The sequence below is a fragment of the Peromyscus maniculatus genome, chromosome 1 (assembly GCF_049852395.1).
Source record: "Peromyscus maniculatus bairdii isolate BWxNUB_F1_BW_parent chromosome 1, HU_Pman_BW_mat_3.1, whole genome shotgun sequence".
In the NCBI taxonomy this organism is placed as follows: domain Eukaryota; kingdom Metazoa; phylum Chordata; class Mammalia; order Rodentia; family Cricetidae; genus Peromyscus; species Peromyscus maniculatus.
Window position 1 is genome coordinate 140,047,377 of NC_134852.1, and position 70,608 is coordinate 140,117,984.

General features: G+C 44.7%; 1 protein-coding gene and 1 long non-coding RNA gene across 4 annotated transcripts in view; one reads left to right on the forward strand and one right to left on the reverse strand.

The window, feature by feature from the left end:
• Nucleotides 1-1,212: 1,212 nt before the first annotated feature.
• On the forward strand, nucleotides 1,213-55,175 carry Wdr11 (WD repeat domain 11). 3 transcript variants are annotated; one of them, XM_076553587.1, is made up of 29 exons: nucleotides 1,213-1,399; nucleotides 2,387-2,498; nucleotides 4,255-4,408; nucleotides 7,186-7,359; nucleotides 10,215-10,401; nucleotides 12,841-13,006; nucleotides 13,587-13,701; nucleotides 14,466-14,661; nucleotides 14,953-15,056; nucleotides 18,144-18,320; nucleotides 19,238-19,322; nucleotides 26,217-26,323; nucleotides 29,058-29,133; nucleotides 32,727-32,835; nucleotides 34,128-34,252; nucleotides 34,692-34,839; nucleotides 38,901-39,007; nucleotides 39,380-39,494; nucleotides 39,849-40,020; nucleotides 43,294-43,402; nucleotides 44,289-44,351; nucleotides 45,191-45,256; nucleotides 45,921-46,098; nucleotides 46,567-46,662; nucleotides 47,163-47,328; nucleotides 47,871-47,968; nucleotides 48,750-48,895; nucleotides 49,629-49,746; nucleotides 51,849-55,175. In XM_076553587.1, exons 1-29 carry the CDS (start codon nucleotides 1,314-1,316, stop codon nucleotides 51,963-51,965), a joined length of 3,672 nt encoding a protein of 1,223 aa, XP_076409702.1. In that variant the 5' UTR covers nucleotides 1,213-1,313; the 3' UTR covers nucleotides 51,966-55,175. The 3 variants fall into 3 exon arrangements, with proteins under 3 accessions (XP_076409702.1, XP_006977051.1, XP_015851379.1); XM_006976989.4 differs by lacking the exon at nucleotides 51,849-55,175 and adding an exon at nucleotides 50,859-51,751 and having other exon boundaries at nucleotides 1,214-1,399; nucleotides 49,629-49,708; XM_015995893.3 differs by lacking the exon at nucleotides 51,849-55,175 and adding an exon at nucleotides 50,859-51,751 and having other exon boundaries at nucleotides 1,214-1,399; nucleotides 14,956-15,056; nucleotides 49,629-49,708.
• Nucleotides 55,176-67,598: 12,423 nt separating this feature from the next.
• Nucleotides 67,599-70,608, reverse strand: part of LOC143269056 (uncharacterized) — a 4,027-nt gene continuing 1,017 nt past the window's right edge. Inside the window, exons 1-3 of the long non-coding RNA XR_013045383.1 lie at nucleotides 70,470-70,608; nucleotides 69,942-70,330; nucleotides 67,599-68,620 (exon numbers count right to left, since the gene is read on the reverse strand). The exon at nucleotides 70,470-70,608 is cut by the window's right edge and continues 1,017 nt beyond it. This is a non-coding gene — a long non-coding RNA (uncharacterized LOC143269056). The remainder of the gene's footprint in view (nucleotides 68,621-69,941; nucleotides 70,331-70,469) is intronic.

Consider the following 70,608-nt stretch of genomic DNA (forward strand, 5'->3'; position numbering starts at 1 on the left):
AAGCATTCTTAGTCTACTGGAGTGTGCTTGTTCCTCTGCAACATAGTCATATAAAAATGTATCAGTCTCATTGATGATGCCGATAGGTGTGAAGACAACAATGGTGTGGGTATGAATACTGAAATGGCATGGCATCCGCACAGAAAGCAGTTTTTCAGCATTTACTAGATAGACTTTTGCTTAGATTTCCATGGCCTGAATTTTGTGTCATGGTTTGTTCTAGTTATAAATGAAACTGAAAGATAAGCTCACTTAATGGACTGGCTTTATGCTCAGATATACACTGTTGTTCTGTTCCTATGAAAGGGAATGTATTTGGGGAGCCAATTAATAATTCACATTCCAGAAGTTCAAGAAATTCGTGATTTTTTTGATAAGAGATTGAGACAAATTTAGATCTGCAGTTTGAGGATTCTCTGGGGACCCTGAAAGTATTAGCAGGAAAGAACAAAAGAACACCAGCAAGGAAAAGCAGAGGCAGAAGCAGGGACCAATTGCAAGGGGACAATTAAGAGCCAAAGGTTTCACTGGCTTTACCGACTAAGATTGGTAACTGAGAAAGTAGTTTCCCAAGAATGATAAGGTAGGCACAATGACATTACCAATGTGTCCTCAGTAGCATCTGAAGCCTGTAACAGATTTTCCTGCCTTGCCCTAACCCACCTATCTGATTTGTCCACCCATGTATTTGAAAAAAAAAAATACCTTGATTAATGACTTTTTGTTGTTGTTGTTACTGTAACACACTTCATGAAATTGTTACCACCTTGGAAGAGGGTATTTGTGTTCCTCAGCACATGGTCATGCATATTTGTCTCCAGAAAAAACTTACTCCCTTTGAAGCGAGAGCTGTACAGATCTATCCAGTTGTTCTCCATATACTTTATGAGAGCAAAGACACTGTGTCCTCATGAGCACATCCCTAATGTCTGCAACAAACAGCGCCTGACAATGGTAGTTGCTCTAAATCAACAAATCAAAGGCGGAAAGGCAAACTGGGACTTTTATTGTTTTGTTTCCACGATTTTCAGTAATCTGTCTCCCAAAAAGAAACAGGTGCGACTGGTAGCAGAACTCTGCTTCCATGCTTAGCTTCAACAGGCACAATTCAATGGGACTGGAGTATCGGAACTCTGGAGAGGGAGGAACCTAGAAGACCGAAATCCTAGAGAGACGTCGGACTCTTGGAAGGAGGAACCTAGGAGCCCACGGAACCCGCCAGCGGCGCAGACGTGGCAACCCGGAGTTTGGAACGGAAGAGCGGCGCGTGTCGCTTCCTGCCTGCCGGTGGGGAGGGCCGCAGTGCCGCCGCGATGTTACCCTACACCGTGAACTTCAAGGTGTCGGCGCGCACCCTCACCGGGGCGCTCAACGCGCACAACAAGGCGGCGGTAGACTGGTGAGGGCAGTGCTTCCGGCCGCCGGCCTCGGCCGCAGTTCGCGAGGGGACGGGGAGGAACACGGGGCTTCCGGTGTCCCCAGCCTAGACCGCTGCTGGCCTCCCACAGCTCCCCGAGTTTCTTATGGCTGAAACGTTTTCTGTTGTCATCTAAGTCGCAAGTGCCGCGAGTGGGCAGTTCCTCCGTGCAAACACAGTTTCATTCCTGTGTTCTTTTCTCCGCTTCTTAGTCCTGGGTTGATCCCGTTTCCTCTTTTCCAATCTGGACTCGGGAGGGCTTCTCTCCCTGTCGCCTTATCTCTTCCTGGTCCTGACTTTTTCTTACCCGCTCATACTCCTCTTTTTCAATTACATCCATTCAGCAATGCCCCAGACTCTGTCCTGTGCACCTACCTGTTCCACCTTTATCTTTATGGGTTCCTGTGAAGCACGGCCCTCTCCACACCGAAGTTCTGAGAAGCAAAATTTCATAGTTGTGGTGCTGGGAATGTTACTACCGAGGCTGAAACTTCTTGTTTTTTATCTGGTTGGAAGGACTAAGGCTAGTCACTTATCCTAGGCACATTGTGGATTCTATGTTGTTATAAAAATAAACATTATTGGAAGCTGAATTAACTTTTTATCTGGTTGGAAGGACTAAGACTAGTGACTTACTCTAGGCGCATTGTGGATTCTGTTTTGTTATAAAAATAAACATTATTGGAAGCTGAATAAAACAAAGCATGTGCATACAAAAACAGCACAGATTGGCTTACACATCAAAACTATGTGTACATATCTTTTAGAACCGTTAATTTATGTGAAAATCATTCAATAAATTATTTGTAAGCTTCGCTAGGGCCTTTTATAAATGGAATGCTATCACAAACCTTTTTACTTTAATACTATTAATAATGGTACATATGAACTAGATTCATTTCTGATAGACAAGAGGAAAGTTGAGTTGTTTTGTTTTATATTTACATTTTAACTCTGCTGTTTTGCCAGGGGCTGGCAAGGTTTAATTGCTTATGGATGTCATTCACTTGTGGTAGTCATCGATTCCAATACTGCCCAAACTCTGCAAGTTCTAGAAAAACATAAAGCTGATATTGTTAAGGTAAGTTAAATCACACATCAATCCCATAACAGTCTGTCTCAGGTTTAATACATCATTAGGTTCTCATTAAGTTGTAGGTATAAATGTCAAACAGCCTTTAAGTACAGTTATTTAGGGTTTGTCCAGCATTTACGTAGGCATGACTTAATCCAGAATGCATTAAGTGCCAGTGCTAGGGCATTTTGAAGAGGTGAGTGAAAATACCAGTTCTGTCAATTGCCATATCACTCACTCATCCATTAGTTTTGAACACTGACTTCTGTGTGCTGAGAATATAAACATCAATCATCCTTGTGTGTGTGAGTGAGTCTCACTGTGGTTTTGATTAGTGTTTTCCTGGTGGATAATCATGAGTACCTTTTCATAGATTTGTTGGCTATTTGTGTGTCTTTGTGAAAATATATACTCAGATTCTTTGCCCATTTTGGAGTGTGTTGTCTTTTTATTATTAAATTGTGAGCTTTAGGGATATATTTTAAGTATGAGTCCTTTACAGGCACATGATCTGCTGATATTTTCTCTCATTATTTGATCTGCTTTTCACTTCTTTTGATGGTGCCTTTTCAGGAAGAAATGGTTTTAATTTCTATATAATTTATTCTTTCTTTTACTTGTGCTATAGTCAAGAAACCATGACTCTCTCCAACATCAAGACAATTTACAATTTTATTTTTAGCCCTTTATACAATTTTAAGTTAATTTTTGTATATGTTATGAAGTTGAGGAAAAAATACCAATTGATTTTTGTATATTCACTTATGTCCTATGATCTTGCTTAACTCACCTTAGAACTAGTAATTTGGGGCTATATTTATATATGTAGATATAATCATGTCATCTGCTAAGGATAACAGTTTAATTTGATAGCCTGTACTTGCTTAATTTTTTTCTTTCCATGTTGCATTGGCCAGGACCTCTAACTTCAGTGAATCAGGATGCTAAGTAGTACTTTAGTCTCTTCCTGAGCTTAGGGGAAGGCACGCAGTCTTTCATCACTAAGTATTAGGTACTGGAGAGAGGTTTTCGGTTTGAGTTTTTGAGGAATAGAAGTATTGCCGCCCCTTTCTCTTTGCTTTTCCCTTTTGTCTTTTCTGGGTTTTATTTATGTGTAGATTCAAGGTTCGGTTTGATAGTCTATTGCTTTTGCCTGAAGAAATTATTGTAAATTCTTTAAGTGAATATTTTGGTTCATTCCCTCAGCTTTTGCTGGTCTGATGAATCCAAAGGTCATCAATTTGAAAGTCTAGCTAGCCAGCTTGCCCCAGAGAGAGATCCCCGGCCTCTTGGTCCCTAGCTCTGGGATTACAGGCAGGACTCCAAAAGTTTTTGTATCTCTTAAGTTGTTTTTTTTTTTTTCTAATTAGGATAACAGAGTATAGAAAAAACATTTTTCTTAGCTATTCATGATTTTAGACGTTTTGCCAAAATTATACTTTAGGAAAACTAAGTCCCAAGATGGCTTGGAATTTTACCAAGGCATTTGAGAAATTTTGTTTTGTTTTCATACCTGATGTTAACAAAATATTTAGGCTATGCATCATTTTTCACACTTCAAAGGCATTGTGATTTTTTTTAACAAAATTAAATACACCATTTAAAAAGAAATACAAAAATGTCTTAATTTCAAAGTTAATATTAGTTTCCTACTTAGTCACACCAAGCTGTTTTTATCGTCCGACTGGTTAGTGTTCTATGAGAGTGATGTCTGATGTCATCTGGTACAAGTGTGCTTGATCCAGCTTCTCCTTAAAACTAGGTGAAGTGGGCCAGGGAGAACTACCACCACAACATCGGCTCACCGTACTGCCTGCGCCTTGCTTCCGCTGATACCAATGGCAAGATCATCGTGTGGGATGTGGCGGCAGGCATCGCTCAGTGTGAGATCCAAGAGCATGCCAAGCCCATTCAAGGTGAGGAGACCAGCTCCGCAGAGTTTGTTAATGCACTCACGCTCAGAAAGCTCTTGTCTTTAGCTCTCTCCGTTTGTTTGAGTTTGTTATTTCCAGGCTAACTCCTGGGGGTGTTTAGCCTGTTTACTGACAGGAATTTAACATTCTTTCCCCCATCAGTACACTTCTGGGCACTCGTTCCTTAAATTTTAACTGATTCATACTGTAGTAAAACACGCTAGTTTCAGTGTCGGCCTCAGCTGTGTTGATGAGACCCTTGAGATACCGAAGTACAAACTGTCACGTACACTTGTCTGAATGACTGCAGTGAAAAGCTGTCAGTACTGACAATAAAGCAACAGAGACTTTGATTCTCATGCTCATAACAGAGTTGCTGGGTTTTTTCTTTTAATGTTATTCTTCTAAAGCTATTACAGTGTTCTTTAGACAAGTCTTTGAGAATGTTTCCTCTTGGCTGAAACACACACACACACACACACACACACACACACACACGCGCGCGCGCGCGCGCGCGCGCGCGCGCGCGCGCACAATGAGGGGATGTAAGTAGGTGGATCTGGGTGCGTGTGTATGTGCAGTGTACGTCTGCAGTGGAGGACAGAGGACAGCCCCAGGTGTCAGTCGTCAGGTGCCCTCTCCCTTTCGTTTGAGACAGAGTCTCGGGTTGGCCCCGAACTTTATCACACAAGCCAGGCTAGCTGGCCAGAGAGCTTCCAGGAGTCATCTTGTCTCTGCCATCATCTAGCCATCGCCATGCTGCTATTCAGGGTATGTGCAGTTGTGCCCAGCTTTTTACGTGGACTCTGGTGATCTGAACTCAGGTTCGTGGGCATGCAGGGCAAGCACTTCAACTCCTGAGCCATCTCCCCAACTCTGCATAGTTTTTTTCCTGTCTTTTTTTTTTATTCTTCCTTCATATAATACATCCTGTTTGCAGCCTCCCCTCCTCCCACCCTCCCCTCCCCCGGATATCAACCAAACATGGCACAACACGTTACAGTCAAGACTAGACACAAACCCTCAGATCAAGACTAGATGAGACAACCCGGTAGGAGAAAAAGGATCCCATGAGCAGGCAAAAGTGTCAGAGATACCCCCACTTCCAGTTTTAGGTCCCACAAAAGCCCCATGCTAAACAGCCGCAGCTTGTATGCACAGGGCCTAGGTCAGACCCCTACAGGCTCCCCGATTGCCACTTTAGTCTCAACAGGCCCCTATGGTTCCTGCTTAGTTGATTCTGTGGGCTGTGCTCTGGTGTCCCGACTCCGCAGGCTCCTACAATCCTTCTTCCCCCATCTTCTTCGGGGTTCCCTGAGCTCTGCCTAGTGTTTGTTTGGCTGTGGGTTTCTGTATCTGTTCCCATCAGCTGCTGGAGGAAGCCTCTCCGATGACTCTGATGAGGATTGGGCTAGGCACCAATCTGTGAGTATAGCAGAATACCATTGAATCATTTCATTGACTTTTTAGTTGTTGTTTTTGTTTTGTTTTGTTAGTTGTGTTTGGTTCTACCCTAGGTCTCTGAGCCCTCCAGCTTCCAGATTTTGGCCATCCAAGCAATGTCAGGCATGGGCTCCCCTTGTGACTTGGGCCTCAAGTTAGATCAATCTTTGGTTGGTCACTCCCGCATACTCTGAGCCACTGTTGCCCCGGCACATCTTGCAGGCAGGACAGGTTGTGGGGCATAGGTTTTTGTGACTGGGTTCATGTCCCAGTCCCACCAGTGGGAACCTAGCCTGATTACAGAAGACAGCCAAGTCAGGCTCTGTGTCTTCCATTACTAGGAGTCCTCTGTCAGGTCACCCTTACAGGTCCCAGGAAGTTTCCACTGCACTAGGTTTCCATATCAACCCTTAAATGCCCCCCTATTCCAGTTGTCTCTCCCTGTACTCTCTCCCTCACCTGATCCCTCCTCCTGTTCCCATCCCCAACCATCCCCAGTCCACCTACAAATCTGTTTCCCTCTCCTGGGGAGACCCACCAATCCCCCCAGACCTCTTCTTTTTATCTAACTTCTCTTGGCCTGTGGATTGTAGTGTGATTTTCTTTTACTTAACAGCAAATATCTACTTATGAATGAGTACATGTCATTTTGTCTTTCTGGGTCTGGGTTGCCTTTCTCAGAATGATTTTTTCTAGTTTTATCCATTTGCCTGCAAATTTCATGATGTTATTTTTTTCTAACAGCTCAGTAATATTCAAGTGTATAAATATGCCACATTTTCTTTACCCATTCCTCAGTTGAGGAACATCTAGGTTGTTTCTGATCTCTGACTATTATGACTAAAGATGCTGTGAACATAGTGGAGCAAGTATTCTTGTGATAGGATAGGGCATCTTTTGGGTATGTAGTAATTTTTAAGTAATGATTTTTAAAATATTTATTGTGTACTCACTATGTACTAAGTACTAAGCACCATTCTTGTTCTAAGGTATTTATTGTTTTGGAGACTCATAGAAAGCTTCACTGTTATCAAGTAATTCCACAAAAGCATTTGTGAAGTGTGGCATCTTGACCATCCTACGAATATCTCAGATCCTGAGTGTATAGTTTCAAGTAATGATTATTGCACATTTTCTTAAAAGTAATATCTCGGGTTAATTGAGACGTGATCCAAACAATTCATTTTTATATAAAATTAGCCTGACAATACATATATGTTACATTTGGGAGATGGTTACATTTGGGGCATTGGATTCTAAGGGTTATACACTGGGAAAGTATCAAGGACAAGATGGCCAGACATGTGCTTCTGCTCTCATCTTTCTGGTCTTCACAGATGTGCAGTGGCTGTGGAATCAAGACGCCTCCCGAGACTTACTGCTTGCCATCCACCCACCGAATTACATTGTGCTCTGGAATGCAGACACTGGTACCAAACTGTGGAAGAAGAGCTATGCAGACAACATCCTTTCTTTCTCTTTTGACCCTTTTGACCCCTCACATTTAACTTGTAAGTAATAATTACTTGTAGAAAATTAGTTGTAGGAAGTACTAAAAATAAAGTTAGTGTTATATACACAAAATTCACTCATGATATATCCTCACTAACTTTAAAGTGAGGGTGGAGAACACTATGGAGAAACACTATGGAGAAACACATCTTCAGACAGCAGTTCCTAATGTACATGCTGAATTGTAACCCCACACTATTTGCAGGTACGTTTATTGTTAGAAATATATGCAGGCAAGCCATACATGAAGGGAAACTCCCGCACAGTAGGGGCTTCTTCCTGGACCCCAGATTAGGCACAGACCACACCCAAACACCTGTTTTCACAGACAGATCCTTTACTAAGCGGGGAGGAAAAGTTAAAGTGGCTGCTTCCTGACTCAGGCAGAAAACAGCAGCAAATGACTTTTCAGGTGTCCTTTTTAAGAGGAGGAGAAGGGGAGGTCTGTGAGAATGGGCTGGGGTGTGGTGGTAAAGGAGACAGGGGATGAGAGGGAAAGGGGGGGAGGGTATTTGTCCCACAGGGACAGAGGACTGCCTTTGGATAGAGGGAGACAGACATGACCTGTAGGCAAATGGTGGTTTATAAAGGTAAAGGGGGAAACCTGTGTTAGGATGAGGTGTTTAATTTTAACTGGGCATGTTAATTTGGTGAGCCAAAGGGGGACTTCTGATTGCTGGACTTTGGTAGTCAGCCTTGGGAGGAAGAAGTAGCCGAATAAGGAAATAGACCTCGGTGGCTAGCTTTAGGAATGTAATCTAATGTTTTTTATAAAGGCAGGGGGGATGGGGGAGAAGGGCAAGGCCTGCCAGAGCCACATGCTCCAGTGGGCTAGTGTCCCCTCGATACACATGTTGAATTCATGCTTCAGTATTGGATTATCTTGGGACAGAGAGTTACTGTGATACTAGATCAGACTTTAGACTTTGTTTAAAGAACTTGAATCAGGAATTTCATTTAATCTGTAGCCAGAGTTTTTGCTTTTAAAAACATGATTCCAATTAATGCTATTTTGTGTAAAAGACAAACTCAAAAAAGAGAATTTTTCTTGTAGAAGTGGGAGTTTTTTTGCCAACATTTTGTGGATCAAATTATCTAAAAATAAGACTTGTTTTAGATATTTGTGTAGTTTTATTATTTAAAAAGTACTCTTTATTCAGTCTTTACCTAGTATTACTGTTCTGGGAACCAAGATGGAGTTTCCTGACTTTATGGAGTTCGTGTTCTAGTAAGAGAAAGGCTGTAAACTATTAAAGGAGTGAGCCATAAGTTCTAGTATACTAAGAGAGGTTGCCTGGGGCTGGAGGAGTGACCCGGCAGTTGAGAGGGTGTTCCATTCTGCAGAGGGCTCTAGCTTGGTTCCTGGCACCCATGTTGGATGGCTTACAACCTCTGTAAATCCCGTTTCATAGAATTCAATAACTGCATGCATGTGGCATGTGTGCGCAAAATAATAATAAGTCTTTAAAAGGCGATGAATGGTATAAAGAAGATAAAATCAGGTGAAGGAGATGGGGAAGGAATAGAGACTAAGGGCTGTCAAGTTACATGAGGTCAGTGGCCAGAACAGGGTTTATTTTAGTAAGGATCAGAGGCTCGAAGGAAGCAAAGGAATTGACTGGTCTATAGTATTTCCCCTGGATTTCAGTGATTGGAAATTCTGATTTTGGAAATTCTGATTTTTATCTATCGGAATGTACCGAGAGAGGCAGTGTGTGTGAGTGTGTCTATGTTAAAAGAGAAAGAGAAGTTAAGAGGGAAACTTGGCTATAAAAATAACGTCAGGACACTGTGTTCAGGCCTGTCTGTGTATGTACATGTACACACACACTCACTCCCTGTCTTGCTGACATTCAGTGCTGTAGGAACACAGTCGGGCTGGCTCATAATAGTCTGTGGGGGACAATGGTGTGAAAGAAGGAAGCCAGTGAGACCTTGGAGGATGGATTCTGGAACCTGAAAGGTGACAAGGATTAGGCTGAGTTTCTTGTGTTAACACTGTCTCTGATTTGGCTTGTAGAGGCACTGTGTGCGTGCGTGCGTGCGTGCGTGCGTATGTGTGTGTGGCCTCAAGCCCATGGTCCCTGTGCCTTGGTCTCTTGACTGCTGGATTCAGGTGCTCGTCACTTGCATCAGGCATTCCTCTGCTTTTCAAGTGTCCGCTGCCGTTTTGTATTTAAATTGCACTTAATATGCCATATACTTGTCATAGCATTGCCTGGATTCCTGTGCCTACAGCAGCTTCCCTGATGTCAGGACCTAGCAAGGTGTGTGTTTCTGCCTACCCAGTATTAGCCAGGGTGTGAGGTAGAGGATTTTTCTAAGGCTTTGCGTGTGTGCATGCATGTGTGTGTGTGTGTGTGTGTGTGTGTGTGTGTGTGTGTGTATTACATATAGACATACAGATACAAAGAACACTTAGAATAGTCATAAAAATTTAGTGTCATCAAATCAAATATTTGAGCCTGGCCAAAGGTAACACAAGGTTTCTTACATGTGGTAGTCTTCCTGTGGCTTGTATATTCTAAGAAATGCTTGGATTTTGAAATTATAGGATATAATGGCAATGATAGTCTACGCATAGATTTTTTTTCTGAAAGAACCAATATTTGTCCTCTATGCCAATAATCTTGTAATATCTGTTTAATATAAAATGTAATTGAGAAGCTCAGATTGGAGGCTTCTGGAGTATTGTAGTGGCTGCCTGTTTCTGTGGGATAGCATTCCATGTGTTCAGAATATAGCGTTGCCGGCTCATACAATAAGTATTCTTACCTTGCTTTCATGGGTTACAGTAAAGCTGTGTGCTAACCTGGATTAACCCTTAATCAGAGTTCTGCTTCTCCCCATGTAGTACTCACCAGCGAGGGCATTGTTTTTATCTCGGACTTCTCTCCATCCAAGCCTCCCTCAGGCCCGGGGAAGAAAGTGTACATCTCCAGCCCGCACTCCAGCCCAGCTCATAACAAGCTGGCCACAGCCACGGGAGCCAAGAAGGCTCTTCATAAAGTGAAGATTTTAATCACTCAGGAGAAACCGAGGTGAGTCGAGGGAAAGACTGACTAAAGCCCGCAGCTCTCCCTCGTCACTTCTGAGAGCGCTGACTTTCTCTTTCACCTCACCCTTCCTCCTCTCCTAATCTTGAATTTAGTAGTGGAGAAGACATTCTCTTTGTCCTCTCCCCTGGAGAGTCTTGGCATTCAGTGCCCTCTCTTCAGACTTCCTCACTGATCTTACAGATTAAAATGTATCACTTCCTAATTTTACTTGTGAAACTCGGAGATAATTTTAAAGTTGTGGTCACTGAGCACGTGAAGAGACGGGGAAGCTGGGTTTTCACATTGATACACTTCCTCACTTACGTGCTGGGCTCTCTCCCTGGTCAAGAAGAGGTGGACGTTTGTATGCAAGTGAAGGCGTTGCCAGCATGGCTGAGAGCTGGGCTGAGGAAGCCCTGACTGAGCGCATCTTTAACCTTGTTCAAATTTCACGCTCCCAGACTGTGCATCAGGGCTTTAGAGTGCTCAGAGGCTTGTTACAGAGGTGGACAGACACAGTGTATCCGTCCAGCACTTAGGGTAGTGTCAGACATGTTGCATACATTCAGAAAGTGTGAGCTGGGACTGTGTAAGAAATTGCACCTGAGTAAAATTATAAGGATTTATGTGCATTATAAATAGGTATAAATAGATTATTGTTTTTTTACTAGAACTACAATTTTTTTTTTTTTTTTTTTTTTGAGACATGGTTTCTCTGTGTAGCTGTGGAGCCTTTCCTCGAACTCACTCTGTAGACCAGGTTGGCCTTGAATCACAGAGATCCGACTGCCTCTGCCTCCTGAGTGCTGGGATTAAAGGCCAATTTTATATTTTTTTATAGCTTTGGAAGTTTTCTTGGTATTTGTTTCAAAATTATCTTTAATATGCTAAGATTATTCTGCTTAGACCACGAATAATTAATTGAATTATATCTGCTGAAAGATTATGCTATAAATACATTTTGATTTTGGATAAATACTGTTTTTGTATTAAACCATAGTCTGGTTAAATTTACTGGTTAGTTTATCTCACATCCTATGCTGAGATGGCTTAAGATTGCTTTTTAGGTGCCTTAGTAGAACTTGACATTTTTGCGGATTCCTTGTCACAAGCAAATAATGTAATCATTTGGCAGACTAAATAGTTTTGTCATGCTTGCTTTTTTTTCCGGCATGTGATCTTGAGCACTGGAGGGTGCTTCGTTGTCCCTTCGGTGACCTGGGCTGCATGAGTTCACTGGAGCCCAGTGTCACTCAGGCCCACACAGCTGGGGTTGGTAACCAGGAGGTTAATGCAATACAGATTCCTCTCTTTTTAGTCACCCAGATTAACTCTGTTGTAAACTTCCAAAGCTTTCGATGTAATTATGTCAAAATATTGAATGTTTAATAAAAGATACTAAAAGTAGTCTGAGTCTTAAGACTTCTTAGTACCATTGTTTTTAAATAAGTTTCATATTCTACCTGCCTAGAAGAAAATGGAATAGAATAAACTGTTTAGGATGGCATTAAAGTATGGGGACAGAGTAGAGGATGTGCCTGCCCCAGACCACATGGATGGCACAGTACTCCTGGGTCACAGTACTCCCGGGTCGGTGGTCCTTGTCACCCTGAATGTTTTATGCTTTAATCCCAAGTCTGTATTCAGCAGTCTAGTGTAGCAGAATCTTAAAGGGTCTTATTAATAAAATCAAACCCGGGGTCAGGTATTGGAGTGAACGCTGGAAGATCAGAGAAGCAGAACAAGCTACAGCCACCCTACCTTGCCAGTTCCTCAGCTGATCCTGTTTCCTCAGACTGGAAGCTTTTGAGTCCTCATCTAAATGGATCTCAGCTGAACTGCTACTCAAAAGCCTAAAAGCTTAACCAGCTCTAGTTCCTGGTCCTCATGCCTTTCTGCTTCCTGCCATCACTTCCTGGGATTAAAGGCGTGTGTCACCATGCCTGGATGTTTCCAGTGTGGCCTTGAACTCACAGAGATCCAGATATATCTCTGCTTCTGGAATGCTAGGATTAAAGGTGTGAGTGCCACCATTTTCTGGCCTCTATGTCTAGTGGCTGTTCTGTTCTCTGACCCCAGATAAATTTATTAGGGTGCACGATATATTTTGGGGAACATAATATATCACCACAGTCTAGTACTTGTAATTGTAAAGGAAAAAACGAAACTGTCTTGTGAATGCCGGTACTGCCACCATCTCATCATAACCAGAATTCTCTACTGTGTACTTTATACACTGCAAAGATTTAAAAACACTGGGGTCTACCCAGCCTGTACAGTATTTTTGCTATAATTTCAATTCTGGCAGTTAGCAGAGGTCTGAGTTTCAGCTGCTAATCCTTTTGGTCATTTCAGGAAATAGCTGTTCATTCTTGACAGTTTTTATGTGATGGGGTCTTGATGTTGACGTTGATGGCAGTTCATCTTCTATGCTTTTCTCAGTGCTGAATTTGTAGCTCTCAATGACTGCCTGCAGTTGGCCTATCTGCCTTCCAAGAGGAACCACATGCTGCTGCTCTACCCTCGGGAGATTTTAATCCTTGACCTTGAAGTGAATCAAACGGTGGGCGTGATTGCAATAGAAAGGACTGGAGTTCCCTTTCTGCAGGTATCTGCATGTAGCGATTACACGCCCCACAGTCACTGTGCATGTTAGTTAGCAAGCCCGTGACCTTGCAAAAGCTGTCTGTCCCCTTCTCTCTTCTATTGAGGCAGCAGTGGTTTTACTCAGTACTCCTTATTTCCTGCATTTCTAATTGGCTGGACTTACCTAAAAATTTCTCTAATTTGTGCTGGAATATTTATTAAACTAGATAAGAGCCAAGCATGGTGGTGTGTGCTTGTAATCTCATGTCTTAGGAGGCTGAGACAGGAGGGTCACCCTGAATTCAAGGCTAGTCTGGGCTCCATAGTGAATTCCAGGCCAGCCAAGGTTACCCAGCAAGACTGTATCGAAAATACACACACACAAATATATAAATAAATTAACTTATATAGATGTTGAAGACAAGTTAATTTTAGGTTTGCAAATGAATTTTTAAAATGTTTATTTCATTAAATCTTGGAGAGTGTATTTGTGTGTGTGTGTCCGTGTCCTATTTTGTCTATATTCTTTAATATGAGTTCAGTTTCCTGATACATATTTAATACTTTGTTAGGTTTTAAAAACCAACCCATCTCTTTTAAAGGTAATACCCTGCTCTCAGCGAGATGGCCTGTTTTGCCTCCATGAAAATGGCTGCATAACCTTACGAGTCCGGAGATCTTATAATAGCATCTTTACTACTTTAAATGATGAACCAGGTGAATGCACGTCTCACAGTGATGTTAATGGTATTTTTCTTCAAAATGGTCTCATACAGCATCACATGGAATAGTGTTGATGACATCCTTGTCTTGAGAAAGTGTTAAGATGTAATTACTTGTGTGACAGAGTAGTGCAAATGCCCAGGTGATCGCTTGACGTTACAACAGTGCCTCCTTCATGCAGCAGAGAGACAGCACTTTGTCTTTCCTTCTTGATATATGCAAGGACCAAATAGATGTGACCTCTGTGAGTATGTCCTCTGCTGTGCCCCCTTTAGCCTGGCACCCTCTGACTTTTGCTCTAAGGTAGCTTTCATTGTAAAATGAGGAAGGTTAGTTAGTCTCCAGGGCATCCAGTCATCAGTTTTTTTGGGGAATATAGGTGATGTTTTTGTGAAATATGTACTCTACAGAGATGGAAGAAATTTCATGAAGCCTGGGTGTTTCCAGACTGTAGAGACTACTACAAAGTGTAGTCTACAGTGCAGCATTCACTGATGCTTCTCAAAGCATTCCCTAAAATTTTTAAACACAATGTGTTGTGGTCCTGGTTGTTATTTTAGGCTTGCACTTGGGTAGTTCTCATGTGAAGTATCTTTATGATCTAAAGAAATCAGAATAGTGAAACATGGCGCTGGTTTGGGCGGTGTGCACAGGTGACGGAACGCTGTCCTCTCAGTTGAGGTTATTTACACTGACACTGGTGGTATATTTTGCTGTGCTTCCTCACTGGCATCTGAAAGAGACAATTTTCCCTTAAGACCCAGACCCCGTTCAGGAACTTACCTATGACCTGAGAAGCCAGTGTGATGCGATCAGGGTGACGAAAACTGTCCGCCCCTTCAGTATGGTGTGCTGTCCTGTCAATGAGAACGCAGCTGCCCTCATCGTGAGCGACGGCAGGGTCATGATCTGGGAACTGAAGTCTGCCGTGTGCAGTCGAAATGCACGGAACAGGTGAGTGAATGCAGAGGCTCTGGCTTGGGCTTTGATTGTTGTTTTCTGTTTCTGCTTTTAAATTAATAGAATCGTATAAAAAGAGGTGTTTTTTATAAAGCCATTTTAAAGGACACATGCACTAGGGGATTATGTCCTGACAGTTGCTTCACCTAGATTAATAATTGCGAAGATTAATAACTGCCACCGTGAAAGACCACTGCCGTGGCCTGGGATTGCTGTTTGAGTACCTGATGTGTAATGCCGGCTCTAATACATGTGACCGTCCGCTCGCTCACTGTGTCTTTGCAGCAGTTCCGGTGTGTCACCTCTGTACTCACCGGTGTCTTTCTGTGGGATTCCTGTAGGAGTGCTACAGAACAAACTCCCAGACCTTTCCCTGGATAACATGATCGGTAAGCTTGTCTTATCCCTCTAACTTACACACAAGATAGTCTTTAATAGAGTAACTGACTCGGTAGTTATTATAAAGTCAAAGTTAATAGTCAGGAAAACTAAAATGAGGAGATTTTTTTTTCCCTAGGTAAACCGGTGGAGTCTAACATGTTTAAGCATGAAGTTAGCTGAAGTGACTTGGTTAGGCTCTGCAGTTGTTGGCATTAGAAAATTGCATCCTTGAGAGATTCTGATCTAAATGAAAGAGACTGAAAGAGAGGCTCACAGACGCCTAGATTCTGGGTGGAGAGGCCCTGCTTTGCAGTCCCTCCCTCCTCGGGGCCTGCGTGCTCCCTGACCCACAGCTCATTATTAATTGCTTGCCTTTCCTTTTTTTTTCTACTACGTGTAATTCAGAATTCAAGCCAAGTGTTGTTTCTTGATCTAGCTCATTTAGGTGCTTTTTCTTTATAGTCCCTAATAATGACCCGCAGTGTTGTTCGCTGTGTGTTTATTTCTCTTTCTTCTAGTAGGTCTTGACTCTGCGGGAACAGTTCAGTATCCCCAGGACTGTGCTTTGTAGATGTGCAGTGAAGATTCACTGAAGGAATAAATTAGCTGAGCAATATTAGAAAAAAGAAAACTTTTTGGTGGGCATTTTCTCCTTTGGAGATTCTTACTTTTAGCAGATACTTATAAATAAAATAGCCAGTCATTGCAGGATCTTGTGGCTAGGATATGAAAGAAATAATGGGGACTTAACAATGTCAAATGTTATAAAACTTGGAATTGTAAGACTTTATAATATGCCACACAATGTTGACATCTAATTCTTTTTAAATTATCAACATGGTTTATAAAGGATTTTCTGCATTGAATTTTTACATAATATAAGGAGAATGGACATTATCTAGTGAGTTGTTTTGTTTAAATGTCAGTAACATGCTACAAAGAACATTACCTTGTTGCTCATAGTAATCAGCTGGTACTTTCTGTGTGCTTAGTCCTACACTTAGTGCTGTGCCAGATGCACAGTGCATCTTTCAGCCTGCAGTTAACATGCCTCCGTTTATGTAGAGAATGAGTCCCAGAGAGGTTCACAAACATACCCGTAACCACACAGCAGCAGTGGAAAACACTTCGTGTAAACCTTATCTACCTGGTTCCGGAGAAGGCACTTAGAAGGGGTCTCCAGTCCTGTGTGTTCCATGGTTCCATGTGTTCCATGGACCCTGACCTTGAAGACCTTCATTGTGTCCTGATTCATCTAGTTGTAGAGTCTTTAGTTAAATTACACCACCTTTTAGTTCTGTCTGTTCTTCCAGACAAATCCTTATGAGGAAGTTTGGACACATTAAGTTTTGTGGAATTTTTTGATCATTAACAATTTTCTGAGTTAATTGAATTTGCCTCTTTTTAGCATAAAATATTAAAGTAAAAAGAATTGTGAATGCAAATGAACAAAACTAGTCAGCACCATGAAGCCCATACTCAGGTGAATTTTTATGTTGTTTAGGTGTCTAAGTGATACAAATGACAGTGTTTCAAACAAAAGATAGAGACTGTCAAGCAGTTCTCGACAATGGAGTATAAGTGTTAAATAAATGAAGCTTTGTCACTTGCAAGCATTTTAATTAAAACTTTTAATTAAACTTATAATTTGAAACTCACTGTGTGCTTAGCCATAATGGAAAGCAATTCTGTGAGATATGGAGAGTGGCTTATGTTTACTGAGTAAAAGCTGCTGCTCATTGAGGCCTAAGCTGCCCTACTGTGTGAACTGCCTCTTAGGGAAAATTCGTGAAACATGTGACAGTTCCCAGGAGTCTGTTTTCATGGTATACCTGTCAAATGTCCTTTTTCCCAGTATCCCAGTGGTTGGTATCAATTGTATGGCCAATCCCAAGGGATTGTTTTAACTGGATTAAATTAATGATTTTTTTCTATGACTTCTCTAGACTTCAGAATGGCATTACTAAAATAAGTTTACAACTTCAAAGGATTATACCCACCCACTCTTAGTAATTTAATCTCATAATGTACATGTATATTCCTTATTGTGTACTTTTGGCAAATCCAGTGTTGAGTAGTGTTTTACAGGAAGGAAGTTTGTGCATTTTTAGCAAACAGTCTTGATTTTATAGTAGTCATTGTACTTATATTTTCTTAGGATAATTTTTAATTGGAGTCATTGTTTAATTTGTACATACAATGCATATGCAAATAATGCAACTTAATACTCAACTGTCAAGCTTGTAATCCCAGAACTGTCAAGCTTGTAATGTCCCAGAGGTGGGAGCAAAAGGATCAGTTCAAGGTCATCCCGGGCTACATAGCAAATTCAAGTCAGTCAGGCTACAGTCTCAAAAAAAAAAAAAAAAAAAAAAAAAAAAAAAAAAAAAGATAACTGTCTCAATGGCACTTTGTATATTGCATACATTCTTTATTAATATGTTTATTTATTTTACATACTTAAATATAAGGTATTTCATGATAAACTATACATTTTTGTAGCTATGATGATACATTACAGCTTCTTATTAGAAATCACAAGTTCTTTGAATATTTTTTGTGCTTACTAGTTTAATGTGTCTTACAAAGTCTCTCTATCTGAAAAGTATCCCTGCAGGAAAGAAAGATAGTAAGGTGGGGATGTATTGCGGCATCTCATTCCATAGACAGTGTTCTAAGCCAGGTTTCCCACTCTTCCTGAGGCCTCTTCTCAGTGCCTGTTTCCCAGGAGCTCTGTCTGAAGGAGTATTTCTCAGAAGACACAGGTCCCTGAATTCTGGGTAGCAAGATCCTGGAGTAATCTATTTTTGAATCTATTAAAGTAAATCCTTAAGTTGTTAGTGGTGTGACTTAAGACCCATGGGCAGCTCTAGAGAACTTGCTAGTTACAGCCTTAGAACAGTGGTTCTCAATCTTCCTGATGCTGCAACCCTTTAATGCAGTCCCTCGTGTTGTGGTGACCCCAGACTATAAGTTTGAGAACTGCTGCCTAGAGAGATACCTCATACCTTTGTTTCTAGACCTGATGAGCATATGTAGATTTTTAAGGTCAACATATTTATAATTAATCATTTATGCTTTTCATTAAATATCAGGGCAAAGTGCAATTGCTGGGGAAGAGCACCCCAAAGGCTCCATTCTGCAGGAAGTACACCTCAAATTCCTGCTGACAGGACTGCTCTCAGGACTCCCTTCTCCTCAGTTTGCCATCCGGATGTGCCCACCACTGACCACGAAAAACATAAAGATGTATCAGCCACTCCTTGCTGTTGGTGAGTCTTTGGCAGGTTCTTTTCTTAAACTCGTTTTATAAGATACTTAGGTTTCCGAATTTCTAGAAAGGCCTTTATTCTCTTTGGGGATGTTTTAAAAGAAGAAATGGGTTAGGGAAAATTATACAAATAATTCCCTTGAAATATTTTTCTTATTTCTTTCTGTTCCATTTCCTGTCTTAATTTTAATTGCATTGAGCTCATGTGCACATTTCTGAAGTATCAGGGACTATCTGGGGCAGACAAAAATGCTTTAGGAACAGCAATGGCTATAAGCTGTTGTTCAGTGCAGTGGTAGCAGAGATGCTGATTAACCACGTTAACACCAGTGACTGACGGCTGTCCACCATGCTTTATACATTTTCCCATCTACTCTCTAACAGTCCGATTTGTGCTTTTCCTAGCTTAAAGAGGTAGGAATATAGGTTTGGTGTTGGGTAAGCTTACCCAAGGCGTGAGTAAAAGTTTCCTTCACTTCAGAAATCACATTTAACCATCATAATATATTGTCTTGTCGTGACCTGTTTAAAAGGAGACAAACCATATTAGAACACTCTGGTTAATGAGCTCAGGTTAGCTGCTTTTATAGTAAACATCAAGTCTCAAAAACATCAACTTTCACATGTAGAAACATTTAAATTATCATACATATTGACTTTTATTTTAAAATCTTTCAAAAGAAATATGTCCCTGAAGTTAAGTAAGATTTCAGAATATATGAGATTAGACCCCATTTTGATAAGGAAACAGATTTTCCTTCCTGTTCACTTTGATTTTTTTTTTCTTTTACATACCAACCCCTGTTCCCCCTTCACTGTGTCTTTTACGTATATCGTTTGGATCCTTCCGTAGAAGGACTTGGGTTGGAACTGGCCCTCCGACTGAGTCGGCCCGTGTCTCTTCTGTCGTTTTGGCAGGTACGAGCAATGGTGCTGTCCTGGTGTACCACCTCACCAGCGGTCTGCTGCACAAGGAGTTGAGTGTCCACTCGTGTGAAGTCAAGTGAGTATGGCTTTGCGACCTTGAGATCACAAACACACGTCAGGAACGTTCTCTCCAGTGAGTCTCGTGGGCTTTTCTGCATTGACCGTTCTGCTCTGCCGTGTGCAGCAGTTTGAATGACAATGCGTATCTAGCTAATGGTTCGTGTGTTCAGGACATTGTGCTTGTGGGTTTCTCCTAATTCCAGATTCTTTTCTCACTGGAAAGTACTGTGTTGCCAGGTTTGTATTTTATTTCTCAGTTTGATTAAGATCTGTCAAGCCTGCTCGTGGCTAATTTGAATAAAGTCATTTTTAGTTGTTAGTTTGCCTATCACCAGGAAAGATACAAACCAAGAAGCATTTTTTTGATTTTGAGGTGCAGTCTGTGTGTGAGTGCAGTGTGTGCAGAGGCTTCTGAGAGAAGACTGCACTGGGAGCAGAGAGCCGTCTGCAGCCGCCTTAGGGTGCTACTGCAGACATGTGCCTGCAGCCGCCTTAGTGTGTACTGCAGACATGTGCCTGCAGCCGCCTTAGTGTGTACTGCAGACATGTGCCTGCAGCCGCCTTAGGGTGCTGCTGCAGACATGTGCCTGCAGCCGCCTTAGTGTGTACTGCAGACATGTGCCTGCGGCCACCTTAGGATGCTGCTGCAGACCTGTGCCTGCGGCCGCCTTAGGATGCTGCTGCAAACATACCCTACAGCTTTATTTTGCTGAATGCAGAACTGATTTCTTTTTTTCCATGAGTGCTATACTATGAGATACATGTATACATGCACATGTAAAATGCCCAGTGTGTTAATGATCTTTTAATGAAAATATAAGAAAGGTTCTGTATTTTGTACATTTTGTAATTTAGTCTTGCGTGTACATTGAAAGCTTTAGTGAATCTAATGAACGTATTTCAGTATAAATCGGTTTTCCAGATGGAGCAAGGTTAACCTTTTGGGTATCACAGCTTGTGGTTATAATAGAAATCTCTTTCAAGAGCACTGCCTCTGGTGCAGCCAGGGGGTTGCTTTTACCATCGTACTTTGGGTCCCTCCAGTGTCTCTGCGAATGCATTTCCAAAGATGAGTAATATCTTCAAGACACTGAACTTGGGGTACAGCAGCACTGTACCTCTTTGGCCTCAGGGTCTGCAGCTGACCATTCTGACACTTCTTCCAGTGGTCTCCGCCACCACTGCTCTTCATGTCTTCTCTTTCTCTTCCTTTCCTGTCTACGTTTCCTGTTAACCTTATCTTTTGTTCCTTTTATTGCTGACACCAACCAACCAGAACTCTGCAGTGCTAACCCCACCACTACCCTAAAGAGTAGGCGCTCTCACCTTTCCAGCTGACAGACAAAGAAACAGTAATGCAAAGCCCGGGGAAACGGGGGTGGGGTGGGATTCAGTCCTGGCCTTTCAGGCATCAGAGCCTGGTGTATTGTAGCTATGGACGGTCTGTGTGCTGGGTCTCCTGCTAAGAACATCCATGGATTGAGACTCAGTGATGGCAATAAAAGGAGATGTTGACTGAGCCAAGAATCAGGCTGAGAAGTTGACCTGAGCTTCCAGAAGATCGAGCATGTTGGCATTAGTTTCTGAGTTCTGAACCTTAGTAACTGGTTTATTGCAGAGTTTAGTTCTGACCTGGATCAGTCAGGATGTGTATGGCCACATACTTGCACACACTGTGGTGTTACTTACAGCTGAGTCGTCCTGAAACTGTTGTCTGGGCAGTGAATTCTCTAGGGGATGTGTTGCCTGCACAGAGGAGTGCTGGGAATGATCATATGCAGATGCCCCGCTTTTCACATGAATTTCTCTCTTTGTTAACATTTTGAAGGTAATTCACTTTATATTCAGAGATGTTACTCAAAAGGATGCTAAAATCCTGCTGTCTTTCTGCTTCAATTAATTCAGTTTAGTATTACAACTAAAGCCATTATGAAAATTCCACAGATGTGCCAGAAAAAAATCTGAACCAATTAGCAATAAACCTAATGTAGTCTTGATTTTTCACACGCAAATTAAAGCTAACTTTTAGATAGTTGTTTTGCTTGTACTTGAATCTTATGTAGACACATGGCCAGGGCCTGAATAATGACAGATAGTTGTGGGAGGGTGCAAGGTTGGAGTAGGAAACATGGTATTTCAATGTTTTACAAGCCACTGAGCATTTTCTGTAAAACTATATAATTGGAGACTTTGGTGCTTCTAACCCAGTAGTAGATACAGAAGTTACAAAGAGGAGTGGCTGACTCTGTTAGAGCATTAGTTTGTATCTTTGTCCGGTGGGCTGGTTCAAACATAGTCTGCTACCTGAAGAACTTAGGAGCAGTAGTTTATATAGCACAGATTAACCCAGTAGTGCTTTGATTACATTGAATTATTGTGGAAAGTGAATGGTCTCTCTTGTTTACCTAGAGATCTACAGGAGAATTTTAGGATTAGGGTCTTCAGAACTGTGTGCTCTCAACCTTTGTGGAGAAGCTTCTGTGTGTTTTACCCCTTATATAGATGCCCAGCATGCTCAGCTTGTGAACCCATGACAGTCTGACGATCAATCCTAAGATTACAGTTGTCCAGGGGCTAGGGATCCTACCAAGAAAGATTAGAGAACTCCTGGATCAGGATGAGCTGCTGGTCTTAGCCCTTCAGCTACGCAGTATATGGTTAAGCCTGGACAACAGAGTTCTAATCCCAGCGGCCGGCGGTGTGGAGCTCAGCTGTTCTGACAGGAGTTTTTATTCTTTTCTTCTGACAGATAAGCCCTTCCTTATCTAATCCACTTGGAAATCCAGCTTGATTTTATGTTACTTAAGAAGGCGTAAGCAGCTGTTGCATTCTGTTCAAAGGCAACATGGTCACACTGCCAGATTACAAATGAGCAGCCCCTGTAGGTTCCGCTGCAGCTCCTGGGCTGGGACCGCTCATGAACAGGGGAAACATGTCCGTGAATCTGTGTCACACTGCTTCACGGGTGTGCTAGGCGAGATGCATGGTGTCTCCCTTCAGAGATAGTCCAGGGTGCTGGGAGTGTAGGTCAGTGGGAGGGTGCTTACCTAGCATATGTGAGGCCCTGGGTTCAATCCCCAGCAACACACACGACTAGCTCATTGCCTCTTACACCATTGCCTTGGTTGGTCGGCCTTAGATCAAATGGCGCAGTTTCATGGTCCTCTTGGGAGACTTGCCTGGTCCCTGAGGTGAGACTGTGTAGCTCACACAGTACCTGCTGAGCTCTGCATCATCTTTTTGTAGTAGGTATTACAAAATACGCTTGGATACTGTCCCTTTTCTTCTAGGATATAAGCTCCAGGTGGGCAGCAGGTCTGTCTGTCTCATTCACAGTGCCCCACATAGCCACTGGCAGGTATTGGATACTTAATGGATTCATTTTAAAAAAGCAATGGATGAGAAGTGGGAGGGTAGGTTGCCAGTGCCCAGAGCTACTGAAACCACTGTGCTAAGTGTAATAATGAACTAGTGAGTTGATATTGCCAGCAGCAGGATTTAGAAAATGCTCTTAGGGAATCTGTAGGCGAGCATCTGCTTGAACACTACCAGGCTTATAGACAGTAGATCAAATGCAGTGATCCCTTCCTTTTACTCTAGAAAAATGGAAGACTTCCCTGCAAGGGGGAAGAAAAGAGAAGAGACACAAGGACTTTGCTAGTGATTAGCTCAGTTACAGGATAATCACTGTGGGCATATTTATTTACAACAGGCCTGATGGCCGGGCGGTGGTGGCGCATACCTTTAATCCCAGAACTCGGGAGGCAGAGACAGGTGGATCTCTGAGTTCGAGGCCAGCCTGGTCTACAAAGTGAGTTCCAGGAAAGGCGCAAAGCTACACTATCGGGGACTAGGGGGGTCCAGTCCCTCAATAGTCCCCTCCCAGGGTCTGGGAAGAATCTACAACCAGCTGATAAATAATCTTTGAAGAAAAGAAATGAATCTATGTACATGAAATTCCTTAGTCCATATACTTTATTATTCTGTCAGTTCTCTCTCTACAAGCTTATACTCTGTTCTCATTTTAAGCTCCTTTCTTGCCCAATTTCTCTATACATTTATCTGTTGTCCCCTCTAGGTTCCATAAATTCCTTCATCTTAGTTCTGCCCCTTCTAGGTTCTCATCCGTCTAGTTCTTTCCCATATCCGCTCCTCTCTCATCTCCTTCTCTCTCATCTTGTTCTTCCCCATCTGGCTCTTCCTCATCTTCCATCTCGTTCCTCTAGTACTCTCTTTTAGCCCTTCAATCTAGTTCTTCCCCATCTCAGTTTGTTCCTCTCAAGTTCTTACCCATCTAGTTCTTCCATACTCTTTTCTCTTCTCCGTCCTCCAGTGCCCTGGAAGTCCTGGTATATATACACTTACAAGCAGTAATCCCTTGGCAGTGCAAAGCCAGGCTTCCAGGGCTAAACGGAGGGGTGATAAGAATCACATAGAGAGGCAATAACCTTTAATTATCATTTGCAGCCCCAAAGGGAAGTGACCAGTGGGGAAATGAATTAACTAAAGGCTAAATTCGGGTAATAGCTAAGAAGAGGGATCTTATGTGCTCAACTATAGTCTTAAACTTGATTAGTAGAAAATGTTAAGAATCTATAAGTTGCTAGGTCAAACTGTCTTCTTTTGTCCTGTGGCTCATATCTGTCCAAGCTGTCTGCCATTTTTCTGCAGGGTGGGGGAAAGTGTGCTCAGTTGCTAGGCAACCTGTGTACAGCTAGATGCCTCTGGTGATAGTTAAAGGGAGATCTGGAACTAGAGGTAAGGTTTGGGAAAGGAGGAAGTAAAGCTTAATTGGCACATCTGCCAGGCCTTCTCAAACAGGTAGTCTGAATGCTTAAGTCTGTTCTTTGAGAGTACAGAGGTATCTCTGATAAGTTACTTTCCTCCATCTGGGGATGGACCTGGCCAGATGCTGCCAAGGATGATAATTACGGGGAGGCTTAAACTGGGGTTCTGGCTGAGCATAGCTGTCAGCATAGAAAGTTATCTAAATGTTTCTAGAAGTGGTTAGGTAAGGAGTTAAGGGTCTATAAAGTTAGTAAGGCTGTAAGAAAGGAGGGTCCGAGCTAAATTGTGTAAAGCTATTAACTTATAGTCCACCTGACCTAGGTGGTGTCTCCTTGTAGAATTTACCTTAAATCAGGAAACTAGCATGTGTTATTATTGTTAGTCCTTGAAAGTGGCCAAGGGAGATATCTGATTCCAGAGAAAGCCTTTCCTGAGGCTGTTCTCCAAATACCTGGAATGTTTATGTCCAGAGAGTAATCAGTCTACACTGTTAGCCCTTCTTAGGGAAAAATCAACTGGGAAAACTATGAAGACACACATGATTTTCATAACAGAAGACAACTGATACATAACAAGCCAAGTAACACCAAAAGCTCCTTGGAATTTGGCTTCCTCTGGAGGAAATCCTTGATCCCTCCAGGTAGTGACTTTGCCATAACCAGCTGAGTTCTTTTGATATATTCCTGCAGCCCAAAGCACTACACAGAGAAACCCTGTCTCGGGGGAAGAAACAGACCCGATGAAGAAAACCCAGCTTTAGTTAGCTCCTGAATAGCCGTGTCAACCGTGAGTGTGTAGGGCCAGTCCTTCTGTGGGTACTCAGTCGTGTTTCCGTGGAACTAGTGAGACAGAGGCAGAGATCCAAGTGAGCAGGTACTAGAGTCAGTCTGTTCCAGCGTCTGAAGAAGGAAGGAGAGAGGGTGTGCCCGGAGTGCAGCTTCCAAACTGTGCTCATTTCAAGCAGCCATTAGTGTGAGTGTGTCAGTACGGCTTTATTTTGAAATGATTGTCATCCTAGCCATCACAGCTATTGCTCCTGCTGTTGTTTTTAGCTCCCTGTGGATTATGCTGTCCTTCTACCAAAAGACAAGTACATGGGTACACAGGAACCAGTGAGGAAAATGCTTATAGTTAACATGGTGTCTTACCCCAGTAATCTCACAGCTAGGAAGCTGAGGCAGGAGTATCACCATGGGCTACATAGTGTACTTGAGGTCAGTTTGAGGTACAGAGCAAGACTGTCTCAAAACAAAAACAAATGAGAGCAGGTAAGGTTCTGACGATAGAGCAGTAAGCTTGGATTAGGCAAATGTCTGATGGTCTTAAAAGCTGAAAATGGGAGTTTACATCAGCATAGGAATAATTAATTGTATGCTTGGGGAAAAATCAAAACAGAAAAAGGATCAGTAATAAAGTTTGGAGGCTTAAGAGTTTAGATCCTGAAGCCTTTCACAGATGGCTCAAGTCTGCCACTGTCCTGAGACCAGCCATAGGTATCGTGTTCACATTGCAAATGGCTGTCCTATGAATACTGATGAGCAACTGTAAATGGGACCCAGTTTTAGATTTTTGTCTAGCCAGCCTTTCTACATGGAAGACAGTGTGTCACCATTGCTTGTCAGCCTGCCGCTGCTGTCCTGGCGGGATGGCCCTCGCTGAGCCCATGCTTTCTCTGCTGATGGAACACTTGGGGCTTCTGTCTCCTTCTCCATCTCAAAGCTGAAGACAGTCTTGGCTCCATCAAGTTTTGCTCTTGTTGACAGCTGGGGGTTTTGATAACGTCCCTAGTCGTCACTTCAAGGACTTCTCTGAGTGCTCTGTGCTGCTGTTTTAAATACTTAGGATCTGAAAACGGCTCTGAAGTCTTTCTCCCCAGCTGATATTAGGATCCATTTTAATGATGATAAGGACTTTGATAACTATCTGGTCATTACACTTGGAGATAAAATTTTAATTTGAACAAATTTCACATATGTCAGAGTATGCAGTAACATAGCCTAAAAGGGTAAGAATAAATTTTAATTACATTATTAATTAAATGAGATCTTAGGAAAACCTTATTTTTCAAATAAACATTTCAAATGAAGAAAAGGTACAAGACTAAGATTTGTTTGCTTTCTAGGGGTATTGAATGGACAAGCTTGACCAGTTTCCTTTCTTTCGCTGCCTCGACCCCGAACAACATGGGGTTAGTGAGAAATGAACTTCAGCTGGTTGATCTCCCAACAGGTCTGTGTGTCAGCTTACTGAAAGACTGGGGTGGTGTATCATGCTGGTGGAAGACACTGCATAAACTATGCTCAGAGCATTTTCTCTCACCTTGATGTGTGTCCTTACATCCTGTTCCCGTGGCCAGTCTCTGGTTCCGGAGTAATTGTCCTAAAAAAGCCACAGCATTGTCTCTGTACATAATATCAATGTAGCACAAGGTAAGTAGCAGACCGTTATTCTGAACTCACAGATGTGCAGCAAAAGGTGGGATCCAGTCTTCTTCTGCACACAGTGCTGTATGTGTGACAGCATTCATGTAGAGGTCAGAGGGCAACTGTGTCAATCAGTTCTTTTTGCTCATGTTGGCTCCTGGGATTGACCTCAATGGCAAGTGACTTTACCACTGAGCCCCTGAGCCCTCTCACTGGCCCTCCAAAAGATGAGTTTCTAAGCCATCTCTGTAGGTCCTCTGCTTAGAGTTTGGACCACTGTAGGAAGCCTTCAAGTTTTGTATAGGCTAGTGATGATTTTTAAATGCTCAGATTTAGAACACTGATAGCTACCGGCTGATTGGATTAGGGAAACTTGAAATAGGAAGTCCTTGCAATAGAAAACATTGCAGGGCCAGGGATGTAGCCCCATTCATACAGTGCTTGCCCAGCAGGTGGGAGCCCTAAGTTCTAGCTCCAGTGCCACATAACCAGGAGTGACCCCAGCAGTCAGGAGGAAGAAGGCACATTCTCCTCAGCTACATGAGTTCAAGGCCTGCCTAGGACATGTGAGCCCTGTCTCATAATTTTGAAAAATGTTTCTTAATCTGGGAGGTGACTGAGCAGGAAACACGCACAGTAGAGGGAGAGAACTGACCTACAAATGTTTTCCTGACATCTGCCTGTGCACACTCACAAACCCACACACTCAGTAAATAACTAACTATGATAAAAAAAGGAAAGCATTCCAGTAAAGTAACTTGTTCAGGATTATTTACAATGTGTAACCCAATGAATTTAAGGAATGAACAACTTGAAACTATAATAGCACATGCGTTTTTTGTTGTTGGTGGTTTTTTTTTTTTTGTTTTTGTTTTTTTTTTGTTTGTTTGTTTTTTGAGACAGGCTTTCTCTGTGTAGTTTTGGTGCCTTTCCTGGAACTCACTCTGTAGCCCCGGGCTAGCCTCGAACTCACAGAGATCCGCCTGCCTCTGCCCCCTGAGTGCTGGGATTAAAGGCGTGTGCCACCACCGCCCAGCAGCACATGAGTTTTAAAGACAATGATTTCAAATAAGTAAGTTTCTTCAAAATAATACAGTAGCTGGGCATAGTGGCCAGCTCTCATTGAGTTCTAGGCTAGCCAGAGCTACTTGGCGAGACCCTGTCTCAAAAAAACAAAACAGAAACAAACAAAGAAACAGCAGTGAAATCGATATATACATTTTTAAATAATAATGATGTGTAGGTGTAACAGGTGTTTGGTTGTTTTTCTGTATACAGTTGGTGTTAACTTAAAGGATCAGCCACGCCCATATTCCAGTGTTGCTGTAGTACCAGGAAGTGACTGACCTACCTGGGCACTGAAAGTCCTGGGTTCCTGCTTTGCTAGCATACTGGCTCTGACTTTCTCTCAGGCAATGTCATATCCCAGAGTTTGAATAAAACTGTTATTTGTTGTTCACTTTTTTAAAATCCCCATTTGTTTTCTTCAGCAGAACTGTTGGCTAACTTAGAATCTGTTGTTGCAGATTTCTCTTATCTGTACTGATTTCCTGAAGAGGGAAATGTGAGCACTCAGGTTGTAGGATTTTGTAGCTGGATGCTCTTGAGCAGTGGTTCTCAACCCTCCTAAAGCTAGGACTCTTTAATATAGTTCCGTATGTTGTGGTGACCTCCAACCATAAAATTATTTTTGTTGTTAATTCATAACTGTAATTTTGCTACTGTTATGAATCATGATGTAAATATCTGTGTTTTCCAATGGTCTTAGGTGGCCCCTTTAAAAGAGTCATTTGACCCATTTGGGGGTCGTGACCCACAGGTTGAGAAATGCTGCTCAAGAGGTTAGTAGACCAGCAGAGTCTTGAAAGGCCATTTGGGAGTGTAGCTTGAGCTTGGTGCCTGCGGGAGGGAGTGGGGCATGGAGGTGTGGTCACTTGTTTTCACCCCCTAGGTTCTTTAATTCAATGTAAATAAAACTCAGAAAATAGTAAAGCATATGCATTCAGATGAAGGTAGAATTTATGTTTTTATTTATGAAAACTGTTGTCTTTTTTGGCACTTAACTGATACAGCATATAGTTATAACTCCCAAACTTCACTTAGAGAGACATATTGGTAGGAATGTGCTCAGATACTTCATTTAATACTTTGCACATAGGATAAGAAATCTTAAATACTCATTTCAAGAGGTTTTTTTCCTCCCAACTAATGGGCATACCTTTAAGTGCACAGTGATTGCTACCAGTCCACAGATGCCCTAAAGTTTTAGACAGTGGGAGAGTTTCTAAAATTGAATTACAGAATTTAAGACACTATATAACATTCAAATATCTTTTGATAAAATAAATATTTGAATGTAATATATTTTTGTTTTCACATTTTAAGGATGTTTTTAAATTTAGCTAGTAGAACTGGCTTGAAGCAAAGGAGTGAATGAACTGGAGGCAGAGGGCGTGGCTGCGTGGCCAACCACACCAGGTGGTTGGGCTTCTTGTTTTTGTGTGGTACATGCTGTTCACCTCTTTGTTTTTCAATTAAAGGGAGGAGCACTGCTTTTCGTGGTGATCGAGGCAATGATGAATCACCCATTGAAATGATCAAAGTATCTCATTTGAAGTAAGTGTCCACCTAAACCATCTACAGTTTTATCTCAGTGCTATTTCACAATTGGTTTTTAACTTTTAAGAAAGTTGGAGGGGGTGCTGCTGAAGAGATGGTGCAGAGATTAAGAGCACTGGCTGCTCTTCTAGAGGTCCTGAGTTCAATTCCCAGCAACCACATGGTGGCTCACCACCATCTATAATGAGATCTGGTGCCCTCTTCTGGCATGTAGGCACACATGCAGGCAGAACATTGTATGCATAATAAATAAATGAATGAATGAATGAATGAATGTATAATGAGATCTGGTGCCCTCTTCTGGCATGTAGGCAGAACACTGTATGCATAATAAATAAATAAATGAATGAATGAATGAATGAATGAATGAATGAATGAATTTTTAGGGTAGGAATATGTTAATATTCCTAGAATTTGTCAGTAATAGCAAATAAATAAATAAAAATTTTAGGGTAGGAATATGTTAATAATCTTAGAATTTGTCAGTAATAGCAAATAGTTATGTGTGACCATATCAAAAGCGTTTTTTGACCACAGACATGGAGACAGCCTTGAGATGCTCTTGTTTCTTCTGCTTCCCTCCCCACCTCCCTTTCTTTGTTTTTTAGCAATCCTACTTTATGTATATTTTTCCTTGGTTCAAAAATTCAAAAGACTATGGAAATAAAATGAACCTAAATTGTACATAGAGAAAATGAGGTCTTTCACAATAATCCCATGCTCAAAAGGGCACAAGACAACAATCTTTATCAGGAAAAATACATTTTGTCAATTCATAAAACTGGCTGTCTTATGTCATCTTGACCCTAGAATCATCTGAAAAGAGGGATGAACCTCAGTTGAGAAAATGTCTCCATGAGATCCAGCTGAAAGGCATTTTTTAAATTAGTGATTGATGGGGGAAGGGCTCAGTCCATTGTGGGTGGTGCCATCCCTGGGCTGGTGATCCTAAGTCCTAAAAGAAAGCAGGCTGAGCAAACCACAGGGAGCAAGCCAGTAAGCAGCATCCCTTCATGGCCTCTGCATCATCTCCTGCCTCCAGGGTTCCTGCCCTGTTTGAGTTCCTGTCCTGAGTTCCTCCCGTGATGAACAGCGATGTGGAAGTGTGAGCCAAAGAAACCCTTTTCTTGCCAACTTGCTTTTTGGTCGTGGTGTTTTGTTGCAGCAATAGAAACTCTAAGACAGCTGGCTTTATTAATCTCATGACATGTAAAATTCACCCCAAAGTCATATCATTTTAGAAAACAAAAGGGATAGCAGTGTATTTGGAGATTTCTGTGTGAATTTTAGAACTAGCTCGTCAGGTTTACCCAAAACACCTTTGGGTTTTGAGCTGTGTATCAGAATGGGGAAGAATGGACATCTTAACAAATTTTAAAATTCATGAATGTGGCATATACCACCACCTATTTAGCTCTTTGTCCAGAAATGGTATTGTATGTAGTAGTGTACATGATTTAATATGTAAGTCTGTCTGTATTGTTTAATGTTTTGTATCTTTTATGATGCTGTTATAAGTGGATGTTTTAGTCTCAATTTCCAGTTGTTATAATACATAGAAATACAATTAAGTTTTTGATGATTACCTTGAACCTTGTGAGCATGCTAAGGTGAGTTATTAGTTCTAGTAATAGTTTTGTTGATTTCTTAGAAGTCTCTGTGTAGACAGTCTTAGTTGCTCATAAAGACATTTCTGATCTGTCTTTCTCATCTCTAGGACTTTTGTTTTGTTTGTTGTTGTTGTTACATTGAGTAGGGCTGGGAGTAAAGGTTGGGCCCAAGCAGCGAGAGCACACCATTTCTGTGTGCCAGGATCTTAAGCCCTGGCCCTTTACATAAGCACTTCCTACTACATGACACCAATTTAACATGGCCTGTACTTTTGATAAGATGTGTTTTCATTCCATTTCACGTCATACTGTCTTGACATTCCCACGGCATATTTATATATTTGGGGTTTCTCCCCCAGATACATCTTTCTGTTGTTTTTCTAGTTCTGTTTTAGTCAGAGAGCACATTTGATGTTATTTCAGACTCCTTAGATTTAATGTGATGTGTCACATGGCTCACTGTCTGTCTGTCTGAATGAATGTCCCTGTGCCTTGGAAAGCTGCTGTTGTTCCAGTATCCTGTAGCAGGAATCTTAAAAGTTCTTATTAATAAAATCAAACCCGAGGCTAGTTATTGGGGTTCATGCTGGTAGATCAGAGAGACAGAACAAGCCACAGCTATCTCACCTCGCCGGATCCTCAGCTGGTCTTGTCTCCTCAGACTGGAGGCCTCTGAGTCCTTATCCGGAATGGGTCTCAGCTGAATTACTGCTCAAAAGCCTGAAGCTTAACCAGGCCAAAATCTTCTAGTTTCTGGTCCTCACGCCTTTTATATCTTTTTGCTTTCTACCACCACTCCCTGGGATTAAAGGCTGGCTTTCTGGGATTAAAGGCGTGTCACCATGCTTGGCTATTTCCAATGTGGCCTTGAACTCACAGAGATCCAGAGGGATTTCTATCTCTGGAATGCTAGGATTAAAGGTGTGAGTGCCACCATTTTCTAGCCTTTGTATTTAGTGGCTGTCTGTTCTCTGACCCCAGATAAATTTATTAGAGTACACAATATTTTGGGGAACACAATACCACCACAGTATCCCGTGAGTTCTGTCCTACACGGTTCTCAAGGCTGCTGTGCTCATGCTAGTTCTCTGTTGCAGTTCTTCTGTGAACGACTAAGAGGTTGGTGCCGAGTCCCTACAGTAGTTATGCGTTCACTTACTTACTCCCGAAGAACTCAAGTTCTTGTGGGTATTCTGTGCTCTGTAATCAGGACACATTTAAGATCGGTGTTGCCATGATTTTTATTTTTTATCACTAGGAAGGATCTTCTCTTGGGTATTGTATATTCGGAAATAAGTCTGGATAGTCTGATATTGGCACGGCCAGTGCAGTTTTGTTTTGATTGGTATTTATATTTGTTTATCCTTCTGTGTACACGCTGACACATCTTCGTGCTCTTGAGTGGTTTTCTTCTAGACAATGTGTGCTAGGAACTTACTCTCATACTTCTCTACTTTCGATGTTTGAGATCCTCTAGCATCCTATTTACATTTCCATGACTTAGCTCTCCTGTCTTCATCTCCTCTGCAGACTCTTTGAAAATGCCCCTCATTTGGTAATTTCTCCTTCCCCCAAAGTAGTTTTACTATTTCAGTGGAGTTGGCAGTTTCCTGTGCTGGATTGCATTTCTGATGATTTTCACTAAAACTGAATCAAAGTCTGGATCTCAGTTATGTTTCCTCTTATGTGGACCAGCCGGTGCTCATCTTCCCTCTGCCCACTGGGACTTTGTCCATGCCTCCTGACTCCTCAGAGTTCTGTTTGCGCTCACAATCTCCACTTCTCAGTGATTCATATTTAATGTAACTTTGAACATGACTTGTTGTGGGGCCTGAATGTTAGTTTAATTGCCTATGCATGGGACATGCCATCTGAGTGTGTTTTTTTTTTTTTTCTTGGCTTCTTAACTAATTCATGATGTTTTATTGTTGTTGTAAAAGGGGACCTTTTTGATAAATTTGTTGTTGTTGTTTATTTTAGGCAGTATTTGGCAGTCGTTTTCAAAGATAAGCCCCTGGAATTATGGGATATTAGAACTTGCACCCTTCTTAGGGAAATGTCTAAAAGCTTTCCTGCTATAACTGCATTGGTAAGTCACAGCCTGACAGCTGATTTGCCTGAGTACAGACCTATGTGATAGCTGCTTTTGTAGCTTGAGTTAACATCATTCCTGCCAAGTATTTTCTTGTTAAAATGTGTTAACATTTGGTATCTTGAGGAACATAATAAATACCGTTATAAAAGAAAATTGGCCTTAAATGGCTGTCATTCTTGAAATAAGAAGATATAAAGTTGGCCACGCTATCTGGTATTAGTACTTTTTAAGAACTGTAGGAATAAAACCAGTGCCCTATTGACATAAGAAGAGGAAATAGACCAACATCCGAAAGAGTTCGGAAACAAACCCGTGGGGATTTGGGGTCTAAGTACACAGTATAGCCATATGCAAATCAAAGAGAATAGTCAGACTATTTAGTTGTCGGGGTTAAGGAAACAGTGTCAGCTTTTTTTTTAAGTTGTCATGCAAGTATACATTGTATGTTAAGCAGCTCCCCCAACTCTTCCTTTTCTCCACTCTCAGATCTGTCACTGGTACCCTGTGTCCCTCCAGACAAAAACTATTCCACTTTAATGGAGGACAATAAAAAAGAGTAAGAAACAGGATGGTATTAACTAACACAGCACTGTTTCTGTAAATTAGATTTTCATGCATGTGAGAACTGGTCATGGGAGCCCACCCTGAAATCCCAGCACTGGAGCGGCAGAGTGGAGGAGCACCTTCCATACAGCCGAGCTAGAGGCAGAGGGAAGGAAGACTGTCTTAGAAATATTCATGTGTACAATAACTCCATGTTAAGAACTTTTCTGTAACGGGGCTGGAGACATAGCTCTGTGCTTAAGAGTGCTCACTGCATTTTCAGAAGACTGGGATTCAATTCCAGCACCCATGGGGTGGCTCACAGCTGTCTATACACATGTGGCACACAGACATATATACAAGCAAAACACACACCTATAAAATAAACTTTAGAAAGGAACTTTCACAATGAATGACATTGGATTAAGCTCATTAGAATAGGTGGAGGTGTAAGAATAAACATGTAAATGAGCAACTGTGTGAGCACCTATACCTGAGCGGGCCCAATGGGATACCACAAATCTCTAATTCTGGATGGGTGGGAATGCACAGGACTGTAGTGGAAGTCATTTCATCTTGTGAAAAAGAAAGCATGAAAACAAACCTACTTCTAGAAGTTTGCCATTAAACTGTGTCCTTACTTGAAAACTAGTTGTGTGCTGATAGAAAGTAGCCCTGCCCAGCTGCTCTAAGCAGGCGTTGATAGAAGGGAGCCTGGCACATCTGTCATCTGTGCTACACAGGAGTGGTCGCCATCTCACAACCTGAAGAGCCTGAGAAAGAAACAGCTTGCCACCCGGGAGGCCATGGCCCGCCAGACTGTCGTCTCGGACGCAGAGCTGGGTGCCGTGGAGTCGTCTGTGATCAGGTACTATGTTCTGATTCCTGTCGGTGTACCTTTTACTGCCCACGCCCTGGCAGAGAACCTGGCAGACACCATGCAGGGCATCTGTGGTAGCGAGTTGTAGTCACTTGTGAGCGTTCGTTCAGCGCAGACCCAGATGACCGCAGGGGACTTCTGTCGTCCTTGTGCTCAGTGTTGTCGTAGCACACAGTGCTGCTAACCCGTCAGCAGCCAGGAGTGGTCAGGCCAGCTCCTTTCTATCCCGCGAACGCTGAAGCTGCCAACAAACACTGATATGGCTGGAGATAGACTCACCGTCCCAGAAAACGTACTGGGAACCCCAGATTGTTATAGTGAACTTCAGAGGTTTTAATGGTCTTGGTCCTCCTCTACATACAGCTCTACTGTGGATATCAGTGAGTGTCACTCTAGGGAAGAAAATGACCCTTTCTGTATCTTAAAGCTTGTTACAGGAGGCAGAGAGTAAGTCTGAACTCAGTCAGAACATCTCTGCTCGGGAGCATTTTGTGTTTACTGACAACGATGGCCAAGTTTATCATCTCACTGTTGAAGGGAACTCTGTGAAGGACAGTGCTCGGATTCCACCAGACGTAAGTGTCGTCCTCAGATACATCTCTGTGGGGGATGTGATCAAGGGTCTGGTTTGTCCATACCCAGTCAAGACATAGTTAAGGAAAACATCTTGAGAAAAGCCTAATAAATGTTACTATTTGAGAAGTCATCGCGCCGGGCGGTGGTGGCGCACGCCTTTAATCCCAGCACTCGGGAGGCAGAGGCAGGCGGATCTCTGTGAGTTCGAGGCCAGCCTGGGCTACCAAGTGAGTTCCAGGAAAGGCGCAAAGCTACACAGAGAAACCCTGTCTCGAAAAACCAAAAAAAAAAAAAAAAAAGAGAAGTCATCTCTGATTGAACTTGGCCAATCAGAGATTACAAAGTAACATAGTCACATGATCCTAGATCACATGTGCTCTTCCTTCTTACCATGATGGTGGTCCACAGGAACTATCTTTGTTTGCTTATGAAGCTGATGACAGGAAGGGACTTCCCAAGGCTCATGGCTGAGTTGTGACAGCCATGTTTGGAACTCAGCTCTGTCTAACATCAGCAGCCATCCTCTCTCTGTTCCATAGATTTTCATGAAATACTTGGTTAGTTTGGGATACTTATAATCAGATTGTAAGTTTAGTGGCATTAACATTTACTTATTTGTAGGTATCTTTTTTGGCCTTGTGGAATCAATTATAGGAAAAAGTTGGCATTGGGTACATCTTACAGATTGCTTTTAATAGATGAATTAATAAACTGTTAACCGGTTCAAATTATAATTAAATAGAGGCAGGAGGAGGGATTTAACACAATGTGCATTTAGTTAAAATTTCCATATAAGAATAGATGTCCTAGCAGAAAGCTGACTCCCATATTTAAAGTGGCTCAGGAAGGATCTTGACTAGTTGCAGTCATTTCAAGTTAAATGGGGCAGAAGGATGGTATCAGTTAGTTACCTTGGTGATGAACACCAAGGCTACAGCTGTGGGAAGAAAGGGCGTATTTCATCCTACATCTCTCAGGTCACACTCTGTCACTGAGGGAAATCAAGGCAGGAACTGAAGCAGAGGCCATGGAGGAATGCTGCTTATTGGCTTGCTTGCCGTGACTTGCTCTACCTGCTTTCTTACACAACCAACCCAGGACCACCTGCCCATCAATCATCAATCAAAAAATGCTCCAAAGGCCAGTCTGCTGGAGCCATGTTCTCAGTTGAGGTTCCCTTTTCCCAGATGACCCTGCCTGTGTAAAGTTGGCATAAAAACCAGCCATCATGGGTGTCCACTCCAAGATGGCGCCGTCACATGGCTTTTTAAAGTTAAAACTGCTGGTGGAGAGAGCCCAGTGCCTCTTCAAGGGGCCTCTCTGGGATTTCTGTGTCACCTACCCTCTGGGCAGCTGGCTTCTCCTCGAGGGAGTGAGTCAAGAGACCCAGGTCATATGACCTGCTTGCAGAAGTTACACCTGTCACTTTTGCAGTCTGCTGTTGGTCCTTGGATCAGTCCTACTTAACTACTGAGGCCCTTGAATGGGTGGAGTCCTTCAGAGGCTAGCTGCCAAGTCTCCCCTATTAGCAAGCAAAGAATTGAAGGCATTCCCCTAAAAGCATTATTCTAAAATCAAAGTTAACATCAGAATCTTTTCATATTATAGCGTACATTTGACCATTATATAGAATAATAAGTCATATCTAAGACTTAGTAGTATCTATTTTTAAGTACATCTGATTTGTCTCCCATTTTTAAGATTTTTGAAAGGATGGATGTAGTAGTGGAAAGTTGATGTTGGGTGATTAGAATAGGAAAGTAATTTTAAATGTGTGCAAAGGAAAGTAGTTATAGCTAATGCTGCTAAACGTCGGGGACCCTACGTAGTCTCCACATAGCTCCTCTTTTAGAAGTCCAGGAACGATGTCATCTGTTCTCCTACAGAGTTACCTACAGATAGTTTGGTCTCTTCACTTTGCAGTTGCTTCACACTGAGATTATAATGTCAAGGGGCCAAAAACTCAAAATAACAGTCCTTCCGAAGAAAAAGCTTTGGACTTTGGACATGAGTATTTGTTTTTCAATGTATTACATTATTATTTATAGTGTACATGTGGAAGTCACAGGACAACTTGTGGCAGTCACTTTTTTCTGTCTGTCTTATAGATTCCAAGTCTCAAACTCTGGTTGTCAGGCTTGGAGACTACCATCTAAGCACTGGCCAACTCTGGTCCTATAAATGCCTTTTTCAAGGTAGTCATGCCACACAGCTTAGAAGGCGTCACCTCTATTTCATGGGGTCTTGAAGTCTGGGTATAACAACTCTCTATTCTGTTGAATTCTTTTATTTCAAATGAATGTGAGTCTTTGGAGGGATGACTGTATTAGTAAGCATTCAGCCTCCAGTGAAATTGGTATGCATTTCAAAGCATATTATGTTTAGGGAAGGGATTGATACCTATATATGTGAGAATTGGTTTTGGTTTATTACTTTTTCTGAAGCTGAATTTTTTTTCCAGTGGCTATAATGTAGTATGTAGAAAAAGGATTTTGTTGATTTCGATCCAGTATTTTCCTTATTATTCTTTCAAATGTAAAGTTCTAAACATTGATTTTGAGTTGAAATTTTCATTCTGGATTTTGGCCCCCAAACTATGAAGTCCAGACAATGGTAGAAGGAGAGAGAAAACTTGGCATATTTTTAATTGTACGTATGTGTGCTCCTCAGTGGCTTCCTTTATCTTGAAAATGGAAAGGCTGATGCAGTGAATATCTGCTGTTTGTCCATCTGCCTGGCATGTGGGCACCACAGCAGCAGGGCACAGTGGGCACCACTGCAGCAGGGCCCAGTGAGCTCTGCAGAGGGTGTTTAGAGTCACAGGGAATGCACAGCAGGCCCTCCAGAAGCACCTGTGTGCTCCCTCAGCTCCGCAGGAGGGGGTTCGCATGTCTGCACAGTTGAATTTATACAGCAGCACTGATTTGTGGGCTAATTTAACCTATAATATTCTCATTTTTAAATGTGAAAAGGAAAGTAAGATTTAAAATGTGAATATATTAAAGACAAAGTAAACTTAAAGGCAAACTCACATTCCATTCGGATTTCTGAGAAATGGAAATAAAATCTGAGAACATTGTTTCATGTTACACAGAATCTCATGTACTTAATGGAAGTTGTTTTTGTTATTAAGCTCATTTTAATAATGAGTTTTAATCCTGTTTTTCTTTAGTTTCTGGGATTTCACCAGGATTTATATACTATCTAAGGAGGCAGTTGGTCACTTTTTTAAGCACTTGCACGTTCCTGACCTAACCATAGAGACCCCTCTGAATACTTTCATTGTTCTGTAAATGCGAAGCCAGAGTGACAACATTATTTAATACTGTCTCATACTGTGTATTTACAGTGTGGCAGACATTGCCTTCAGGGCTTTAGCTTTATAGAATTACTACCAGCACCCGACTCCACCAACAGTAGGCCCAAGGCACAGAAAAGTTAAATAAACACACCCAACCCCAAGCCGTGTGAAGAGGTAAAGCTGGGGCCTGGCAGCGCAGCCTGATGCCAGGGCACTAGGGCACAGGGCCTCTGATCCAGCCTGTGCCTCGGCCGCGTCTCCACTACCCTTCCCTCCCACAGTACTGTGCCAGCGAAGTGCTGAGGCTTCTTTTCTAGGGGACAAACCACTACATACACAGAGGGTGACTGAGTTTCCTCGGGATAGACTTATATAACCTTTTGTAATGAGATAGATTAGAGTTGGCTCTCTACTGCGGTTGCTTTTTTTCTTCCTGAATTTTTTTTCCTAAAGTATTTCTTCCTAAAAGACACACCTTCTCTATAGATGTAGTTTGGATAACCACACCCAATGTCCATTTGAATGGACAATTTGAATGTCCATCACATTATAATGTCCTATTCTGCACTGTTGAAGTTGATATGCAGTGGCTATTTCAGTGTTCACAGTTTTAGGATTTGATGGCATTCATACTAAAGTCAGTACTTTATAAATAATGTATTTATTGTTTCGTTGTGATCATTACAGGGAAATATTTCTGTTCTAATGGCGGCGACTCAGTCGAGAAGTTCATGGGTGTTTTGTTGCTCTTGCTTCTAGGGTAGCATGGGCAGCATTACCTGCATCGCTTGGAAAGGGGATACCTTGGTGCTTGGAGATATGGACGGAAATTTAAACTTCTGGGATTTGAAAGGCAGAGTATCCAGGTAGGAGCCAAGAGAAGTCTTTTTTTCAAATGGAAACTTACAGTTGTAAATAGGACCAAGAAACCTGAGTGTAAACTGGAGCTTTGAGTCCCATACTGTCTAAACTTTGGAGGAAGACTGGTCATGAGCCAGACTCTCATCAGCATATTAGACCCCGATCTGAAGGCAGCCCTGCAGAAGCCCTGGGACCTCACTCCAACAGGTATCAGTGAGCAGACCTACCTGTCCAGTGTGGCTCCCAAGAATGTAAAATGGTTCTTCCATCCTCACACCTGATCAGAAGCAGTGGACACACACACACACACACACACACACACACACACACACACACACACACATATCATGTTGGTGTTTTTATTTCTTTGTCCTCAGAGGAATACCCACACACAGAAGTTGGGTGAGGAAGATTCGTTTTGCTCCTGGCAAAGGAAACCAGAAGCTCATAGCCATGTATAACGATGGCGCTGAAGTGTGGGACACTAAAGAGGTAGGCCCGCCCTGCAGCCTGACGGTGGAGCAAAGGAAGCTGTCAGCACGGAAACGGGCTCCGTTTGCCACTTTTTCTGAAAATAAGTATGTCCAGCTTCTTAGAAGGAATTATTTGTTAGAGAATTTTGCTCTCACGGTATTTTTGTTATAAGTGAGACAGCATAACAGATTGATGGATTGACTTTTTAGTGCCATCGCTGTGATGGAGACCTGTGGGGTGCAGACTGCATGTGGGAGATGGGCTGCCAGAGGCTTTTCATTTGCAGACAAATTCTGGGCCTCTGCCACACAGTCTATGACCATTTAATCCAGAATCGTCAGGAACTTTACTTTCTGTCAATCATTTGTACAGGTTCAAATGGTGAGCAGTTTAAGAAGTGGAAGAAATGTGACCTTTCGGATTTTGGATGTGGACTGGTGCACATCAGATAAGGTGATCTTGGCATCTGATGACGGGTGCATCAGAGTCCTGGAGATGTCAATGAAGTCTACATGTTTCAGAATGGATGAGCAGGAGTTGACAGGTAGGGTGTACTCCTGAGAGGCCGCTTGCTGCCACAGACTGTGGCCAGCTAGACAGAGGGCAACTGCTGCTTCATTTCAGAGAACTCTTGGGAAACATGAATCTAATGGCTTTTCAATAATAGGCTTTGTAGCTAGAGTTTTTCTCTCCTGGTCCCGCCAATCCCCGGCAGTCCCGTAGCCCACTTATAAAGTAAACATACAGATGCTTATATTATTTAAACTGCTCGGCCATTAGCTCAGGCCTACCATTATCTAGCTCTTACTCTTAAATTCAACCCATTTCTGTTAATCTGTATGTCACCATGTGTTCCGTGGCTTTACCTGCTGCCTTTACATGATGCTCCCTGGATGGCAGGCTGGTGTCTCCTCCTCTCCGCCTTCCTATTCTCTCAGTTCTCCTCTCTGCTAGTCCTGCCTATACTTCCTGCCTGGCTACTGGCCAATCAGTGTTTTATTTATCAATCAATCATCCACAACAAAGCTTTATATGTCCTGCATTGTAAATAAGTACAGATCCACTCCGGTGAGTGGTTCTGTGAATTATGATGTTTCAGTCCTGTCTGTGACTTATTATGTGATCAGCCAAAGCTAAATTAGGTGATCATACTATCTTGCTCCTTTTTTGTGTGGTGGTTTTGAGGTTATTCTTTTACAAAAATTAAAAACGTAGTAAAAAACTAAACAAAACAAAAACTGCTTGCATGACCTACTTTTCCTAAAGAAAAAATAAGTTTCAAGCATGTCCATCCAGCTATTTAAAAGGCAGTGTTTGTCTTTCAGAGTGGGATCATCTTTAGAATGTGCTTTCAGAGAGCAGCAGTGGTTCTGATCCTAACTGGGGTAGGCCAGGAACTCCCAGCCCCAAGGATCCTCTTGGCACATCCTCCATGCACACTCCTGGCTGTCTGCTTTGTAGAAAGTGTCTTAGAGCCGTGTGTATTTGTTTACTGACTCAACTCAATTGCCTGTGCTTTGTAGAGTCACTTATGATTTGGCACTTGAGAGACTGAAGCTTTGTAGATGTGTCCTCACTTTACAACCATGCCGGAGTCACTGCCACGATGCTCTTGGTGTTAGTTGGGGTGCTTGTAACTTAGGTGTGCTGTGCACTGCTTCTTGTCTCTCTCTGCCCCCTGCCCCTATGCCGGGGCACTAGCTCTTCTTCCTTTGCAGCGGTCACTGCCACCAGGTACAGTAGAAGCCACTTGTCGCCCCCACTTGAATCATTTGTCAGCTCTGCAGAGGTGTCAGGACCCCCTGGCCAGGGAGACAAGCAGAAGCAAACACGTCAAACCTGAATTACCAGGGAAATTTAGGGAATACCAAGGGTGATGTTTAAAAAACACAACAAGCAAAAAACGTTGCTAGTTCTAAGCTAAGAAGTAGTTACATAAAATCTAAGTATCTAGAAACTTTTTTACTTTTGATTTAAAATTTGAATCTAAGGCTCCATCATCACTTTAATGTGTTCTAAACTGAGCTGACTACAGAACTGGATTTCATCATAGTAACCTTGTACCCTGTACTTAAACATCTCTCTGGGAACCAGGATTTACACCATCATACTTAAAATTTTACTAATATTAAAAAGAAAAATATTACTCCTGTTCAGTCTCTAGTGGTACAGCCTCAACCAGAAAGGTGGAATTTTAACATAGTGATGGGGAACCGTCACTGCTGGACACCAGCTTCCCAGGGAAGGTACAGAGGAAGGAGCCTTTACTGGGCTCCAAGTGTGTCTTATGTTTTCCTCCTGGTTCTAAGGGTTGACTCCAGAGCCTCAGGCTTGCTAAGCACACACAGTATTGGATCCCTAGCTCCCAGACTCTAGGTTTTTAAAAAGAACATAATTATCAAGCTATTTTGGGAGTCACTAGCAACCTTTGAATATGGATAGTATTTTAGGTACTTTTATAGAACAACAGTAATTCTCAGTGTGAAAACGTAGTAGTAGAAACATTTCTCACCTTTCCTGACTCTCAGGTTAAAAAGCCTGTGCACAGTATTTATCGCCAATTCAATTTTTATTTGACATATGGGATGTTGGCTAAAGCAGCATTGTTTCATGAAGCATAACGAGCCATGTGAGTTGCTTTAAATTTTCTAGAAATAACACCTTAAGAACTAAAAAGAAAGAGATGATTGATTTTAATAACAATTTTATTTAACTTAAATATATAAAAATTATCATTTTATGTATAATCTTTATTAATAATTACTAATGATATTTTTACCTTTTTTAAGCACCAAGTCATCAAGATCTTATTGTTTTATTTTATCTGTATGGCCAACTAAATTGGGATAGCTATAACTCCAAGGACAAATTTTCAGCAGAAATATTTGAGCCCTGTTTAGATTTTATAACATTTCATGTAAGCAGTAGCTATGTATTTGAGTCACTACAGATCTACTTAGAAGGTACAGAATGACTTAGTCAAGTACTGGATTTATTAACTTTCCATCCTCTTCATCATGCTAGCCATCTTTCAGGTACTAAATGGCTATGCATATGAAATTAGATGGTACAGGCTGTCATATATTTGGGCCATTTTAACTAATTGTGTCTGTTCAAGAGACCAGGGAAGAAAGGCTCCACAGGAGCCGGAGGAGGCTGGGTAGTGAGAGCCAGCCTGTGGGCCCCTGGGCAGTGGGTCAAAGTGGGGAGCCCAGTGGAGGGAGATGCTGTGTGTAGTTGCTAGGTAGCAGAGCCTTTGGTCCTGTTTCTTTCCCCTGGAATGTGTTGAAAACAGCCAGCTCTTATTTGTTTTGTAGTGTCCTAATAAGCAACTGCTGCATGTTGGGGGCTTTAGGAAGTTATCCCTGTGTGCAAAAGACTTCATAAAGGACTCATGGGAATGCCAGAGACCAGAGGTCACCCAGTCCCTTCAGCAGCAAATTCCTGATGGATGGGTGAACCGCGTTAGTTTAATAGTCTCAGAAAAACAGATCTGGTGGTACAAACTGCAGGTAAATGTAAATGTTTTTAATACTTTTTAAAATAAGCTTTATCGGTGTGTGTTGAGTCATTACGTTGAGTCTTTCATTCAGTAGTACAGAGCTTTGTACCATTCCAGATATTTAAACATTAAAAAAGAAGAAAGAGAATGTACTCATCAAACTTGAGTGGAGAAAATCTCTGCTCTGGAATAGAGTTCCAGTTGTACCGGCTGTAGGCGTTGGTCTCTTCTGACTGCCCTCTAAGTGGTCTGTAGCTGAGGCTTTGTTGCGGTATAAAAGTTCATTTTATTGAGAAGCACTTTTTTGCTGTCTAGAGCCTGTGTGGTGCCCATACCTCCTTGTTCCAAGGGCCTCCCTTGCCTTGAAAGCCTTCTTACTACACCAGCCTTGGAATGGGCGATATTCGTTGGACATTTCTCACATGTAAGTCATTCATTTTTGTTCTCTGTGCACAGTTTACGTGGGGTTGTGGGACACCCATGAAAATGAGCTCTGGCTTACAGTCCAGCACTTGAAGGAATGAAGCCTTAACAGCAATCCAAGAAAAGGCAGACAGTAAAGAGATTCCTCTTCTCCCTGTTTCTACCACTGTGGGGCCTTTGCAGAAGAAGGGGTCAGTGAGAAGAACAGCTACAGGTGCATAGGATGCTCTCAGGCCTGGGTGATCATCACACAGGGGTGCGTCATGATAGAGGAACAAGATGACTGTGAAGAGGGCCGAGAGATGCTAGAGGTTTAGGCCAGGCCTGGTTCTTCATAAAGCAGAAGCCAAGTGTGTTTCTAAATCAGTGTCTGCTTCACTGCAAAAGTCTCCAGAAAACAACCTAGCGATTCTTCAGGACAGTTTACTGAACTGACCGTCTGTGGATGGCCCAGGTTGGTGTGAGTTGAGGGTTTTGTTGTTTTGAAGGCAGTAAGTGTCTGTTGCCTAAGAACTATCTATTTAGAGAAACAAATGGTCATTCTATAGGGCAGAAGGGACGAAGCACCTTAGCCATCATTCACTGTAGGGTCTTTATTAAAAGGATATAAACCTGATAGTTCCTAGAGCCAGCTAACCAGTTCTCACCTCGTTTGGACATCTGCGGGTTTTCTCTATTCATTTCCTTGTTTCTATTCAGCAAGACAAAGACGGCCATAAAAATGGCCGGTGAGTCCCAGGCACTTGGTTACTCCTTTGACCTGTAGCCGAGTTTTTAACCTGAGGTTATAAAAGGTTTATTTCTCTATGAACACAACTTTTTTCAGTAAAGAAATACATGGCAGTAAATGCAGAGACAATGAATGATTCAAACTTCTTTCTGCACAGTGATTATCCAGAAAATGAAGAAATAAAGACTCTTCTTCAAGAACAGTTGAATGCGTTATCCAAGTAAGCACTCTGTACTTCATAGAAGAACGCAGGAAAGAGACTTCATTTGACTTTTTGAAACCCAAACAGTTGTTTTCCTGAGTGTTAATGGCCCACCGAGAGACAGTTTGTTGATGTAGGCTTGTTCCTCTTTGTAGTTTTATTTGCTAGAAGGACTAACTTAGTAATTCCCGGGACGGAGTATCCCTCTCCACCCAGCTCCCAGCTCCCAAACTGCTGCGCTCTGTCAGGACCAGGATTTCCATGTGGTGAGGCTCCATCATGAAGGCCTCATGGAGCTGTGTTGGAGAACGCAGGCAGGTGACTCTGAAACAGCCTCTACCAGGCGCCGTGAGTGCACAGTGCTGGTTAAGAAACCAACGTTTCTTAGAGCCATGAGCATTTAGAAATGAATATTGAGAATTACTTTGCAAAGGGAGGAGAAAAATAGGGGTCCACATGAAGTTCTTGGTAAAATGGAGCATGTTTTTGCAATCTAGAGCCTGCCGTATATAATAATAATCTTTAACAAGTACTTGGTGAATCACCATTTCAAAACCATTCCTCGCTTCTCTTCAGTTTCTTAAGATTAACGGTTGCGTTTTATTGGGAAAATGGACTTTAAGAATAACGTCAGCAGTGGCATCCTTGTTCTTGCAGTCCAGTAAACTCTGGCAAGACTGCAAGCCGAGTCCTGGCCCCTAGTGCTCAGGCTGGTTGACAGCATCCTTCCTCTGTGTGAGTTGGGAGCCAGGAAAAAGGACTGCTCTTATAAATCCTGAGCATCTGTTGATTCATCTCTTTGCTTTTTGTTTGGTTGTAAATGTTTGTCCTGCCTCTCTCCGGGTTCCTGTCTGCAGCGACATAAAGAAACTCCTGCTTGATCCCGAATTCACTCTCTTGCAGAGGTGCCTGCTTGTTTCCAGGTAATGCTCTCTGACATGTTGCATAAGAGATCATTTCAAGTTAACTTGCTTCTTTTATTGAGACTTTGTAAAAGTTACAACCGAACTCTGACATGTTTTAAAAATCTAAGCCCCTCCTTTAGATTTGACTTACAGTCCGTTTAGGAAACGGAAAATAAACCGGAAGTCCGGTGACATCTTACACAAGATCTAAGCTGGCTGTGCTACAAAGCCTTTCACCTATAGGCAGCTTTAACAATGTCAGCTACAAACTATGCATTTAAATATATTCACAAACACGCTGATGAGTTACCATTAAAAGCAATTACATGTACTTTCCTAGTGTTTAGCAGAGTCACTTACAATGAAGACATTTCCCTCCATGGTCCAGAGAACAACTGACAGATTATTTTGACACTTTATCCGGAAGCTCTTACTGTGAAGCTGATAACCCAAATGCAGTGATACTGGGAGACCAGGCCTATAGAGCTGCTGGATGTGAAGAACTGTGTAGTCAGGCCTGTGCTGTTGGGAACCCAGGAATCAGGCTAGAGGGCCCACTGCTTTGCGCTTTCCCTGCGGGACTCTGACGTGGAACACTGTTCCTGGCACTTAAGGCCTCTCGAGGCAGCCTGGTCAGGTCCTGGAGTGTGAATTCGTGAGGCCTTGCTTTCCTCCTTCCCAGGCTCTATGGTGATGAGTCAGAGCTGCACTTCTGGACAGTGGCGGCCCACTACCTGCACAGCTTGTCCCAAACCAAGTCTGAGGACACAGTGGTAACCAGGGACGGTGCTCCACGGGACAGGCTGAACAACCCACTGGATATCTGCTACGACGTGCTTTGTGAAAACTCCTACTTCCAGGTGCTGCCGCTTTCTTGAGCAAAGCCTTATTCACAGACACCATCTTCATTTTGAAGTTTCCCTCAGTATCTTAAACTTGGGAAACTTTCAAGCCAATTTAAAGTTCACGTGTAATGTTTTATGAAAAGCCTGATTTTCTGAAAGCTTATAAACACTGAGTTTTTAATGCACACATGAAAAGTTGGTTTTTGTCTTAAATTTTTTAACTTGGAAGGTTCATTTTAATTTGCTCACTTCAATTTTCAATAAATCTCAATATTTTTACTTGACTTAAAAAGTTTGATAGTCCAAACTAAATTTTCTTTCTCCCTCCCTCTCTCCCTCCCTCCCTCCCTCCCTCCCTTCCTCCCTTCCTCCCTCCCTTCCTTCTTTCCTTCCTCTCTTTCTCCTTCCTTCTCTCCCTCCCTCACTTTCTCTCTTTCTTCTTCCTCCTCCCGTCTTCCTCCTCCTGCTTCTTTCCTCCTTCAGAAATTTCAACTAGAAAGAGTTAATCTGCAGGAAGTGAAACGGTCAACTTACGATCACACAAGGAAATGCACAGACCAGCTACTTCTCTTGGGTCAGGTATGTCAGTTTTGATGCTTCGTGGAGTTGCTACTTGGTTGGCATTTCAGAGCATCGCTCTGCACGCATACTCACTTACACATCTGTATGTATATAGCCACTAGAATGCATGTCCTTCTTTGCACACATAGGCTTCCTTTAACAATACCACCACCAAACACAGGGCGGCAGCACAGTCGTGTGGCTAGCCTGCTGAAGCTTGCTTTCGCTTCCAAAACAGACAGAGCAGCTGTTGGGTCTGGTTTGCTGCCCTTGGCGGTGCACAGCTAAAGTGGACATTCCTCCCAGCAGCTCTGCCCCAGGCCGGGCTTTATGCCTGCCTTCGAGCTAGAGTGCAGGACTTGGACTGGTTTTGTATATGTTGGTAAGACGTCCGGGAGTATGTCTGAAAGTGAACGCTGCCTTTAGGCTGTAGACTTTGACATTGCACCTCGTGAATTTTAGAAGATTCTATCGGAATAGAACGGTCCTGTAACTAGAGGAGGTGTTTCTCTCTCTAGACAGACAGAGCTGTGCAGCTGCTTTTGGAGACGAGTGCAGACAACCAGCACTATTACTGTGACTCTCTGAAGGCCTGCTTGGTCACCACCGTCACCTCCTCAGGCCCTTCTCAGAGCACCATCAAGCTGGTGGCAACCAATATGATCGCCAATGGCAAGTTGGCAGGTAAGGAGGGGCGCGCGCGCACGCACGCACACACACACACACACACACACACACACACACACACACACACACCCGCCACTGCCTCTGTCAGGGCTGGGCTGGGCTGGTGAAGACAGATCTCTGTGTATGTGACAGAAAACCAGTGCTGTGTATGGGATGCCCACAGGCATACAAGCAGAGTTGATTTTAAGCACAAAGCAAGGCATATTAGCGATTGCAGTGACAGTGGGCAAAGGTCCCACAGTCCTGGGCTGGCTAGGTGCTCCACCCCAATGCATGCTCTAGAATGTGTTTGTGCTCACTACCCGGGTTCCCTGAGAGTAACATTGTAGAGCTCTGTACTAACAGTTTATTTTAAAACTCAGTTCAACAACTTCCCATTAGGTCCAGGTCGAATACTCCTTATCTGAAATAATTAATTAAGAATGTTTCACCCTGTATAAAATGTACAGGACTAAAGTCAAATACAGTTTCACTTTTTAATGATTGGCTAAAGAGAGCGCTGCAGGGTCAGATGGGGTGTCTGTTCTTCTGTTTTCCAGAGGGCGTTCAGTTACTCTGCCTGATAGACAAGGCTGCAGATGCCTGCCGCTACCTGCAGACATACGGCGAGTGGAATCGGGCAGCATGGCTTGCTAAGGTAGGCGTTTCCAGTGGGTGTCCGAGCAGTTAGGTGAAAGGCTGCTTTGAGCCTCTACTCTTTCCCTGCAAAGCTGCTGTACGTGTGGTCCCTTGCTGTCCTACCTCTGGTGGGTATTAGCTGCTGCTGTTACTAACGAGAACAGCAGTCAGGTGAAAGAGCTACCTCCTGTCTGCTGGGGTCTGATGCAGCCAGGCCCCAGTGCTGATCCCTGCAGTTTGTGATAAACAGCAGCTTCTGGGCGGTAGAACAGTTTGGCTCTTGGTTTCACAGAAGCACACTTCACTTCTCTGTAGCTTTGTGGTTCTGCTTCTTCCCCGGAAGATGACTTCGGTGAATCAGCTCAGCTGTATCCCAGAGTATAGGAAATGTATAGGATTGGGGAGCCTGGGGACAAACCCTCATTTGCATTAAGTGGGAGGCTCCTGTCATAAGGCTGGGTTAGTTGCAGCAGGGTTCTATAGCAGAGCTCCTAGTACAAGTCTTAGTTACCATATTTGCAGCAGGGGAGGCTTCTACCAGGGCACTGTGCCAACGGTCCTGCCAAAGATAAATCGGGCATCCAGGCTTAGAGACAGCCTTCAGAGAAAGTCCTCCGGCCCAGGGACATTCTCCGGATAAGGGCAGGTAGAGAGCAGGAAGTTTCCCTGGGGAGGGAGTCCCCATGTTGCCAAGCTTTGGAAAACTTGATAGTCCTCGCGATAGACTGCAACCTGTGACCAGCAAGGCCTTCCAGCACAGCAGTAGGATGTTTCTGTTCTAATGTGGACCTTTTTCTCAGGTTCGGTTAAATTCTGAAGAATGTGCAGATGTTCTGAAGCGGTGGGTTGACCACCTTTGTTCTCCACAAGTCAATCAGAAGTCCAAGGCCCTCCTGGTCCTCCTTTCTCTGGGTTGCTTTGTCACTGTGGCAGAGACACTTCACAGGTACGATGTGTGAGCCCTCACTCAGGCTGTGCTGAGAGAGCCACTTCCGATGGTGGAGGCAGTCCTCGGGTGTGACGGGGAAGGAGAGCCCCTTCCAGTGGTGGAGGCAGTCCTCGGGTGTGACGGGGAAGGAGAGTGGACCGGTTACAGTGGTGGAGAAGAACTAAGAAGGATGGGGCACCTCTGCTCATTAGGTATTGGTTCTAGAGCCTGGGATATTTTCCGACAAGATGTTTGCCAAACCTAAAAGGCACAGCTTAAGAATACAGAAGTCTTTAGACAGTTGGGGAGGTTTCAGGCTTAAGAGAGCAGCTAAGAAGAAACCCCAAGAGCTGTAAGAGGTGGCAGAGTATGGCAAGGTGGGGTGTCCCCCAGAAACATCTCACTCTGATAGGAGATGGACTTACTGAAAACTAGACACAGTAAGTTGAGACAGATTTGACAGATAACTAAATCTGGGCAGGAGGTGCATAATTCAGAAAAGCTTGTGGTCCTAGATTACAGTGGTTTAAAGTACTTAGCACAGTGTTCTACAGTGTCCAGTGTGAAGCTTGTACTTGGAGAAGTGTGCGCTCTTCTTTCTAACCAGGCCTTAGAGGGGTTGGCATGACTTACAGAACATTCCATTTCCATGGGAAATGTATACAAATCTTCAGACAGAAATGCTGCCTGGGTGGCTCCGCCCACCCCTGACAGATCTTGAGAACTAACTTATTTTTGTTCCGTTGACCAGCATGAGGTACTTCGATAGAGCTGCCTTGTTTGTGGAAGCCTGTCTCAAGTACGGTGCATTTGAAGTCAGTGAGGACACAGATATCCTTTGCAAGGACATTTGTGCTAAGAGGGGAAAGGTAATATGGGTAAGATTTGGAGCTATATAGAGAAAGATCCACGTGAGTCACCAAACCCAGAAGAGAAGGCGGGGGGGGGGGGGGGGGGGGGGGGGAATGAGAATGCTTGCTGCACTGCCCGCTGGGTAGAGGAGAGACGAGCAGGACTGTGCAGGGAAGAGCCTGTATTCCCTGTAATCTGTGTTTGAACTTGAAAGACGGGAAAGTAAGTGATTAGGAAAGCATGTGGTCCTGCTACTTTAAAATAGTGTTCGAAATAACAGTCTGTGGAATATGTTTTATATGTTTACCTAGAAAATGTAGATTAAAAGTTGAAAAACTCCCACTGTACTCAAGTGAGCCTCTGATATGGAGTAAGACAGAGCCCTTGAGATGTACCACACAGGCAGGCTGCTGTGAGCTGCCCACACCCAGGGACACTGTATTACTACTAATCATCACTTGGAGTACTCACTTTCTCCTTTTGAAGAGAATGAGCTTATGAATATACCTCCTGTTTAAATAACTCTACCTTTTCTCATTATACTTTTTCTTGAGTGTCTACATTGACCTCATTTCTATATGTTGGTTATTTAGCTCTGTACATACTCATTTTTTTTAAAGCTAAACTAAATCAAAATTTTTGAAGAAGTAACTAAAGCCTAAGGTTAGGCAAAGCCTGGACCTAGTCACTGGTGAACTTGGTCCAGTATCAAGTTTTTCAGAACACAACACAACAGGGCTATCTAAAACCTAGTGCCCAGCTGTCTCAAGCCTCTTCCCTAAACAAATGTTCTGCTCCGACTGCCAGTCTCTGAGAAGCTTCCACATGGAGTGGGGTGTGTGCAGGTTCTCTCGTGTCCTCCGCCATTCTCCAGTTCTCAGTGACTACGGGCAGTGGGATTATCTGAGGATGCTGGCTGGAGTCTTCTGAAAGAAACAGGACTCAGCTGGTGCAAAGTGCAGCATGGTTAGATTGAGGCGCTTCCCCCTCATAAAGACGTGTCTATAGTCATGACATGCTGCTCCTCATGGCCACCAGGTCCCCTAGAGCACCTGGGCAGAGCTGCCCTTCTGCTTTGGAGTCTGGGGAGCCCGCCCTTCTGCCCTTCACTTCCTTAACTGAGGTTCACAGAAGCTCATCACTGCCATCTATGTAGACTATGCCCGAAGCCTGAAGAGCCTCGGCTTTAAACAGGGAGCGGTGCATTTTGCTTCAAAAGCTGGAGTGGCTGGCATAGATTTACTGAATGAGCTTGGATCCCCCAAGGAAGATCTAATAGAAGAGTGATGTGTTCTGTGCATGAAAGCCGATGTTGGGAGCAAGGTGTGAGGGGAACTGACCTGACTGTGCTCACAGTCACAGTCAGGGTCAGTCCAGACTGATGTGAAGACCTGGCCCTTGGTAGTGAGTGGTACCACCTTAAGGCTGCAGGTCTCAGCAGCATGGACACATTTAGACTAGGAGCCAGTTCTGTGTCCCATGTGAGCTCAGAACCGTGGGGACACACGGTGGGAAAGTGTCTAGTGTTTATACTTTTGGAAAGTGCTTTTAAGAGCCCTGTGAGTACTTTTCAGTATTTGTACTTAAAAACTCAAAGAGACTGGATTGCTTTCCTTTCTCATTTCATTTGTTAAAGATGTTTAAGAAATCTCTAGCAAGAGATTGTGCAACTGGTGGGTTCTCAGACGCATGCTGTGTGTGCCTGTGTTGATGGGCAGTCATTTAGGACACAGCAGGCAGAGCATTTGAAGACAGCCCACCGCAGTGGATTCCTTACTTCACTTTGTGCTTGGGGCTCATAGTCTTCATGGAACGTATCTAAGCTTTATGTTTAGTGCTAGTGGTCTTGGATGATCTGAATTTTAACTCCTAGGATACATTCCAGTAACTTCATTTCTGAAGCCTCTTTTGTACGTTTTCTGCCTTTGTTTTCTTCCACTAGATATAATTACTATAAATTACTACTCAGAATTTAAACATCTGTGACTAGTAAAGTGATAAATAAAGGAAAATCCCAACCGAGACGTTGCTGTTTTGAGTTTTTTTCTTTTTGAGATGGAGTCTTTTGGCCCCAAATAGTCAAATGAACAACACCTTCACCCCTACTTCATTTTTTCAGGGACACTGGGAAATACGACCTGAGGTCAAAGTTAGAGTCACTGGTTCCCAACAACTTGGGGGGTTTCCAGACCCCGTGTCTTCCATTCTTGAAGTTAGAGACATCAGCAGCACTTGAGGAAGATGGCTTGTCCAGACTCCACGTGGCACTGCGGTGAGAGACTGGGTTTGAACAGTGGCTTCAAGGTGAAAAGACACACCGTAGTTATCACTCTTCACGTGTACCTGGAGGTGCCAGCCTCTTCCTGCAGCTACAGTATTTGAAGAAATGAAGCCACCGGCTGGCTGCGATGGAGTCTGGAGAGGGACTGTGGGGGTGGAGGTGCTGGGGTCAGTGTCTGTAGTGAGATGAGTCTGGAGGGGGGCTGGGGGGCAGAGGTGCTGGGGTCAGTGTCTGTAGTGAAATGAGTCTGGAGGGGGCTGTGAGGGCAGAGGTGCTGGGGGCAGTGTCTGTAGTGAGATGAGTCTGGAGGGGGGCTGGGAGGGCAGAGGTCCTGGGGTCAGTGTCTATAGTGAGATGAGTCTGGAGGGGGCTGTGGGGGCAGAGGTGCTGGGGGCAGTGTCTGTAGTGAGATGAGTCTGGAGGGGGGCTGGGGAGGTGGAGGTGCTGGGGGCAGTGTCTGTCACAGTTCCGCGCCCACACCCACTGGTGACTGCGGCTCGTGCTGGTGTGTAGCTGGACCTTGTGTTTGCTGACTTCAGTTGTTCTGGTTGGAAGACTGGTGGGGGTGCTTGTGACTGAAGGCAGGAGGCTTGAAAGGCCTAAAACGTTCCTGCCCTGCCCTTGACAGAGCAGTTTTATGATTCCCATTCAGGGGCCACACTGCCGCCTTGTGAAGTCTCACTGGTGACAGATCGGCATGAGTCCCCATTACCCTCACAGTGAGTGCAGTACCCGCTCCCCCTACCCTGTGCTCAGAGGAGTGGCAGAAAGTTCGTCCCATCCGGCCCTTTACAGTCCCGGGTTCTATGAGAGGCTCCAGGAGATGTCTACGCGTGGCGCAGACTGACTTGTCTGTCATTTGTGACAGTTCTGAGGTAAAAGGCATCGGATGATGATAACAAAGGGATCAATTTCAAGGGTGTTTTAAAAGCACTTGGAAGCATTCGAAGTGTTATCTGTTTTGTTCCAGACACATTCTGCTTCAAGACCCTGCCTTTATTCCAATCTTGTGTCACCCTCCCATCACTTTTAAGCCAAAGTAGTTAAGGCCAGGAGACAAAAAATTAGTTGTGTTTGAAACCAACGGTGTGCATGCCTGTTGTAGAAAATAGTTTAGAAAGGAGCAGAAGCACGTGTGTCCCAATTGTGGAGAGATCCTAGGCTGAGGAGTCCTCAAGAGCTTGATGACCGGAGCCCCATACAGTCCACAGAGCCGAACCAGCAAGCGGAACAACAAGAACTCACGAGTCTGTAGTAACAGCAGGACGAGGTCATGGGAGCACTACACAGGCACTTGTGGAGGGAAGAGGTCTCACCGTGTTCTCAAGAATCGTCGGGTTAATGTTTAAGGGCCGTTCATTAACCTTAGTGGACGATTACTGCCCCTTTCCTCCGTCTCTAATTTACCCAAGATTGAAAAGCAGAGGGCACCTGGCTTCCAGTATTTAGAAACCAACCATGATGATTCATGATGTCCAACCCACCAGTGTCCTTCTCACCACCCCAACAGCCTCTGCTCCACCAAACACTAAGGCCAAGCTGGTGCTCTTGCTGCTTTCTGGAAATGGCTAGGAACTCATGAGCTAGGCTGTGACGACTTTATCAGCAGCGCGCCCTGCCTGCCATCTGCTAGCTGCAAGGAACTTTGATGAGCCAACCACTTCAGAACTTGACTCTTAACACATTTGATTGGTGCAGCTGTGGAGTAGGCATTTGGTTTTTCAAAACCTTGCTAAGCCCCAAAAGTCCAAGTCCACACAGCTGTGGCAGAGGTACAATTCTGTGACTTCATTTTAGTTATCTCACTGTGTTATTAGTGCTCTGTCTTAGTTAGGATTTCTGTTGCTGTGCTGAAACATCATGACCAAAAAGCAAGTTGGGGAGGAAAGGGTCTATTTGGCTTACACTTCCACATGAGTGTTCATCACTGAAGGAAGTCAGGACAGGAACTCAAAATAAGGCAAGAACCTGGAAGCAGGAGCTGATGCAGAGGCCATGGAGGGGTACTGTTTACTGGCTTGCTTCCCATGGCTTATTCAATCTGCTTTCTTATAGAACCCAGGACCACCAGCCCAGGGATGGCCCCACTCACAAGGACCTGGGCCCTCCCCCCACACACACACACACCAATAACTAATTAAGAAAATGTCTTACAGCCAGAGCTTATGGGGACATTTTCTCAATTAAGATTTCCTCCTTCCAGATAACTAGTTTCTGTGTCCAGTTGGCATAAGATTAGCCAGCACATGCTGCTTAATGTATGTTACTAGAAGAAGCATATCTAACTACTCCTCAACACACAGAGAAAAGGAACTTAGCTGTTCAACAGAATTTGAGTTCTTCCCAGTGCCCTTTAGGGATGTTCCTCAAACCAATGTAATTGAACAGCAGTCCTTGGCTTGTCTGAAGTTGCTGATCTTTTCCAGGGGACTAGGGACCATGTACCTTATCACATTGGGCAGCTTGCATAGTATCCTAGGAACATTCCCATCTAGGTTTGTTGAAATAGTGGTGAGAAGCTTGACCTGCCTGGCGTGTGTTTTGTGAAGGAGAAGCCAGTACACATTGTAGAGTACCTGCAGAACCTCTGTGTCTCGTGGTCACTGCGGGCTATGTCAGAGCCTGCTGACAGTCAGCTGGGTAACTGGGTGGAGGCATGTGGATTGTAGAGACAATGAAGAAGACAGAACAGAGTCGAGAGGTCTGCCGGTCAATGCTGGACAGTGCCTGAGTTCATTTCACAGCCAGCTTATATACAATCCTGAAGGACAGAAGTAGAACAACGCACAGCACAGGCATTCAACCACTGTCTGCTGAATGTCCAATAGCTAGGCTGGAGAGAGAATAAATTAGAAGAGAGAAGAGGATGCCAGGGTCAGCCGCATAGCCACACAGCCAGACATAGAATAAGAAGGGGAAAAAAAGATACACAGAAAGAGAGAAAGGTAAAATCCCAGAGGGAAAAGGTAGACAAGATCATTTAAGTTAAGAAAAGCTGGCTAGAAATAAGCCAAGCTAAGGCCAGACATTTGTAAGTCTCCATGTATTTATTTGGGAGCTGGGTGGTGGGCCTCCAAAGAGCATAGAGCAAAAATAATAACCAACTACAGCTTGCTTTCCTGAACTTTATAGACAAGCACTGTATATGTTCTTGTATTGGTTCTGTGATTTAAAAAAAAAAAAAAGAAAGAAAGAAAAACAACTTCTGGGAAGGAGTTTGTTCGAGCTCACCATTTGGGGGCACACAGGCATGAGGCAGGAAGTCACACTGCAGTCATAGGAAGCCCAGCATAGGGGAAACAGGACCTGGTTCTAAACTTCAAGGGCTTCCCCCGGTGACCCACTTCCTCCGGTGAGACTCTACCTCCTAAAGGTCCCACAACCTTCCTGCTACCTGTGCCATAGCTCGAGACCAAGTCTCCCGACACACAAGCCGATGAGGATCACTTCATATTCAAAACCAAACATCAACTAAATTTTATTTTTCCCAAGAGTCTAGCCAGTCCCGAATCTGCCCAGGAAGTCCCACAGAACATCCTCAGTACAGACTGATGCAGGCATCAGAGGAGCATCTACCCTGTCCAGTCCTGATCTGCAGACCCAGTTCCTCGGATAGTACTGCACCCGTCCCCTGTTAGGAATGTGCCCAAGATCCAGGGTCCCCTCCGAAGCAGGTAGAGACTAGATGAGGTCTAGGGGCGTGACAGGATATCAGGGCAGGCCAAGGAGGGTGAGCATAGGGGAATCCATCCTGCCTGGCCCCTAAACTCAGCCTCTGAGTCACGTGACTCACAGCACTGTAGAGTGGTAAGGAGAGCCAGGTGACACACTGTCCTCAAATCCTCAGGTTGAGTTTCTTGAGACACCAGGCTTCCAATCCTAAAATTCAAATATTCTCTGGCAAACAGGAGTGGTTGGTCACCCTACCGGTAAGGGACAAAAGGGAACTCAAGACCTGGTACATTAAATACCTACCCATCTCCACCTCTTCAATTCTCTAAAGCAGGGGAGGTTTAGAGGACCTGGATCAGTGCCCTCCTTTGGGGAGTCAGTTGAGAAAGAGGCAAGAGGAGGCAGTCTGAAGCTAGCTGGACCAGGATGGAGGATTGCTGGTCAGGCATGTGCTGCTTGGCGGCAAAGAAGAGCTTGCAAAGCATTTCTCAAACCGTTTGTGTGGCAGTTTGGACATTCCAAGACCTATTTATGCAGCGGAACAACCGAGACCACTGTGGTTTGGGTGTTCTTCGGTACCAAAACCACTGCATGCCCTCACTCTGTCTTCGTCCTTATTTTTCTTTTAGATGAGTACCAGATGTTTAGAGAGAGCTGAAAACAGTACCTGTTGGTTTAAAAACCACAGTATTGTTCCTTGGGGTCAGCTCTGTTCCTTGGTCAAGGGTTTTGGAACCTTGGTTCTTTCTCTGCTACTGCAGGGTGCCTCTGTTTTCAATTACAAAGTCAGTGAAGGATGGCAAAGGGGGAGCATGGGCCTTTTTCCTCTTGGGTGGGGCCACAGTGGCTACCAGTCATTCAAATCCTGGTCCCAGAGGATCTCAGGTCCAGGGTCAACTCCCATGGGTAGGTCTGCTTGGGAATCATGGTAGGCATATGCTCTGTAGACAACCTTAGCCTCACAAGCCAGAGCATAATCAGCAAAGATGGAAAGGAGGTGGGGCCTATGATCTATGTGGACCATATCCCATTGGATGGTGTCTTTATAAGGAGGGAACATGGAGATGAGTGAGAAGAGGCCTTGCTGTGACAGAGAGCAAGACTCATGGTGTGCTGTCAGGAGCCAGTTAGCACCATGGATACCCTAAGAAGCTAGGGAGAAACAAGGAAGCCCCTTCCCCAGAAACCTCTGCAGGGATCCGGGTTCTGTTCACTCCAGCTTCAGACTTCTACCTGCAGAATGGTGAGGCTAAGTTCAGTGCTTTGAACCACCAAGGTTGTGATCCTTTGTGATCACACTCTTGAAAAGCAGTCTACCTCCATTGACCCACGGTGGGTACCTGGAATTCCTCAGAGCCTTCAGATGCTCTTGTCCCTGCTAGAAGAGTGACAGTTCTAACACTTCTGTCCCCTCCGGGCTGAGGGGGAGAGGAGGCCTCTGCTTGCCCTTGTGTGCTCAGTGGGATCTCTGCAGTAAGGACCCATTTTTTGTTGGGGGAGGGTGCCAGGATAGAGCCTAGAGCCTTGTGCATGTCAGATAAGGGCTCTACCACTGAATTAACGTCCCAAGTACACGATTAAAAACAAAATGTGTGTGTGTGTGTGTGAGAGAGAGAGAGAGAGAGAGAGAGAGAGAGAGAGAGAGAGAGAGAGAGAGAGAGAGAGACAGAGAGAGAGAGAGAGAGAGAGAGAGAGCGCATGTGGCCAGAAGAGAATGCTGGAACCCTTGGACCAGCTGGAGTCACAGGTTGTTTTGAGTCACCTGATGCAGGTGCTGCGAATTGAACTCTGGTCCTCTGCAGTAGCACTAGACGCTCTGAACTCCATCTTTCTAGCTCAGGTGGGACCTTTCTTGAGGCTGTTTTGCTGCATGTCCCTGGCTGGCTCCCTACTCAGGGCAATCCATCTGCTTCAACGTCCTAAGGGCTGAGATGACAGACATGTGCCTCCGGGACGATCCAGCAGGAAACACTTTTGGCAATGAGATAGATGCCTTGGAGAGCTGAAACTCAGAGCTCAGCATCCTCGATATGTCCAGAGGAGCGAGCTGACTCACCGGAGAGGCTGCAGGAAAGGAGCCATGCTGAGTGAGCGCCTGTGGTGGATGGCCTGCCTGTGTGCTCCCTACAAACATGGCAGTCCTGTGCATGGTTTTCACCCCACGGTGAACCTGTGGTGATGGCATCGGCTTGTACCAAAGCTTGGAGAGAATCTTAGACCCTGCTCACTTCAGACGCTCTGTAGACACACCCACCCTGCTTATTCCTCCTCTGGGCCCTCTCTTTGGCAATCTGTGTTTGTGTGATAGACAGGAGGAAGAGCAGAAAGAACGAGGAAACCACTGAGTGGCCATCTTTGTTGTTTCTGAGGTGCTGGGGTTTGAACTCAGGGCTTCTTACATGGGGTACCACTGTGCTGGAGCCCCAGCTTCATCCTTCCATCCTCCCCTTTTTTTTTTTTTTTTTTTTGGCAGGGTCTCCTGGCTGGCTGGAACTCTCTTTGTATCCAAACTCCAACCTACACGTTTTTTTTTAAAAAGGAAAAGAATGGCTTCCTGGTGGGCCTTTGGATGAGCCAGGTTTTAGCCCCAGGCTTCACCCTCCTTTCCCACTGCCATTTACAGCAGCCACACTGCTCTGCCAGGCGTTTGTCCTGGTGCCCGAGAATCATGGAAAGCAACTGTTCCAGACTCACACCCGAGGGTCCAGTTTGTCAAAACCTCTGGAGCCATAACAGTGGCTGGAAAAATCCAGTCTCTGGCCTCAAGCTTTCCAAACTTCTGGATCCAAGAATGCCTTTTGCCAATGTGGATATCCCAATCTGTGTTCCTTGGGATCACGACATCCTGTGAGATATTAGCAAACATTTTAAAAGTAACATGGCCAAATAAATTTAGGAAATGCCAAAGTAAAATTCAGTAAGTTTTCTTTCCAGCAGACCCTTTTAGTGCCTTTATCATGCAAATAATTCAGTCCCCCTCCCCAAGAAAACACATGACATTAGATATTCTGGGACTCTTGGTCCATTGAACAGGTTTTTGGCTTTTGCCCCCCACCCCCATTCTGCCACCTTCTGTCTGTAATTGTCTGAACTTCCTCAGTGAAGATGTCTCTTTCTTCCTTTTCTCCTAAGCATTAGGGAAATCACCTGCTCCCTCTATCTGCCTTATACTCCGTGGAATAATGCAGTTCCTCAGCCAGCATCAACCCCAGCAGCAAGCTCAGTGTTTTTTGTTTGTTTTGTTTTTGAGGCGGGATCTCATGTATCCCAGGTTGGCCTCAAACTCACTATGTAGAAGGTTGTGAACTGCCATGTATGTGCTGGGACTCGAACCTAGGTCCCCTGGGAGAACAGCAAGTGCTCTTAACCACTGAGCCATCTCCCCTACCTCACAAGTTCACTTTTTAGGGGTATGAATGGCTTCTGTAATCCAGGTCCAGGCCACTCCTCTCTGGGATGCGGCTGTCACATCCCCCCTGCACCCCCCCATCCCCTCACCCCCTGTGATGGGGGTCAGCCAGCAACACCTGTGCTTCTGAGTATGCAGTAGTCATGTGTTGCTCTTGCTGCCGGTACACCTTTCCCTCTGTGTGCTGTGAAAGCTGGCACCCATGCCCTGAACTCCTCACACCCCCACCCCCTCCCTGCTTCTAGACCAAGAGCACCACACAGCTGACCCAGCACCACAGTCATATGTAAACAGATGTTTCTGTCTGGCCAGCAACTCCCAAATACCTGGCAGCCACTTTCTAAATTACCACGCAGAAACTTATATTAATTATAAATGCTTGGCCAATAGCTCAGGCTTATATTAATTAGCTCTTATATTAAATTAACCCATTTCTATTAATCTATGTATTGCCATGTGGCCTGTGGCTTACCAGTCCCTCAGCATCCTACCTCTTGGGCGGCTGGAGTGTCTGTCCCGACTTCATCCCCCTCACTTCTAGTTTGAGTCTTCAACCTAACCTTATCCTGTCTTGCCATAGGCTAAAACAATTTTATTGTCAACCAATGAGAGCAACACACATTCAAAACGTACAGGAGGATCTTCCCACAGCAGTAATGGATCAGTCAATGCGCTCCAAGCCTTGTGGCATCTCTGGCACTTCCCCTAGGCACCTGATCTTGACTCTATGAGCTAGAGTGTAGGACATGCCCAGACCATGGTGAACTAGAGCCTGAGGCTGATCCAGAGACAAGACTCCGGGGCCTAGGCACCACTGACTTCCACACCTTTTGCTCCCGCGCTGCTTAGTTAGCATGAGGAAACTATTTCCCCATGCGTGCATCGTTTATGCTTCCCCTTCCTTTGCTTCATGGAGTTACGCGTCTTCTACTTAGCACCTAGCAAGGTCCCTCCGTTTTCCTCTGCAGGCCTTTTATAAGCTTCGGTGCCATATTTGCTTCAGTGTGAACCTAACTTGTTCTCTGCATTCTGTTTCACCCCCCTTTCCGGTCCCTTTTGATTGGCATTTTTATTATCCCGGTTCCCTGCTCATTATGTTGTCTATAGTATCCTCTCCTCCTTATGTACCTATTACCTGTAAGTTGACACCGCTGTCCTTGCCTTGTCACACTCTCGGGTAAATTAGTGCTTTGCCCATTATCCAGAGAGCACAAAGGCCCTTAGAGAACCCTGCTCCCACTCACCCCTCTTTTAGTTTACGCGTTGTTTTCACATTTGTTCCTTCTCGGCCTCCGTCAGGACATCTGCCATGCTGCCAATAACTCACCCGGGTCGGCCAGTGCCTGAGTCCATCCCCTGGCTTTGAGATTTGAAAGACTTGCGCCTCTTGCAGTTCATTCCCTGCTTGTGCTTGAAGATATGAACTTGCAGTTTCCTGCCCCCGCTGTGCCCCCCTGCCATGGTGGACTCCTCTCCCTCCCTCGGGCACATACATCATCTCCTCAGCCCTGGTGTTTACCACAACAGCAAGTAACCAACCGATGCACACAAATATTCCCAAAGCAGCTTTTGAGCTCTGCTAGCTCTCTGTCACCTTTTGAAGGGTCCGCTTCAGTGCTCCACCTCTCCTCGTCACTTTAAAACCCAATGAAGCCCACCTGACCACTTCCTGCTACGGGAGCCAATACAGGAGCCAAGATAACGGAGGCCCGGAGCTCACCTGGCGGCCCACAGCTGTGCTGTGCTCCTCCTCGGACCTGCCAAATGAGCATCCTCCTCCAAGATGAGCAGAAATAGCAAGCCATCTACAGATACACCAGAGGTTTTCACACTTCTCTAGTGAACGGGGCACTTGGAGACAGACAATGATATTGCGGTCAACAGTTTTTTGTTTTTTGTTTTTTTTTTTCTACATCCGTTTAATGGTTAGCATGACTGTGAAAACAGAAGCATACAGTATCTCTGTGTTTTTAGTGGGGTGGCTGGTGTGGCTTGGCTAGCTCCTGGGATAGAAGGAGTTTACCGTCAGCTCTCCAATCTGCTGATTTTGAATCTGGCGATACCGACCACAGATGGGAAATACTTGAAAACAGTGGCATGCTGTTGCTTGGCATATCCTGGTCAGTCAGGCACACGACAGTCGAGCCTGCACTCAATGCAGGCACACTTTCTTGTCCAGGGTACTGTTCTCTGAAGGACATAGGCTGTGGATGTTTGCACAGCATTCACCGTGTGTGGGTATTGTAAGGACTGTAGAAGTGATTGAAAAGTCTACAGGGGTGGGATCCAGAAATGGCTCAGTAGAAAGAATTTGTGGGACAAGTATGAGGACCCGAGTTTAGGGCACTAGAATCGACACTTTAAAAAAAGCAGGAGCAGCAGTGCACACCTATAATCCCAGCACTGGGGAGGTGGAGACAGGAGGGTCTCCAGCGTGCTGGCCAGCCAGTCCAGTTGAATGGGTAAGCTCCAAGTTCAGTGAGAATACTGTCCTAAAGGAAAACATGGTGAGGATTGTTTGAAGAAGATACCTAACATCCACCTCTGCCCTCCACATGCATGTACATGTATGTGCGCATGTAACTATACCTCTGACCACACATACAGAGAGAGAGAGGAAGGAAGGAAGGAAGGAAGAAAGGAAGGAAGGAAAGAAGGAAGGAAAGAAGGAAGGAAGGAAGGGGGAATAGAATGAGAGAAAGAAAAAGAAAATCTGTGGGAAGAAGTTATATGACTGTGACATCCATGACTTCTGTGTCTTGGAATCAGTCTCTTTGAAGCCTAGGGTTCATACCTCTGGTATTACACAGAACCGTGAACTTGATTTCTGTTGCCTGAGTAAGGTACACACAAGGTTCCAATGGATCCAAACTCTTTCTTTTATGGAGAACTATAATTCAAAGGCTCCAGGGCCAGTGAGAAAATCAAGGGCTTGCAGAGGAGAGCAGGCCTAGTGTGCAGGGCATGACAAAGGTGTAGCACCTCTTCCCTTCCTGTGTGAGGATAATCCCTGGGCTCTGGAAGGAAGGCCAGCAACAGCCACGCTGCTCCAGCTGACAGCACAGAAAAATTGGAGACCCCTGGTGTCAGATCTTTTGATCTTTCAAAGGGGCCTGGAAGTTCAAAGGACGATGCGCTCTATCAGATTTTTAAATACTGGCTTGACTAAAAAGAATCCACTGCAAGCCAAACAAAATACATCTCTGAGCCAAGATCAGCCTCGCGTGGACAATGTGTGCCTCCTGTGATCATAAAAGTCGGAAAGCATAGACACCAGGCTTCATCTTGCATCCCCAGGCTGCTCTACTCGGAGAAGCAAAGCATGCTAACCCTCGGCAGTTTGCTGTCGCTGTGCATTCTGAGCACACGAGGGCTTCTCCTCACGGCCACCTGAACTGAGCCAGGTTTTATTTGTTTAGCTAAAGTCATGAGATTTACAGCTTAGACGTCTGGGGTTTATATAGTTCCCCCACATTGTCTTCATGGGCAGCCATGATGAAGTTTTTGTTTGTTTTCCACCTTTATTCCCATCAGCATGATAACGATCAAGGGCTGGTGTGTGCCTGCCTGGTGGCTGCCTCAAAGGCCCCGGTGGCTGAGAGAAGATCATCTTCCTTGCAAGAGGTCTGCAGACTCCCTGGCTCACACTTCGGACCCATCTCGGGGACAAGAGATACGACAGCTGTCTGTCATCAAGTCCTCCTCCTGTCCCTTGCTGACTAGGTTGGACATTTCCCAACTTGAGCTGTACCTCTGCATCTTCTCGGAGAACGAAAAGCAAACTTCCACAAGCGGATTGTCTCTGTTTTTGTTATGGGATGCCCGACCAAAGCAATTTAAGGAAGGAAAAGTTTGTTCTGGCGGGCATTTTGAGGGCACTGTCCATCATTGTGGGGCGGGGGGGGGGGCAGTTTAGTAGCAGGAGCTTGAGGCAGCCAGTCACTTCGAATCTGCATGTGGGAAGCAGAGGGATTGCTGGTGCTCAGCTGATTTTTTTTTTACTCGATTCAGAACCCCCACTCATGGAATGGGGCTGCGCACAGTGTGGATCTTTCCATCTGAATTAGCCCTGTATGAAACTTCCTCATAGACATGTCCAGAAATTTTTCTCCCAGTGACTCTAGATCCTGTCTAGCTGCCAATCAATGCTAGCCCTTACAGAACTGGTAAAGCATTGTTTTCTGGTTGTTCCTGGTGCCCACGTCTCTGTGAGTGCTTAAAGGGATCTCTTGCTCCTCTAGAAAATATTGGCCCCATCAGATTCAAGCAGCCCTGGCCCTGGACTCTTCAACCTTAGGGCAGGCTCTCTCCCTACCTCTTTCCCTTCACGGGGTCACCAGAGCTTACAGAGGGCACCGTTAACCCCAGCGTGGAGCCCTGGGGCCAGGTTTATTATAGAACATGGAGCTAGCACCTGACTCTGGGTGCTTATTACCGTAGTGTGTAGAAAGGATTCTTTGAAGCCCAGTATGGTGCTTATAGCTATAATTCCTGCATGAGGAAGGCTGAAGCTGGAGGATTATTGTGAATTTGAAGTCATCCTAGGCTATAGAGTGAGTTCCAGGCCAACCTGGGCCATTGAGTGGGATCCTGTCTCATTAACAAAAAGAGTCAGCTGGGCGGTCGGTGGTGGCGCATGCCTTTAATCCCGCACTTGGGAGGCAGAGGCAGGTGGATCTTTGTGGTTCGAGGCCAGCCTGGTCTACAGAGTGAGTTCCAGGAAAGGTGCCAAAGCTACACAGAGAAACCCTGTCTTGAACCCCCTGCCCCGAAAAAAGTCACTGGTCCTTGCTGTTGATGTCCATTACGCATCTCGTCCAATAGGTAGCAAGAGCTATAGCCCAGGCCCATCACTCCCTGTCAGGGCCACAGATGGCTCTGGTCCACACTGTGTTCACACACCATCTCCTTGCTCCTCTTGGGTTAGGCTGTACCCACATAGGAGCCTTGTCTTCCTTCCTCCTGCCCCAAGTGTCCAAGTCACAAGGTGATGCCATCCTGGTCCTTGGGACTCCACAAGTGCACAGAAAATCTCTGGGAGCTAATGTTCATGTCAGTTTGACTGGATTGAGACACTTGGGGATTGGTAAAATAACATTTCTGGGTGTGTCTGTTGGTGTTTGTAGAGGATTAACTAAGGTGGAAGGTGAGCCCTGAATGTAGGTAGCATCAGCGTGCAGGCAGGGGACCAGAAGAGCTAAAAGGAAAGAAAGAGTGAAAGCGCTAGAGCATCATCCTCTCTCTGCTTCCTGAGCAGCATGAGGTGAGCAGGCCCTGCTGTATCCCCCCGCGACCCTCATAGTCTGCCTCAACCTCCTGCGGTAAGCAACGGATCTAGCTAACCTTGGACTTAAATCTCAGAACCCGGGAGCCAGAATAAAGTCTTTCCTAAACTATTTATGTCAGGAATTTTTTTTCCACAGTGACAAAAATACCAAAATAAAGTTCAAGAATATTGCTACTATCTCCTTAAAGTAGCCATATTATTCCTAAGAAAAGTCCCTCCCAGGGATCCTCTAGATCCCAGAGTATGTTTACGGGCACGGAGCAGCCCAGAGGGACGAGAAAAGAGATAGATACCAGTGTGCTGTCCCTGCCCTTCCTGCCATACCTTGCATATCCCTTTTTACTGTCTACTTAGAGGCTCTACCGATCATCTGCCCAATCCGGGCACCAGAAGCGGCTTCCACTTCTAGAGAAAGCAGGTAAGTATCTCTCAGTTGCCCCTGTCCTGCCTCCAACTCCACGGCTGTCTTTTCTCTTTGGGGCTCAGCCTCGAAGTGTGCTATTCCTGCCCCTAACTACTATTACTACTACAACTACTAATACTACTACTACAACAACAACTACTACTGCAACAACTACAACTGCTACTACTATAACAATTACTACTACTACAACTATACAATTACTACTACAACAACTACTACAACAACTGTTACAACAGCTACTACTACGGCTACTAACACTACTGTAACAATTACTTCTGTAACAAGAGCTACTTACTGCCATCCCTAATCCTGCTCCCTCCTCCGTCTTATGTGTGTTATGAACATGGAACTCAGTCTTCATGTTTGCACAGAAAACACTTTTTTATTGACTGAGCTCTCTCTTAAAACCTATATGAAGTCTATCAGTAAAACTATCCCATAATAAATGGATTTAACTCTAGTTGTAAAGGACTCCGCTTCCAGGGCCCCAGTCTCTGGAAGCGCCTCACAGGACCGCAGCTCGTCTGGAAAGAGTGAACACTGGGGAGTCCTCATGCTGTCCAGAATCTACTCCCTGTCCATGCCCTCTTGTGTGTCAGAGCACCCAGAAAACACCTCCACCCGTTACAGTCACGGCTTGTTTGATGAAGCCAATTCATTGAAAGTGAGATTCCATCTTCCCCTGGATTAGCGTTCCAGCGAGGCACATAGCAAGCCCTCAAGTGAAATGCTGCTGTCGGTACAAACGTAACTAACTCCTAGCTGAGGAGGAAGCCGGAGTAGGGCTGCTTCGGAGCGGTGAAGGAAGCCCCTGCCCACTGTGAGCAAGCACCAGGCTCTCCTCAGCACGGCTGTGTCTGAGATGCACGGAGCCTGTGTCCTAGCCAGCTGTGGACAGCAGAGGGCAGCAGAGATCAGGACATGGAGTTTAATCAGCACCTCACTTCCCAGAGGGAGAATTCAAGTCCACTAACCTGTCTTGTTGGGACCCCTGCTGGGCAGCTCAGCACTCCAGAACCATTAGCCAAAGCAGCAAGACATTCCCTAATCTCCACTTGCTTGCTTTCGTGACCAGGGTAGCCTTCCACAGGGTCTTGCTTCTGGGAGTCAGTTTTAAATCAACTGCAGAGCCTCTCTGTATATATGGAAATGAAGGCCTGGAGAGGGAAAATGTGTCCTGTGGTCACATGGGGGTGGCAGGCTCAGGACAGGACACAGAACTCCTCATGCTACCCCTTTCTAAGTTCACTTCTTGTCAGGGTGAAGTGGGCCAGTGCCTGAGGGTGAGAGTCCCTCTGGGGGAACTTGGGGGCATGGGAGAACTTCAGGGTACATGGAGAACAATAGTGAGCCCCCATGTGGGTCTCAGGAATTCAGATTTCTCTCCATAGGCAGCTAGAAAAAAGAGCCCTTTACAAAACTAAACAGTAAATGATTCCCAGGCAGCACCTTTTGGTCTTCACACCCTGCAGTCTGGGGTGGTATTTTGTGTAAGCTCTAACAAATGAAGCTTGCCTGAAGATCAGAGGGCAAAGCCAGCCACTAGTTAGCCATAGAGGCCAGGCAGTGGTGGCACACACCTTTAATCCCAGCATTTGGGATCTCATGCCTCTGCTCCCAGTCCTTGGGAAGCACACACGCCTTTAATCCAGCACTAGGGAGGTTGAGACAGGAAGTGATATGGCTGGGCGGAGAAAAGGAATATAAGGTGGGAAGAAACAGCTCAACCCCTTTCAGGCTGAGGAGTTGGTGAGGTGAGACGTGGCTGTGGCTTGTTCCTTTGTCTCTCTGATCTTCCAGCATTCACCCTGATACCTGGCTCTGGGTTTTTATTAAGACCAGTTAGGGTTTGTGCTACAGAAGTCGGCGATCATGAAGCCTCTGCACTTCTCCTGGAGTCATGGTCTCCATCCCTCCCAGTTCTGGAGTCACATGACCAAATAATCAGCTTCCCTGGTGCCATCTGCAGCCCCCCACAGCTGATCTCAGTGGCTCTGGAATCTATGCGTTCAGTACCCTGAGATACAAGGATGGTGTCCTCCTGTGTGTGCCTATCAGGTCCCACTGCCCAAGTTTTGTGCACCCCTGTGATGGCTAATCTTTGCTGTCAACTGGATTTGAAATCACTTGGGAGACACAGTCCTTGCGTATGTCTCTGAGGGTAGGTCTGGGGTTTAGCTGAGGTGAGAAGATCCATTTTGAAAGTAGATAGCAGGATTGTGTGGGCTGACATCTCAGAGTCTCGAAGAGAAGGCAAGCTGAGCACCAGCGTTCATCTCTCTCTCTCTCTGTTTTCTGGCTGTGGCAATGTGGTACCCTCCTAACTCCACTGCAGGCCTTCCCTAGCAGGAAGGACTGTGTTCCCTCAGACAGTGAGTCAGAATAAACCTTATCACGGCAATGTACAGCCTCCAGCCTGCCACCGCCATCACACACACACACTAGGCTGACAGTCACCCCAGGATATTGAAGAGAGCCAGGAAGAGACACACAGACCTGAGGTTATGTAGGTGCCCCATGTGAGTTCCAGATAAAGGGGCACGTCCTGGTCTGGATTCCCCCACAAACAGCAAGGCCCCAGGAAACGGCACAGTCCCTATCACTCTCAGTGGCTCTGCTGACTCCACCTGCCCTAAGATCTGGTGGCTCTGCATTGATAGCTGTGACCCTTGCAGGATCCTACAGCCCCCCAAGGACTCTAGTTCATGTGTGCTGTGGTCCAGCTGGGACTCACACCTGTGACAGATGTGGACCATGGGGGCGTGGGGCTGCAGCTGACTCCTGCGGGCTGAGTCTCTGCTCCTTCATCGAGGACACATAGAATATGCAGGAGGGAGGGGCTTGTCACCCTGGGCCTTGGCAGATAATCTAGAAGGGGTACAGGTTGGGCAGGGTTGCTCATCAGCTACCCAGCTGCTCTGACTCTGGCCTCTCTCCAGTCAGACAGCAGAAGTTTGGGGCCCAGTGGCCTGCCTGGAGATGGGGCATGAGAGGGGTCTCATTATGAAAGGGGAGGAGGTGCTTATGGGATAGAAAACCTGCTCAGATGGCATTTTCTGGGCCCAGTGCCACCCTTTAGAATCAGGAGAGGCAGGCATCTCCATTTTAGCAACGTCGACCCCCCATGTGTGACGCCCAGTGTTACGCTGTGCGTGAGTTACACAATTTAGAAATAATCTTTCATTCTTGCAATGGACAGGTTATGTACAAAGCACTTCCTTCCTCGGCCCTGTCCCATGCCTGCCCCTGACCCTGTGTGTGGCTCTGAGGCAGCTCTCCCAGAATTCCTCCCGCAGGTCTCAACTCTACTTTCACTTCCTTCTTTGGAGTCATCTTCCTTTCCAAAATGGCTGCCACCTTCAAGTTGCCTCTCCCACAGTCCCTTCTTGGATCCTTTCCCACAAACACGCATGAGCTTCGTTGCCGTGCCTTTTAGTTGTCTCCTTCCTGGATATAAGCCCCTCCAAGGCCTGTGGTGCTGAGATCACCTGTTTATCCTCAGGGCTGCTGGGATGTAAACTGCTTGAGAAGTGCTAGCTTGTCGAATAATAAGAGAGGCCACTCTGATACTCAGTGGTCGATTTTTCTTTTCCCGTCATGGGGACAATGGGGCAGAGAGAAGAGGATATTTGAGAGGAAGGGGGGTCACTGGGAGGAAGCTTCCAAACGCCAAGACCTGGTCTGCCCACCCCTGTCTGTAAGAAGAGGAGCCCCTAGGAAAGGCAGAGAGAAGGCCAGAGATAGCCCACCTGGAGCTCCCTCTCTGATGAGGAAGGCCCCCGTGAGGAGACGAGCATTCTTCCTGGAGCTGCATCTGTCTGGACAGGTAGAAAGGAGGCCCCGGTGGGTTCCCGGAACCTCTGCAGAGCATGCCTGTATGTACTTGCTCTGCTGGCACGCCATGAATTGTTTTGGGGCTGTCTTGTTAGGAGATTAAGTTTTCTTTTAAAAAGATGAAGAAAGAATCTCTAGCAGGGGCCTGAGTGGAGCTGACCTCTGAGGAGGAGATGGCGGCAGAGGCTGGCTGGCTGGCACTGCGTTTGTCTAATTAATCTTCTTGTCAACAGGGTTGTTCTTTGCTGGTGCCAGCCCTGACATCATCCTGCAAGCTTGTCACACCGGTTTCTATCCAGCTACAAAGGCTGCCCCTCCATGCTCCCTGCTCTCACCAACCACCTCAGCGTGGCCTGGGGTATGGCGGTGTGGCACTGTGGCTGGGCTGGAACTCCTCTGGGGAGGAGGTGAGAGGGACCTTCCTTCCCCAGCCTCTGACTTAGAGGGTCACAGCTGATAGGAAAGCTGGTCAGAGACCAGCAAGGTAAGGGGCCCTGCTTACCGGAAGGAGCCTGGTCCCCATGAGGAGCTAAGCGCTGGCCTGTCGGCAGGGTTAGACTTGGGGGGGCGGGCAGAACTGTGAGGTACAAAGCACACCGCTCTGGACCTCACTGCATTGCCCCAGCAGGAGCCCTGGAAAATCTGGGCGGCAGAGCGGCAACATGGTGCCTTTAAGGGCGTTGGGATGTCAATGAGGCTGACCCAGGCTTCCCTGGTTGGGGGACACTGATCATTGTGTAAGTTTAGGGCCTTGAACTCAGGGCTTAGGTTTGCACCAAGACTGTAGGGCTCCTATGCTGAGTGGGGTCCCCCGGGGTGGCCATGTGGTACCCTGCGGGGACTTCTTAAAGTCAAAGGCAGTAACACAAGCCCTTCCCTGTTGGTGTCATTGCCGGTGTCTAACTTGATGTCCCTCAAGCATGTGGCACCACCACATGGCTACTTTGTGTACATGTCTGCTCATTTACCAGGTAGTGGCAGCATCAGAGGTCCCTCCTCTCTCCTCCTCTCTCCTCCTCTCTCCTCCTCTCTCCTCCTCTCCCCTCCTCTCCCCTCCTCTCTCTCCCCTCCTCTCCCCTCCTCTCTCCTCCTCTCTCCTCCTCTCTCCTCCTCTCTCCTCCTCCACTGCTCTCTTCTTCCCCTCTTCTTTTTTTTTTAACCTCTTCTTCCTCTCTTTTCCTCCCCCATCCTCCGCAGTTCTGGGACTTGACTCCAGGGCCTCCCGCATTAGATCCCCATTCTGTCACTGAGATACAACTCCTGGTCCCTTTGTATTTTGATTTTGTGACAGAGTCGCTAGATTACCCAAATTTGCAATCCTCTGCCTCGGCCTCCCAAATGGTTGGAATTTCAAGCCTGCACCACCATGCCTGGTTCCACCAGGCTTCTTAACCAAGGAGGGCTGCAGAGACAGAGAAAGGGGGGAGGCTCTGTGAACTTGAACAGAAAAACACAACATCGTTGTTTTCCCTCACCTCTCACTGAGGTTTAGCATTTGATTCAATTACAATCTAGGCAGAGTGCCCTGGAGTATTAGCAGAGCCTGAGATGTTTTCTTTCCGCCAGCAGAAATCACAGCTACTTTCCTGTCAGATTACAGTTGGGCATTTATCTCAAAACATCATCTGGACTCATCACGATTTTGAGACGACTGGAGTTAACAGACGCGTCTTCAGATCTCGTTAACTCATATTCTAAAAAAGAACATATATGACGATTTCACAATTTAGAAACATTTGAAAACTGTACTGAGTGTCGTGGGTGTGCTTTGCATCCCTCCTGTCTTAAAAATTCTTTTTTTTTTCAAACATTCTGAGTAACCTCAGGACTTACCAGATTGGCGAGGGGGCTCATCTAACAGCAAGTTGTCTCTTGTTCTCTTCCCCGGCATCAGCGCACATCTCCCCACCTGACGCATGGTAGGTGCTCGATAGTCTGTTGACTGAATAAATGAATGGAGGCTAGTGTCTTA

Bases quoted from the DNA above. Each gene is read 5' to 3' on its own strand.
- Wdr11 (XM_006976989.4), top strand. From the start codon at position 1,314: ATGTTACCCTACACCGTGAACTTCAAGGTGTCGGCGCGCACCCTCACC. The intron at 2,499-4,254 runs GTAAGTTAAATC...CCTTAAAACTAG, and splicing joins ATAAAGCTGATATTGTTAAG to GTGAAGTGGGCCAGGGAGAA. The intron at 39,495-39,848 runs GTAGGCCCGCCC...TCATTTGTACAG, and splicing joins AAGTGTGGGACACTAAAGAG to GTTCAAATGGTGAGCAGTTT.